Raw genomic sequence first — 72,089 nt, 5'->3', positions numbered from 1 at the left:
TCATGCGCAGAAATCCCAGCAGCACACATAAGTGCTTTTCCATATAGAAGCAAACCATATTTCTGCTCCTGTTCACTCAGGAGTGACACCATCTTGTGTGTCATCACATCACACAGTGACACCACACTCAATCTCACCCCAGTGCTGAGCTCAGTTACCAGCCATGCAAAAGGAAAACACAAGGGAAAGCGTACCCATTATGTGCTTAGCTCACCACCTTCACTTTTTCTTAGTGTAGGAGGCATTCTTGGGTGCCACTGTGGCCTTCTCAGGATCTGTTTGCAGGAACAGGAATCCCAGAACAGAGCTGAGCTTGTACTCTTCTCCAAACTTGTACATGCTACAGTGCCTTCAGCGAGGCCGTTCAATTCACGCTGAGGGCACAGCTTCTGAGTAATCCCCAGATTCTGGGCCTTCAAGGAGATACTGTTCATCAACTTGGACAGACAACTGCTGCCCTTCTCACTCCCCAGGGGACCAACGGGGTTGGCAGCCTCCCAGTTCCCTACCCAGAGCAGCTCCAGCCTCTCTCATGGCACAAACCAATGAGCAGCAGTACCATTTCATCAGTGTCCTAGATGGATTTTCTGGGAAGTGCAGGTGCTGAAGAGCTGAATGGTCAATTAGAAATGGGAACAATTAATAATGGTCCCAAGATAGAAAGTTCAGAAAAGGACTTTGCAAGGGCAATAGGAGGAGAATGAAAAAAAAAAAAAATTGAGACTATAGACTCTAAAAAAACACAGAGCTGTTGTTGGAAGACTAATATTTGATAGCAAGTAAAAAGCTGCCCAAGTCATGTGGCTCCTTTAACAGTGTAAGGAGCCTTCTCGGATTGTCATGTCAAATCAGTAACTTGCATTGGTGAATGCTTTTAGGATAAAATGCAGGGTTTCACTTATTTGGATCCCATGCTTTGATCTGGACCCCTGTATGCACAATCTGTGCAGACAGAAGAGATCTTCTGTTTTCCTTTCTCCTGTACAAAAAACAAAGACATAAAAAGATAGATACAGAAAATATATTTAGAAGAGATTTTTTTTTTTGCAACTATTACAGTTCTTTAAAATGTTTATTACAAGAGTAGCACAGATGACTAGGGGGTTGGTCTGCTCTATCTTCTCAGTAGATGAAGAACAATGAAGTATCTCCAGGATCCTTAACCCCTGCCAGAAAAGCACGGACCATTCTGTATGTTTGTTCATGCTTCAAGTGTCAGAGGGTTGAGAAAACTTGGTGATAAATTAGCATTTTCAACCTGCTGAACAGATCTCTCCTTTCCTCCAGTTACTCAAATTGATGGTAGCCCCCAAATAAGCCACAGATCAGAAAAACCTTAAGAAATTAGTGTGTTCATGCCACACTCAGTAATACATCCCCTTTGTTTGTCTCACTCATGAATTCTGAATCAAGATGTTCTACAGCAGGTGGAGATATCCACAAGACTTGGTCTGAAATAATAGTTATGTTTGAACACAAGCAAATCTCCATGGTGCTCATATCAGAATAGGGTTCCCCCTTCCAAACTTTTTTTGGCAATCACATATGATAAAAATTAGGGAAGCTTATGATCTGGAAAATTTCGCTAGAACTCAAGTTATTCTTAATGTATTTAGAAATATGAAATTCTAAAAAAAAATATGAAGAATGTTCTACTTTCTCACTTTAATACTATACTAGTTACAAGTTATGTTTGGAATGTTATCAAATTGTTCCTTAATAAATATAGAATTTAAAAAAAAACATATTTAAAAGGCTTATATATGTTCCATTTTATGTCTTTATATTCTTGTGTAGGTGACTAAATTGACCACATAACTAGTAATTTCCAAATCTTAACAAAAAACTTATTCTTAACTTAATTTTCTTTTCCAGAAAATGAAACCAAAATTCATCTATCATCCCCAAAGTTATTGCTGTTTTAATCTTCTAGGGAATCACAGTCTGCATAAAAATAGGTAACAGCTTTTCCAGACCAACTTGATCAATCTTGCCTAGATAATTTTTTATTTAATTACTTTCAGCTGTGTTTGGAATACAGCTTTCATTGCACCAAGAGGCTTTTTTTGTTCCTGTTTTGCACAATTTCTGCAGGGGAGTTTCCCAGCAATCATTTAATTCTCTCATCTATTATAAAAGTTTGTCATGAGATATCTTTCTTACCACTGAGTCAGATCTCTGCTGATTACTGCATTTTCAAACCAGGACATAACTCCTTATTCTCCAGATGTAAAACACCCTGCTTCTACACACAGGCAAGACCTATTAACACCTGTACAATAGATGGGAATGCTTTTTTCCAAGAATGCTATGGAATATTTACACCTTTGCATTATTAGCATACAGTATTAAGCTTTTCCAGGCTGTAAAGCTGAGAGACACCCTCCTCCTCTATAATCTTGTTAGTCTTCAGATTCCAAGCACAACTTTTAATTCATCCTTAGTAAGCGTAAAAAATGACAGCCAGAGCCACTCTGTCCTTTCCAGCAAATTTCAGGAAATTTTTGACAGAGTCTGATTTCCTAGCAAGAACTTTAAATCAGGCAAAACAAAATCATTGGCCATTGGGAGAAAGCCAGAAATGATTCTGCATATTCTGCAGATTAGAAAAGAGAGAAGGGTATGTGGTATCTGCTGGAGGGTACTCCCTGGAATCCTTTCTTATCTCAGTTGTTTAGTTTGTTTTCCCTCAGTGGATGATTAACTGATTCAGGGCCACAGTGAAAGAGGAGACAAGGAGAGAGCCAAAGGGCCTTCCTCCAAATAAAACACCTGACCTGACAGAGGTCCCAAAAATGGTGCCATCCAGGGAGCACCTTCTGGCCAGTCTTCACACAGATGTCACTGTGCAAGCCAAGCCTTGGTGGCATGTGTGGTGCATTTGATGGGTCACAGTGCCTGTCTAGCAAAGGAACTCCCTGCTGAACAGTTCAGCACATGGCCAGGGCTCCTACCTCGGCCTTGTCTGCCTTTCCTCTAGTGTTTCTACCAATGCTATATATTGGGACTCTACTTAAGAAACAAAACTGAAAGCTTTAGATGTTCTGCTTCCATGTTGGAAAGGATGATGAACTTGGGAATGGAATTAGAACTCTGAAAAGCACATTCATCAGAGGGGGAAACAATGAGATCTCATCATTGTTTACCAGTTGCTACACAATGAATTAGAAGGAATAATTTTTCAAAACTCTCTTTTTTCAAGAAAGGAACTTGTATCAATTCCCTATTCTACTACATCACTTCTGTACTATATCTCCCTTGTTACAAGAATTAAAGTGAGGAACAACAACCATGACTCATATCAGCCAAGTTCGGGGAGGGGGGGCAGGGGTTAAGACAGGAGGCATATCTCAGACATTTCCAACAGTAGAGGTATAAAGGTAGAGGGATCTGTTTCCATTTCATTTTCATTTTCATTTTTCTTATGTTTAAATCTGAAGCTTTGTGATATTAGGACCACAAAATCAAAACTGAAACACAACTATTAGAAGAACCCTTAAAGTAGTTCTGCTCTCAAGGAACTGATACAAGACGAACTGTTGCAACTAATTCATTACCAAAAAGGTAAAATTTTGATATACTGATCTGCAATCAGTGGAAGGTTTATAACAGCTCCTGGTGCACAAGGATAGCATCACAAAGGTGTTGAAGTCTGATGAAGAAGGTGGTGGACATTTTCAATTTTTTTCCTTTTAAAAAGTTCTCAGTGTGACCCAAATAATATGGAAGTACTACATGACTCAGACTGCTATGATAAGTAGGCTTGTTTTTAAACTGTCATGAGTTTATAACATAAGAATGTGTTTTTGTAAATGTTTTCAGTAGAAGAGGTGTAAAGCCAGGTTTGTTCCCATTCTAACCATACCCAGGGATTTAGATCATACACAACACAGAACTCAAACCCTGAAATTTATTCTTCTCCATCACTTCAAAATTTATTATTCTCCATCACTTCAAAATACAGTGATTTGTCAGACATTTCACAAAAGACTTCTTTCCATTTTTCTTCTAGCATGGTTATGGATGGCTTCAGGCATTAAAAGATTTCATGCTATTGAACATTAACTAAAGGAATTAACAACCTCATTCTAAGATGCTTATAAAACAAGTTTAAGGACCCTAAATATAAAGGCTCCTGATTTTCAAGTACCTTTACAAATCTTATCAAACCTTGGTTTAAATACACAGCAGTAAGTTAATTTTTTTTCTTTTTACATAAAAAGTACATCTAACATACATTTATGTATTTGTACAGCTTCCACTAAATTCAGTCTTAAACCTACTTGTAATGATGGTGTGTCTACACACTTCACATCCTCCTCTTTTTACTGTTAAGTGAAAGATGCAGATAACGTTGCAGGTCCCCCCCTAAGTGCCAGTGTTTGACCATTTGTGTACTTGGTTCACTCTCTAGGAAAAAAATCAGGTGTGGCAAATATGTCCTTATGAACACAAAGTCCTCAAGTAAATACAGGTTTTTCTCTTGCTTAGGTCTAAGGGGCATGCCCAATACAATCCAGGTGCTGTTCATATCAAAAACCAAATTAACGCCCACTTAACCATACAGATAACAGAAAACAAAATAATTCCATCTTGCATTTTAAGAGTGTTATTTTATAATTTCCCCAAAACTATTCTTCAGAACTTCTCAGAAAGATAAAACAAGCTGAGAAAGAAATGTCCATTCTAGTTCCATGTAAAGATCTAAAAAAATCATAGAATCATCATGGTTGGAAGAGACCTACATGACTATCCAGTCCTGCTGCCCACCTGTCAATACCACAGTAACCACTGAACCAAATCACCCAGATCCAGATGCCTCTTGAACACTCAAGGGGTGGTGACTCTACCACCTCCCTGGGCAACCTAATCCAATGCTTGACCACCCTAACAGTGAAATTTAATTTTTTTTAGATCTAATCTGAATCTTCCATCTCAGCTTAAGGCCATTTCCTTTTTTCCTCCCACTCCAGGCAAGGCTGAAGAGATGGGCCCTCTCCTCACTACAGCCTCCTTTCAGATAGGGAGATGAAGTCACCCTTGAACCTACTCTTCTGTAGATTAAACAAACCCAGATCCCTCAGCTGCTCCTCATAAGACATAAGAATATTCCTTGTATTCTCATTTGAACATTTCTTTCTACAGAATTAAAAACAGCTTATAATTGGAAAAGGAGGTGGGGGAAGCTATTGTATGAGCACTGGACACCTTCAGGTTTCCTGACTTGTCAGATTTGTAGTTTGTGCTACTTCCCAGTTGAAGCTGCTGAAGAATGCATCTAGGGTTTCTTTATCGCACCAAATTTTTGTCTCCTGGTAGCAGAACATTTCTTCAGTATTTCTCTCACCAACATTCTCTAAATATAGTACTGCTTTCAGCACCAAACATTTAGTTTCATTGAAAGTCTCCTCTTGTAGAATGAATTTTTGGTCAAGTCCTAATCTCAACACACACACTGGCAAAAAATGAGACTGAAAAGCACACTTGGATCTAAGTCATTAAAGAAATTTTAAGATGCTCATTGTGTGCCTTACAGTCTGAACTGGGTTTTGTTTTCAGCAGGTAGAGTAAATAATGGGACTTATTAATAAGGTTATATGAAACAAAAAAATGTATCCAACTAAATTCTAATTACTTCACCAGGAATAGCTGAATTTAAAGAGGTTGACGTGAAGTTAGTAAATTTACATTAATAAGAGATTGTTCTTCCCTTTATATTATATATTTAAATTTTAACTGATTTTAAAACTCAAAGCAGTTCCTGCAATCCCAGCATTGTTCACATAGACAAAACAGAAACCTCATAGCTACTTTGCATGCAAGTATGATCAAGCTCATGGAAAATATCTTTTTGAGTGAAAATAATGATTTCGAGCATGTCTCTGATCTTATTCCACATAGTTACATTAGTAGAAGCCCCATTAAATCCCACTCTAGATTACATGTGGCCTTGTGAGCAAGACCAGTAAAACTGCCAACTGCTGGTTTTCCTATTCACACTGCTTTCAATAGACACAGAATCTGTAAATATTTTTTGCAACCATGGTCTTACACTGAAAATACTGCAGCAAACATTTACCTTAATGGACCAAGTGAGTGCCAACAAGCAAACCTGCAGCAAATCTTGCACAACCCAAACTCAGTTTTCATCTGTAGACATAAATGAACATTATAATATCTGAGTGACTTGGAAGGTTCATTTTATCAACCTAATAATAAAATATCAAAATATTTTATCAATATTTATCAAATATCACAGTATTTGTTGCATCCTGATATAAGACCAGTCTAGACCCTGATATAGAATTAAAAACAAGTTAATTTCACACTGAAGTTAATAATTAGAGCAGCAGACATGCTGTAAAACATTTAAAAAGTAGAATTTATGCTGATTTACAGGTATGAACCTTGTATATGTGCCAGGACTTTAAAATACATTGGCTACATTCTGAAGATGTTTCATCATTATTGGTGTTTCAATTTTTAAGCTATTCACATGCTTTGCAGAAGCTGCTTCACAGCTCTTACCCTTCATTTGGTTCTACTAACCCTCTTCTTCCCCCTTCAATTGAATACACTGAAAATCCATGCATGTAAATTACTGAATTATATGTTAAAAATTATTACTACACATAGACTTAACTGCTCTATCCACCCTATTCACTAGCAGCCTCTTCCAAAATTTTGTGTCAAGCTTGGGCAATGTACCAAACGCTCTCCTTTTAATTATGCTTGCTCTTGCAAAGTTGATGGGCAGATTTTCCACATGCTATCTCTTACAGCCCTCAGGCACATGTTAGATTAGTCATTGACTACTGTCTCGCTGATCTTCTCTAGAATTCATGTCCTAATACTTGTCTTCAAGGGTTTCCATTAATGCAGCACAGGAAGGAGGTGCCTGGCTTTCACAAACAGAACAGAAAGTCTCTTTTCATAAGTACACATAGTTCTGGGGTTTTTATTCAGTGACAGCACTTGGTGAGTTCTTACAGACTTACCAGCACTGCTGGTCTGGACACAGAGCAAATTCACAGATGCTGCTCTTCCTGAGATATGGAGCAGCTGAAAGCAGGGCATTTACATTAGGCAATTGCCAAATTAGACTAAACATATGTTTTATCACAAGCCCAAATTTTCCCAAATGCAAGTGCCTCTGCATCTGGACTGTCATGTATCACTACCATATTTCAGTAGGCCAGGCAGACATTCACCATGTCTGCCTGGAACACCTCACTCACAAGGCACAGGAGCATTGTGCCATTCTACGAGCTGGTAGCCATTCCCAAGAGGCTCACTTCCCTGGCAGACCATAAGGCACATGTAGTTCTAGGAGGAAAAATCTCCCTGAGGTTGTCTGCCACATCCCTTCATGCCAGAACAGAGGCACAAATTCCAACTCTATGTGAAAGCTGTGGACAGGCACCCTGTGGGACTGCTGTGAGACTGTGGCTGTCTCCATGCTACCCCTTCTTCCTCTTTCATTTAGGTAAGAAGCAAATGATGCAGGAGACTGAGTGGAATGCTGACATTAGAATGAATTTTGCTTGGAAATCTGTTAACATTTCTGGAGCTTTGAACTTCAGGAAAATCACCTTCAAAGCTATTTTGGCTGAAAACCTGCAGCACTGGCACCAGCTGACAGTGCGCAGTGACTACTGCTCAACTCCAATAACCAAGTGAGGAAACTGAAGGGATCTATTCTTCCATAGCTGTGCCATGGAATTACTGGTCCCCACATGACATCTGCTAACATTAACAGAAATTTAATGAAAAAATTTCACATATGCCAATGAGGGAATACATCCCTAAATTTCTAACAAAGTAAGCTGGAGAGGAAACATCCATTATTACTTATACAAAAAGACAGTTGACTGAAAATTGGTATGATGATCATGGTACTCTGTGATTCCTCTGAGATAATTTATGGTTCTTGACTATTTTCTAGCTTCTTCATTAATTCATTTGTGAGTCTTCACTGAAGAATTGAAATTAAGAACACAAAAAATACCATTAGATTACATACCTCACAAGCAAAACCTTCCATTCATGCACTGTGAACACAGAAGATTTAGATGTGTAATCAACAAGGTATGACTTCTACACAAAGAATACCCAAAAGCTGCTGATTGTATCTTCAAAGAAATCAATGCCTAAAGGAGAGTAAGCTAAACACATGTACAGCCTAAACCAAATTTATTCTGGATGAAAAGATGAGAAAGCAGGAACAGTACTTGTGACACAAATCACCTTGCTTGTCTCTGCAGACTTGAACAAACTTCTAAATGTGTTTGCCCAGGCAGAATGAAAAAATGCTTTAGACCCTACCTTCATGCAATGTATATTTAAAGACTACCACAAAAAAAAAAAAAAAGGAAGGGGGAATTGAAGTCAGAGAATGGGAATGCAAATGTCTTGTTACTGCACATAATAGTAACATCCACAGAGGAATTTTGTGCCAAGCTCTCAATGTATGCAACATGGAGTTTTTTTCCTTATGCAGAACATTTAGGCTAACAGGAGATTTCACAGAAGTATAATCTTGATGTATTTCAGAAAACTGGGCTGCTCAAAGTCCATAAGTTCCTGTGCTTTTCCAAGGTGACTGGCCTGTTATTCCAGGGGATACACTCTCAATCCTTATGACAGACTAGTTTCTTGCTGCTACATGCTACTGGAGGGGTGGAGGGAGAAAAAAATATTTGTTCTGTTCTAGAGAAAAGTACAAATTCCTCAGAAAACCTTGCAACATCTACCACATCAGTGTTTGAAACACAAGAAAGGGTGATCTTCATAACTGAAGAAATCAGGAAGCATGAGTTATTAAGAAATTAACAGCATTCTATACATTTGCTCATGCACTGGTCTGTGTTCAGCTAATCTAAAAGACACATTAAAACATGACATATAATTTTAAATGAATGCATGTAAGTAGATGTTGGTACAAAGGAGTGAGACAGCAGCATTATTTCTCAGAGTGAACTATGATAACCAAGGGTTTACTAGTCAAACCATAAAGACTTTTTAGTTTAAAACACTAATTTGAGAGCCTTATTATAGTAAAAACAAAGAATTCTGGAGAAGATGAGCAATACATGGAGACAAATGCATGTTCACCACATATTAAAAATCATTGTTCAAGCCTACTGATCATCAGATTTGACTTTATGCCTATAAACAAGAAATAACTTTGGCTGAAGAAGTAGCTATGGGTGGTGTCCACCCTCATTCCCTAGCCTGAAAACTGAGGAATACATAAATTAACATGAAGCTTCCTTTCCCTGGAAGTTTTGTTTAGTTTTAGAAGTGTCAGGAAAATGTTAACATTACATTTTGTCGCATATTTTCCAGCAGCATGTGGCATATGCTGAGAAGGGAAATAACAGCGTTTGTCATTATAACTTCACAGCCAAGGAGGAAGAAAAAAAAAAAAAAGGAACCTAATGAAACCTGTAATTCGTAGATGTGCTAAATACTGTTCTCTGCCACCCAAATTAGATCTAATAGCTTAAGATGAATACAAGGGCCTTTCTCTGCTTCTCCAAACTGCTGATTTATTACAAACCAGGATAAAATAGTTTTCGTCCAGAGAGTTTGCATGTGAAAATTTTCACTTATCAAATTGGGAAAAAACTCCTGCAATTGATTTGTAATCTTCAAAAAAATCCTCATTTACACAACTTCTAAGTTTAAAAATCTAAGTGATAAAACCAGTAACTGAAACAGGACTTAGGAGTAAGAGAGGTAGACCAAAACATTTAAATGTTTACAGATTCAAAACTTCATGAAGTAGGAAAACTGTTTCCTATCCAGCTCAAGTGCCACTCATGACCCTCCTGCATAACAGAAATAAATTTAAGGAGACATTTGTATGTATATTGACTGTAAATGAAGAATCCAGTAATACTTTCTGGTTTTTCTCCCTTTGCCTAAGACATTAAGAAATACCCGTATTATTTAATTTCCCTTTGGTTTCATCAGAACAGACACTGGAGATAATCTGAGCATTCAGTTATGACAAGATGTTACTTTTTGCTTCTCCCCCCAGCTACCTTAAGCCAGTCTCCTCGTTGCAAAAATCCTATGTCTAAGTTGCTAAAATATTTGCTCCTTACTTTGCTTCCTCTTATGGTCTGCATCCATTACAGAGAAATATTACAGAAGAAACTAACATGGTGCTTGTAACATAAATTAATGCAAAGCTTTAGCTTCAACACTTTCTAGAGTACAACAAAGATAAAACAGTAAATTTGTCTCATAGTAAAGCTGGTCACTCCAATGAAGAGTTCTTTATGTTGAAATGGATAAAAAAAATAAGGCCAAAGAAAAAAAACAGGCCAAGAAAGGGCTTATTATCTGTCCTTCTGTTTTCCATCAAGATTAGTAGTAAGTCTGACTGAGTTAAAGAGTCTGCATTGTCCATAATTTCTCCTGGATAACTGCATTACAGTCATTGGGGTTTTGCCAAAGAAAGAACACCAGTTTTCCACAAATATGGATGTTTCCACAAAAGCATGATGCCCTGAAAGAAGATAAGCAAAATTCAAATGTAAACCAGCTTGTTCTGCTTTGGTTAAACCAAGTTGTCTGTAAAGAGCATCACTTCCATTCCTCCCCAGCTCGGGAAAGGTACAGCACAGCAGTATTGGAAACTGAATCCAATACATAGCTGGCGTGGCAAGAAACACTCCAAGTCGGAAAGATCTTTCCTGCCCATATCATTACATGTTTCATTTTTCTAAAAACACACTTTGGTATTCAGTAAATACAGAGGTGTTACTACCTTAGTGTATCAAAACACAGTATCAGACCGTCTCTCTGCACAATGGTCTCGCATTTTTTCTTCATTCTTGTTTCCTTTCTTAAGCCACCTGCCTATCCATATCCAGAACATTAGAACAGACAGGTATTGACAACTAGTACAGAAGTGCCAGAGACTCCAACTGGAACTAAAAATTTTCAGATGTAGATACTATTGACTGCTCAGAACACCCCCAACTTCTATAAATGTTGAGATTTCAGTGCTCTTGTATTTGAGAAGCACCTCCCCTTGCAAGAAGCTGCATGTGTGGATGTGACTTCACCAGGTGTCACTGCCCTTTGACTGGGGCACAGCCCCACACACCAAGGGGGAGCACAGCCCAAGGGAGCAGCACTTGCAGCCAGCTGGTGCTGAGAATGTCACCAGACACATTCAGCCCTGTTGCTGGGTCTCTCTAAAGGGGATCTGCCTGGAAGGTCTCTGACCCACCAGCACAGCATCAGTGTGTTAAACTTTGCTGTTGAAACAAGAAAATACAAGGAAAACAGATTTGTAGGAAGACTGGGGATTGAGGCACAAAGGCTCTATGTGGAAGTTCTTGCCAACCCTTAGGCCTTCAACACAGAACCATTAAATCGCAGCATTTATGAAGTCCAAATTAATAGCTATGGGAAATAAAGAAAACATTGTTATGAGCAAGGCCAACATCCTACTGCATTTATTTCTTCTCAGTTGCTTAGATGCTCTGCCGAGCTTTCCACAGAATACCTCCAATGGATGTAGAAACCAGAAACATGACCTTTCTCAGGTTTTCCAGCAGAATTTTCCATGAATTTGAGTTTAGACATCACTAGGCTCATTACTGAAAAGATACTAGCCAGAAAGACAGTACAGTATTGGTATTACCACGAAACACAAGTGCAAGAATAAGTTTTGCTTGGAGTCATATGAGGGAAGGGGAAGGAGGGGGGGGGAACCAAAAGACTGAAAACCAGGACATCCTGTAATTGTAACTGGAGGACTGGGGAAAGAAAACAATTCGGAAAATAAATTCTAATCCCATCATGATCACTCTCTCATAGAAGCCAGAGAAGTTGCTTTTTGTAAAAATAAACAGAAATAGACACTTGAGTATTTACCATAAATGCCAGCATATTGAAGGAACAACTTTAATTTTGTAAAGACTGAAAGGATAAGTAATAAGTTGGCAGAGTTGCTTCGGCATTTGTGAACTCTCATAAATATTACCTACCACAAGTCTAAATCACTGCCAGCTCTGGCTTATGTTAGCCTATTTTAATACCTTACAAACTCCTCTGCCAAGGGATAACTGACCTTTGAACAATTATATTCTAGTGTGTACAAGATAGTGTCAAATAAATGGTTATCAGTTCTCAGAGAATGTATCTTGTAATCTTTTTGATGGACCATTACCTCAAAAAAAATTTATTAGCTATTTAAGAGCTTTTTATGTTGATGAAATCACAACATAAAACTAAACATTGCAGAGCAGTAAGTCTTGCAATTAAAACCACTGCCCAAAGAATAGATGAGCAACTATTAGATTTACCAAAGTTTTATTATGGATTACTGAGAACAATTAACCCTTGTAATGGCAGGCTCCACTTTCCAGTTGGATTCTGCTATTTACTAAGATGACTCATGCACACTCAAAAAATCTATATGGATTTAAATATACATTGCACCCCCACTGATTTAGACTAGATTTAAATAGTATGATAGAATTTGAGAATCTTTCTGAGTTTTCAAACTATGTATCAGTATACCTGAAGTGGATGACAAAGAAAACAAAACCCAAAACCAAAGCAAGCACACAAAGTGGATGGCTTAAGACCAGCATGCACCAGGTAGCAGAGCACGTGGTTTAACACATCCAGTGGCTGTACTGACAGTATAGAAAGGGCTCGCTGCTGTTTTATTTTCTCAACTAGAGGAAGGGAAAAACACCAGCTGTAAACAAGAGAATGACTGAATCTTGGGACATTGCTTTAATTCTGTTGAGGGGAGAAAAGAATAACAATAATACCAGTCAAATATGAAGATCACATTTTCTTCCTGAAGCTATATGGTGAAGTAAAAATTTAGGCTAAGCACCATATATGTTCCCCCTATCTGCAGCAGAGGCCTGTGGCAAATGCAGGAATTACACAGCAATTGTTGTGTCCGCTTTGATATCTAACTGCAAGGAGAGGAGTGAAATACAGAACAGAACAAATTCACAGCTTCTGTGAAGGTCAGCTGAATCTGCCAAGTCTAATAAACAGAAGACAGTCTCTCCTCTTATTTTTGAGAAACCCTTGGCTTTGTAGATGCGTGCAGCCACAAAATGTGTTGGGTCTTTGGATCTGCATATCTTTCCACAGTAGCATTTCTCCTCAGTCCCTTTCTGAATTACGGAGTTAAACACCAAGACAGGCATGGGGGTAGCATAATGCTCTTCTGTTTGTCAGGGAAAATATTCCATCAGGTTTATGGAGGGGTTTTGTTGTTTCCAGTTGAAGGGAAGAGTAAAATTGGTCCCACTTCAGAATCAGATGGCCGTGGCTTAAAATTTCAATGCAAAAGGAATACTGGTTTGAATTGCAATGCATGAGGGTTGAAAGTAGTGCAGTAATAGAAAGGTTCTATATACTGTTATTTACTCTGATGCAACTCCAGAATGGAGGGAAAGAAGAAATAAAAAAAGAAAAATCAGCCACACAGTATGACCTAACATTACAAAATCACTATCCCAATTTACAATTTCACTGTTAAGACAAGTTTTTGATTTTCCATATCCTGCAAGGATAACAGTGTATAAGCATCGCCTCATATTTCCAGAGTCCTAATGAAATGAGTTTCAGATTGCCTGAATTTAGATATGAGACATGTAGCTTTATTAAGATTTTAAAACATATAGTCTAAAAACATCAGTATAGGCCTAAACAAATTCCAGAGCAATTCACTTTAAATACACACTTCCTGCTTTCAAACTATGCAACTGAGATAACAGAGGGCTCCATTTTCTCATTTAGAAGCTGAGTCTTTGCCATAAAGATGCTTTCCTGTTGGTAACCAGGATCTTCCAGAAGATGCAAGCAGTTGTCCAAGAACAACTTTAAAAGCTATGTTTCTAGAATAATAAGTATTACTTTTGTTATTCTTATTCCCACTGCAATATTTACATACAATTGCAGGCTCCAGCATAACAAAACTGAAGGCTTTTTGAACTGTAATAAGAAAAAAAAATCATTAAAGCAAATACTGTTTTAGTCTTGTTCTGTTCTTACCAAGAGGAGTTTAGTATGCTAAATACCAGACTCCAAAGAAACAAAGATGCCTTTGCTTTTTGTACCCTCCCTATGAGCAATAAAGGAATATTATGCCTTTATTTTGAAGGGATGCTATAAGCTAAATCTGTGAAATACTTGTGGGAGGTTACAGCAGAGAGCTAGAACAGCCAACAAATAGAAAATACCTGCAGATAAGAAGGACCACAGAAAAAAGCTTGACCCACAGCTTTAGCTGAAAGTTAACACTTGAAGGTTGATTCTCCCCATGTGGTTATCATTTGTCCTATTTGAAAAATGCAACACTCCTATACTTCATCTCTCATTGAGGGTGAAACAGAAATCATTCCTGTACATAGAGCCAGAGTCCCAACCAGACCCTTCCATCACTGATTATTACAGTTTTCTTGCTGCTGAGAAAACAGAATAAGTAATTTCTTTGATTCCATCAAACCTGAGTGGAATATAGATGTTTTTAAAAACCTTTAGATTTCTTCATTTTGTAGTATATAAATAACACTAATTCACATAATATATTACATCACAACTTCATGCTGTTCCACTAAGCAGTAATCCTGGAAAGTGAAAGTCTCAGCTGGACTGGATACTACACCAGCCACTTGAAAAAGGTGCAGCAGTGTCTCCCCAGTTTTCCAGCCTTTCCCTCCAGCCACAAACAGAAGCTGCACACCTTTCCATGTGTTGGAACACTTTCCCACAGCAGAAGAGCTCCCTCCTCAGCAGCACCTTTGTGTCTCAAGGGTCATTTCTGCTCCAGAGGCAGGAGAGAGCCCCCTTCAGAGAGATGACCTTCCCCTTTAGCTCAGCAGCCCAACACTTCCCGCACACATCCAGGCACTCAGCACTGTGCACCTCAAAGCCTGGCTGCTCTTACCAGCTCTACCAACCCAAGTAGTGATGCATAACCTCTGTCCACAAACCTTGTCTTTCCTCCTCACAGCACTAAATGTTTTTTGCAAAAAACTGTTTTGTTTTTCCAGAACTTTTTTTTTTTTTTAAATTAATTGAATTGGTATTTTTTTCCAAAACATGGCATAGCCCTATACTAGCCACTGTGGAGAAAATTAACTCTACTCCAGCCAAAACCAGCAACCAAATGCACAACAACAACCAAAAAAAAAAAAAAATCCCAGAATGCCAAAATTTACTTCTTCTGGAAAGATAACACATATGTAGAGTTTTGTGAAGCTATTTGTCCAATTTCAACATATTAATCATATTTACAGTTACCAGCCCAGTTCTCTGTTTTAGCAGATATAAAGCTCTCTCCTTTTTCCAAACACTGCAGAGAGTTTTCCTAGCAGGCTATTAAAAGTCTTATTTTGAAGAAATTTTGGCTGTACAGGTCAGGAAATAATTTCTTTAGGCAAGTTCCAAAGCACAGCAGAACTGAGATGCTTTGCAAGCCTGTCTGCCAGTCGACTTTGTCCCACTTTGAAAACAAAAGCAATTCTTTAGAAAGCACGTTCTTAAAGATGTTAATCCTTTAAAAAGAAACAATTCCTAAATTATCTGTACTATAAAAGCAAGCAGAGCCTAAAGGAGTCTTATCTGAATGGTTTACATAGCTATTTAATTGGTTGCTTCTAAAATGTACACAACATGCAAATAACTGTCACAGAGCTGTAACACATGAAAAAACATCTTTTATTCTGTTTTCTTGAACATGTAAGTGAGCAACACTTACTTGGTCTTCGGGAAACATAGACAAGAATGACATAATCAACTAAGAAATAAAGTATAGACAAGAATGACATAATCAACTAAGAAATAAAGTATTTGACAAACAAAGATCAGATTCTTTACCTAAAATACTGCAAGCTTATTTGCTATTAAAAGGCCCACCAAAACCACAAAGTAAGTCATTAGGAGTATTAAGGAAGGAATTGACGGCATCTCCTGACATGCTAACAGTATATAACCCCTGAATGCTGAGTGTTCCGCACAGAACTCAAGTTCCACATTCAGTTACACACCCAGAACTTTCACCATGGTATGATAAGTAAGCTCTAAATCACCTGGAGCAGTCCCTGATTACATCAGCCATGTTAACTTCAACATATCCACACATTCTATCCATTTACAAAGTGCTGCTCAGCATCTCAGTGATAAACAAGATAATTTAACCTGTTTATAATATACTCTGTAAGACCAGAGTCAGAAAACAGTATTCCCTTAAAATATGACAATATGATCATTCAGTGCTGAAAAAAACAGAGGTAAGAACATATTACAGATGAAGATGACTATTTTCATCTTTTAAGGGTTTATCTCAAATTCAGGCTATGCTCTATAGTGTTACTGAAGTGACACCAAAAATTGATGCACCATTAAAGCTACCCTTGTTGTGATGCAACTCTTCCTGATGTAAAAGGTATGAAAGACCAGAGCAGCACACAGTGAAAGATATTTTCACAGATAAAAGTGCAGGAGCAGAAGCCACCCAAAATAGCTGCCTTCCCCAGAATTGCTCAAAGGAAGACAGTATATGTAGCTGGAAGGACAAATCTGTCAAAGTGAGACCTCACTTCTGTAGCTAGATGGGTTTCCAATTTTGCTTGTTTTTTTTTTTTTTTTTGTTTGTTTTTTTTTTTTTGTTTGTTTTTTTTTTTTTTTTTGCCTTTTGGGTTTTTTAAGAAACCTTGTGGTTCATTAAAAAAAAAAAAATTATGCAACAATCTGAAGTGACCTGTGAAGGCTATCTTAGAAAGAGTGACTTATCTCACAAACTTAATTAATACCCAAAGAGACAAGGGAGATGGATGGTGTGATTTCCTTCCAAGACCAAAAAATCTCCTGACATTTATTTGGCTTAGACCTTTGGAAGGGCTGTGGAGAGCTTCTATTCCCTCCTTCTTCTGGGGGAGGGGGGTGTTACTACACCAGAGATACAATCCTGACTGCTTTTTATGAAGCACATATTGCTCCCTTGCATGGGAACATAACAAATCTACATCTTTAACTGTAGCGATCAGAAAGTAATACATGACTCAAAGTATCACAAATCTTCACACCACAGCTTTAAAATGTGATCAAGATCAAAGACACCCAGTGATATCCTTTCACAGCATATGCACAGATGGCAGTGAGTCCCAGTCCCTCAATGTGCCTTTAAGGATAAAATATTACATTTACTAATATTTTCAAAGGACTTTGTTCTGCAATATTAATCAACTTTTTTGTTTTGCTTTTTGTTTTAAACAGGTTTATGCAAAGTCTGTTTAACCAGTAATGAACACAGGAAGCTAGTTCCAAGTCTTACTACTCTGCTCAAGCTGCAATGGGAATCCAGCTAGATAAGAACTAGCTAGATGAGAAAGTTCACTGCCACATATTCCTACTGCACAACACACAAGCTGTGCTCACTAATGCCTCCATGTTGTTTGAGGGGAAAAGCAAGTGTGCATTAGACTGACTCTGACCACCAAATCATCTTCTGAGGATGTGACTGGAATGAGGACCCCTCTAACTCCAAAACACCACTTCCCATGATGCTGATGTTGCTGAAATTCTCCCATAAAAGTGAAATTTGCATATACTTAATTTCTTCCAGAATACTAAGCTAGTCACATCCAGACAGCATCTAAGCAGAGAAACCATTCATCTTGGCAAACTACTCTGGTACTTGCAGTATTTCTACTTTGACTAAAAAAACCCATAAGTGAAAATTCCCATTGTGGTTCACTCATATGACAAAAGGCAGAACAGTATTGACGTGTTACCCAAACGAATCAGTCTGAATTTTTGCTTACCTATAGTATTATTTTGTTCTACAGGGGAAAAAAGAAAGGAGAAAGTCTGAAGGTTCCTTCATTTACTCTGGAGCCAAACTCTGAAGTAGGTGCATAAAGCTTCCTAAAGAGATGCCTAACTTCATTCATATCAATATCCTTGTTTCCACTCAACAAACTGCAAGTTTGGATGGCAAGAGAAGAATTTTTTTTTTTTTATCACGTTCCGAAAGGCTGCAATGGCTGCCCTAGTTTCTATTTATTATAGCTTTGTGTTTGTGTGATGCTATTTACATCAGTATTAGCTGGTTGCAGTGCCAAACCTAAGAATAGCATTATATTCTCCCTAAGAGAATACACACACACACACACACACAAAATCTCTTACACATTTTAGGATTATGTATAGATTAGTACATCACAGAGAGGTAACTATCTGGAAGTAGAAGAGTGTTTTCTGAAGAGGCCTCTGTACACAGCCCTTTTTTTCACAGCAGGAACAATTTTCATTTCCTCCACAGTCTCCCTGGAACTCCAATGAATCAACAGTGAAGGTGGGAGAGGTGGGAAGAACCTCTCTAATCAACCAGACTGAATGTACAATCAAACATGCGCTTTGTCTAAAAAGCAATATTATTACCTGAGTAATTACAAACAGAAATTAACTATTGCACCTGAACCTTTGAACACAGAGTTGATAATTTCTAACGAGGGTATGTTCACTTGTATGTCCGCCTAGGTGTGGACTCTGGTATCAGTGGGAGCATGTTGTAGTTTTAAGGACTATATGCAGGAAGTCATTTACAAGCTCCCCACTTGTGGTTCCACTTTGAACTCTTAACATCTTTAAGGGATTTGCTAGTATTTTTAAAAAGAAGAACACTTTTATCAAACAGCCTTCCTCTGTCTCAAAGTAGTTATTTAGAGAGTTAACAGAAAAGATTTAGGTGTACTTGCACTTTTTTTTAGTACAGTTTCTTATGCAGCACAGAAGTATTTTCCACACGAAACTCACGAGTCTGAAACAATACCCAATTATCATAATCTACTAAGACCTGTATTTCAAAACATTTTAGAAGTGGGTTTGGATTGCTACTTAGCCAGCAGTTTCCAACCAGCCCAAGTAGTCAGAAGTTGCAAAGCCACAGACAAAAAAATTAAGTTACAGAGTGCAACGCTGCCATCTGCTGGAAGCTTCCTGTCTTAATGGTCTGTGTTGCAGGCTTTTGAGCACTCAGAGCAGTTACTCAGACATGTTTAATCTGAGAAATTAGAGGATGAGTAACAGATATTTTTGGATTTGTGCCTACAGATACAAGGTCAACTGTATTCAAGTACAGAATCTGTATTTCCCTCGAATGGGATGGCCACCCAACTCTTGGTAATACCACTGTTTCCATTTGTTGCCCGCAAAGCTGCACCACAGCCTTGCAGAAGGTTCTCCGTCAACAGCAGACCCCAAAAGTAATGTTTCATGTCTAGTGACAAATCTGGAACAGGACATCCAAGCTTGCAGCTTCCCTGGCTATGCACAAGGCAAAGTAGCACATCAGGCTGGACACCTTTCCTTCCAGCAAACTGGGTTAGTGATCCAGGACTGCACTCAGAGATGGCTGACTTTTTAGGAAACCCCAAGTCCATATGTTTTCCTTGTTTTTTTTATTTCTCCATATCTATTTATGGAATAAATATTTGTCCTCTCCAAGTGATGGATACGGCCTTGCTGAAACTGCACAAATTCATCTAATTTGCCAGGAGACAAGACTTTTCAGCTGTGGGCCACACCGAAGTTTTTCATATTGTAAAAGTCACTAAAGCAAAAAAAAAAAAAATGGTCAGAAGAATTGGTGTGAAAGTACCACAATGCCATTTTCACTGTGACCTATATTAACCATGGTAACTAAATTCAGGTAGGTGTACAGAGCTCTCCCATGACCCAGGCTGTCATGCACAACCACCACCCATGAAGCAGTCTGACATTCATGCCCTGAGCTCTGCTGTTTGATTAGCACTTCTCAGATAAATGAGACAAAGTGTTGCACCAGGATAAACCCTTTTAAGCGCATGCCAAGATATTTTTGTTTCCGTTTCACCAGTATAAATCTGAAATAACTCTGCTTAGCTGAGTGGACATGGACCTCAATTTCTCTCAGTGCAAACAAATCAAGTGTGTGAGCCACTGCACAGAGTTCAGTCACCCATGGCTTTACCAGATACAGATGCTTAACAGTACAAGACTGATTTGCCCATGCCTTGCACTGAAGCAAGAGCAGAATTATAACATATCACTACTCAATGACAATAGTAACTGATAATCACTTTGAAGAGATTGTAAGCAAGCTAATGGGGAACACTGTAGAGAAGAAACAGATCTCTTCTCTGTACAGGAGGACAACCAAATTCATCAAATGATGAACGCTATACAGCCTTCCTCTGTTACCATCTCTCATTTCTTCAAAACATCCACTGGAAAAATTCAAGCCTCAATCATACCATCTAATTTGGTGCAGCTCCACAGTAATTATAATGGATTCATACTGCATCACTTACATTGATAAAAGGAAATTACCAGGAGATTCCAGAAGCATCTTGCTGGACTTAATTCCAAGCATAAACTTCTAAGTGCTCCACTCATGTCTGTCAGCTTGATTATGGTACAAATTACACACTAAAGAATATTTTTAACCACATATTTCAAGATGGTTTTAGTTCTAGCAATAGCACTAAGAAGATGCAAAAAAGCCTTTGCTCAGAGATGTAAACATTCATCCTTAGCTTCATTTTCTTACAAGATGAAGAAAGTGAAATTTTAAGGGAAAAATGTCAGTCAAAAAAATGAGATATAGTAAGCTGGCATTTTACACTTTAGTTGATAACTTGTGAATGCTTACATTGTTTAACACAGACACAAGATGAGAAGAGCTTATCAGTAAAACAAGACACAAACAGCAAGCGTGGGAAACAGTCACAGGGACAGTGAGCTACAGCAAAGACTCATTTAATCAGAGTAGCTCACAAATACCCACTCAGTAAAGAATGAGCAAGAGGAATTTTTGCCACATGGATGCTCATGTTTACAATTCCAAACCAAGAAACAGCAAAGTCAGTAGATTTGATTGCGCAAGAGGCAGAAACAGTGTTCCTTTTTTTTGTGTACAGCAAAATGGGCAACATGAGCTCAAAGCTGCAGCTACCAGTATTCTGGCACAAAGGTTTGTAGGTCTGAAATCATCTCAAGGTTTCCTACAAACCACCAGCATAGTTAGACTGGTAACTTGAACTGACCAGCAGCTAGGACTTCAGAGACCATTGGTGTGATCCACGAACATCAAGAAAATATCTGCAGAATCAAATGATCACATGAGATCCAAGCACGGGATGAACAGCACACAATGAATGGGAACATGAAAAGTCAGGGCCAAGTTCTCCTATGATTTCAATGGATGCAGTTCCACTAATAGTGGTATTTTATTTTTTAAACCTCCCACAGAAGCCAAGCCAGATGGCCAACTGCTGCTACTACTAATGCTGCTAATATCCCTGCAGGATTATTTATTGAGTGAGACAGCTAAGACAGCATTTTCATCATTAGTAATCACTACCAGTTTTTTCCCCACTTTGTCTGTATCAGTTATAATTTTCTTTCAGGATATGACTTGTTAGTCTCCAATGCCTGTTGTTAACATCTTCTCTGAGATTATTACTTAGCCAATGCAAGTACAATTGAATTTAGCTGTGTTATTATTTCAACTGTATCCAAACCACAATTGTTATTGGAAACTTCTGGTCTAAGTTACTTTCTGAACTGACCCTTAAACCCCAATTTCTGATATTCTCCAGCAGTCATTTAATGGAGTAAGTTACAGGAATTTTCACCCCATTATCCCATGGATGAGCTTCCTGAGAGAACAAACAACTTAATTAGTAGAAATATTCCATATAAAAATTAGATACAATCCAACGAGTGTTTCAAACCAGCATTCACTGGAGATATCAAGGAACTGTAGTTTTCCAATTATAACACTACACAAGGGAGCAATCTTGAAGCAACAAAAGCTCACCATAGCTCACATCTCACAAGTGCTGCTGACTGTTTTCTTTAGCTTCTGGCTCTACAAGTCACACCAGTAATATGCCATCCCAGTTCTGAAAAGCCTGGTATACAACAAGCCAAGGCAATCTATGCTCTAAGAACAATTAAAAGATGTCCAAGCAAGGAATTTACTGTGCTAATGGTTCATTCTGCTATTTGCTTTCATTTTCATCTCACTTGTAACAGGGACCTGGTATTCCTCATTCCAAATGAAGCAAATGAAAGCCAAATCACTCTGCCACAGTGCCAGCCAAACACATCTGTTAAGACTACTTTGGCTACTCGTTTTGGTTTGGTTTTTTTTTTTTTTTTTCAGAAGGTAAAAATGTTATCAAATGGCACATAGGAATCTTGCTTGGGTGGCTCTCTATGTTTAGAGTAGGAACCAAGCACTGCTTTATATCAGCAGCCAAAGCTACTTAAATAATAACTGAAAAGCAAAGGGAAACCTGAGAAAAACAATTTAACACAAAGTTCTCTTCTTCCAGTGCACGATGCCTCTACCAATGACAAAGAAAGAATAAAAGAAAAAAAAGGCACGAAAAAAGATTTTAAAAGTCAAGTCACAGACATGTATTAGATGAAGGACCGAAGGAGCATTGTGCCCATTACATCCTCCCACCCAGCAGCCACGGAACAGAAAGTCCTCTCCAAAACGAGGACTGCCAAATGCAGCAGCCTCACACGATTTACTGGTCAGTGTACACAAGTACATACAAAGGGGATCATTATGCCCCCTCTCAATTCAGGTGCCATCCAGGAAGATAATTTCCACAGTTTCAACAGTGACCATTCCAAACTGCTGGTGTTCTTCCCAGCAATTGTATTTTGCGGTTGTATTTCCATTTCCTTTACCACGTATGCATAAGCAGGCCTCTTTTTTGGTCTGAATTATTTACCCTATAATTTGTGCTTCTGTTTTCAACTGGTATTTACTGCTGAATCATGCCAAAAATCACACATACTGAATACTGCAGTGGGTCACACTTTAAAGCCCCATAAATTTCCTGGTTTCCTTGCAGCCAGACATAAGCTTCCCATTACTTTGGGCCAAACTTTATCCTCTTATGGAACATGAAGCAAATTCACAGAACTCTGTGAAAATGCACCCACTCGTACTAAACATTAATAGTACATTTTAAAAACAGACACTTCAGTCTTGATTCATTGACAGGTTGGCTTCTACTTTTGGAAGTATTCACATGACAGAGGTTATTCCTGCAAGAACACTTCAAATACATTACATTTGCAATAAGAGGTCTGTTTGCTAGATATGCTTTACAACACCCAGATGCTTAGAATCGGGCAAACACCAACATCAGGCAGGTACCCCTAAACAGTTTAAAAATTTTCTCCAAGTGTTACAAGAATTCTGTCAAAGGGCTACAGTTATTAGGAACCTACACACAATTACCCTGTTTATCTATTAAAGATATTTGCCCTCAAACACAAAGATACACAATAGCACTCCTAGTACACACAATGAAGCAAAAGTCTCCAATTCTGAGGAAAAAAAAAAAAAGTATTTTCAAAGATACTATGTGTTAAGAAATTGAGAAATAGTAGCATAACCAAGCATTTCCTTTATCATAATAAAAAGCAGTATTTTTTGGGCTAGGTTACACTGAAAGTTCAGGACAGCTCAGTAAGAATGACAGACACAATCACATAAATCTATCTGTCACAGAAGTATTTGAAACGTATGGAGGCTACTTTAGGCCTTGCAAATAGTTCAATATTAGGAGTCAAACCTTTAAAGCTATTAGAGCATTAAATACACATGATACATATACAAGATCCTACAAATCTCAGCAGGTCTGAATGTAAGCATTTTTTACTGGCACTGATCTCAATAGGACACAGCCACCGAGCTCAACTGACTTTGCAAGTCTCAAGCAGGAACAAGCACTACTGAGGTGTCAGGGCAACAAAGGGCTTTGGCCACTGAGCCAGCCCAAACTGCAACCACCTACAGCCACCAGAGCTACCCCAGGAAGGGCAACAATTCCTGCTACTCACCAGGGATTTATAGGAGCACAGTCACAGCTGTACTGAGACAAAACAACAGGGCTGGACCTCCTGTTGCAGTGGAAACCCCTTAGAGCACTTGGCCAAAGTGGGAGATGAGTTAAACCACTTAGGAGGTAGTTGGGAGTATGGGGAATGTACGTGGGGAGGGAAACATCTGAAAGGGTGTTTCTCACCTTCCCTAAATCAGTGCCAGCTTCAAGGCAACCCTTTAGCTTTTGAGGTTGAATTCCTCCTGTGACAAGGAAGGTGGGGCAAAAGTAAGATGAGGAGAGAGAGAGGGGCAGAGTGTCCCAGAGCACGAAAGAGATTAACTTGCCAAACCTGGATCCAGGCACTTAATACAGACACCCTCAAAAGCATCCCCAAATCCAGCACTGACAAAGCTACATAAACTTGCACCATTAACAGTTTTTCAATATCAAATGGCTTTTAAGTGTGCTGGCAGAAGTGTGATGTGTCTTTCCTTAAAGACAGATGTATATCCTTTACACAGCATAAAATGCTGTGCCTAAAATTAAGATGTATAGTTAATCAATTCTCATCCCCATTTCAGTGGGTAGGATAAATGAAAAATAAATGCAAGCAGTGAAGTCAACTGACTCCGAGACCCCTTGGTTTTGAATGCTTGTGTTTATTGACTGTCAGCTTCTCTTCACAAAACTGGTAAACCATCTAAGTTATACCATGCAGCCCCATTACTTCCAGCACAATTGCCTCTTACGAATTTTCCACCATATTTTCAAAAGACATGTTTTTAAATTATTGCTTTATCTTCTTCCACAATCTTCCTACATATATTTTATTATATATATAGTTAAATTTATATATATATATATTATATATATAGTTAAATTTCCAGAAGTATTTCTTCACACTGCCATAAATCTGCTAACCCATGTATAAAGATCTCTGAACTAAAGCAGTCCATACACGCTCAAATGCCTACTTCAAGGGAGCATCCCTTCCCCAAAATTCTTAATTACAGACTCTCTGACTACCCCCTTCCATTTCAGCCACTTCCCCAGCTTGTTCTTCCTCTGGGTTTGGTTTAGTTTGTTTTGCTGTATTTTGAGACTTCTCCAAGGTTTCAAATATTTAGGCTGCACCAAAACTATTTGAAGAAACCAAGAGTCTTTTTCCACCTTAAAAGCAAACTCAGCACAACTAAGAAAATTAAATGGGCACCAAATCCAGCACTGACTGTCCATTTCCTTCCTTTTCCAAACCAGAAAGCTGAGCTCTCTAACCCACCCAACACCAGCTTCAAACCCTAGAGAGACCAAGGGGTCTCTTATATTGCCACACTAAAGTAACCACTCAAAACACACAGAGAAGAAAAACCTGCCTCTTGAGCTCTCTGTTTGCTCAAGCAAAATGGACAGGCCTATTTGTTTTCTACAGCAACTCCATCGTAGCTTGGTTTAACTAGCTAGCACAATTACTCATTTGTTTTTCACTGCCCTAGGCAGCACACTCATGTGGCTATAGCCAGACAGGAGGATTTTTTAAAAAATTCTTTTTAAGAACTTCCTTACCTATGTTCTTCTAGCTGACTCCCCCGTTTTCTCCTTCTTTGTGTCCCTAACCCTTTCTTGTTCCCTCCTTGTAGCATCCCCTTTTACCAGTTTCAGAGAGCAATGCATGAAGTCTTTCTCTTTGTGAGCTTGCTTTTCTACTCCTCTTACAAGTTCTTCTCACTTCTCCACCTTCTATCAGCCTGCTTCAGCCCCACTGTCCCCCTCATCTCTCAGCCCTTCCCTTCTCCAAGGAGGCTTCCACATGATTTTTTGTTTTCCTTTTCTCACCACCCTTACCCTATCTTTTCTCCACAAAGGCAGAGTATTTCTATTTGGTTTAAGAGTTCATTCACACAGTTTCCAAGCACCTACACTTCATTCCTGTCCTCCCACCTAGTGTTTCTAAGCCCAATACCTCCACAGTGGGAAGCAGCCACCTGGACTTCAGGCAGCTCTGCATTAAAACCTCTAACGCCAGCTATTCCACAAAAAAAAAATTGTTTAAGAGAATCTAAGTCAGGCCTGCTACACTGAAACTTTGACACAGGACTGAATTCATAGAGACTTTAAAAAAAACATGATACACCCCATTCACCTCTGTTACTCCAAACACAACAGATCAATAGACTTTAATTTCAGAAAGCTCCTGAAGATGTTACATACAAAGGACAAAGGTGATGGTGGAACCCAAAACAAAACCAAAATGCATCTATACCTCCAGAGGACTTTGTTTCCTAAGCAACCTTTGAAATTTTGGTCTATTGTTCTCTACAGTGCACAACAGAGCATTCAGCAAGTGGTTTCTATTTTTAGGACGTCTGGGAATGTTTTGCGTTCGCTCTTTTCGCTCTGTGGCACCACAGTGCCATCTATTGGGAAAAGCCATAAAGAGCAGACATTGGCTGGCTATTATTTTCAAAGACTCCAAATATTTATTACTTTGATTTCATAACAATTAGGTAGGCCAAGTCCTTACCATAGGCTTTTATAGGTGTTTGTTAGGATATGCAAACCTCATTATTATGGAAGATTCCAGACTTTTATATTTAAAGTAACTTAAGCAAACACTTCAGAACCTCACAATCACAACTGTGCTAACATGCCAGAGACAAGAGTTGCCACTCTTAGAAATAAACATCAGGAAGGTCTACCCTGTATAAGTCTTTCTTTCTTAATCCTACATCTGCCATTGCAGTGGGGCTTCCTGTTTGAGCAAGATCCTTCAGGGATAAACACAAACCCTGCTCCCTAACCTGATCATTATTAATCCTCCAAGATCAGGCAAAAGATAAATGTTTGAAAATTCTCCTTCCATCAATAAGCAGCACACATCAAGTTTTCCTACATCTATAAGCAGGCTCTTTTCTTCTACAGTCAGTGGGAACTCATCGAGTAGCCAGAATAAGCCTGTAGAACACTCACGGTCCAGACTCAACATTAATCAAAGAGCTAGACAAATTTTAAGAAGAATGACCTTTTTAAAAAGGATTCCAGAAGAATTCCAGAGGAGTTTGGGAGATCCACACCTGCAGGCATGCCATCCCCACCAGGCAATTAAACATAGAAACAGAGAGGCAGAGGCTAAAAATGGCAGGCCCCTAGATAAGCCAGGCAGCATGGAAGACTCACCATGGGGAAGTCTTTCTTCCTGAACGCACTTCCCACAGCATCCAGGGCCCATGACAGTCCCTTGCTAGGTGACAGCAAGCTGAGACCAGGACTCCCCTGGCTCAAGGGCACTGCCCTCAAGGGCAGTGATGAACACTGGGCCGTGGCTCAAGAAAGGAGCATAAGCTCTGGCACCTGGCTTTCAAAAGGAAACTGAGGCATAGGTGAACCACATTACTGTTTGGGGAAGAGGCGGGACTTCCTCTCCCTAGTGCAGCTGGCACTTTGTATCACTCACACACAGGTGTTTTCCAAATATATCACGTGGCTACACTGAAGATATAGAAAATACACTACTGCCAACACACAGGCTTTGGGAACTCTCCCATAATGGTGAGAAGGTGTCTTCATGCTTACAGGTACTGATATATGTGACTATATACACGTTTTTATACATAAGCTGCTGCCAAGTAGTGTTAGAGCATTACCCAACAAATCACGACCAAAATGCTTAATAAAAGAATAACTTAATGTAATAAAAAACTACCTTGTTCTCATAAGCTTGTAAGACACCTAATTTTGAGGAAAAATTTGCTAATGCAAGCACCAGGCCAAGGCACTCCTCATTTCACCTCACGGGAGCTGCTGCAGCCGTGCTGAAACCCAGCTCAGCATCACACAGCAAGAAGCTCCTCACACACCCTGGAGAAAACCTGCCCAGGTCCAACTCTCATCCCCTCCCAGGGGCACACAGCTCACTTTCTTCCATAGCAGCCCCTGGAGAAGGGACTGGGGTGGAATCACTGAGCTCACCCCAGCATGGCACCTTTCCTGGCTGGGCCAGCCCCACTACAGCACTGCCATAGGATGGGTGGGAAGAAACCCACCACAGCACCAGGGCTCACCACACCTCACAGCTCTGCCTCCATGGGAAGGCCTCGTGCTTTAGCAGCTGTTCACTTTATGTTGTAAACAGCCATCAGATAAACAACATTCTCATTTTCTCGGGATTTCCAGTCAATCCACATAAATTGCCCTGATCTAGCATGATTTTCAGTGTAAAATGCCCATCTTGGAACATGTTGCCCTTCAGGTGTCAGGCACAGGTGTCTACCTATCAGGAGGGGCAGCAAAGCAAGAGTCACCTCACAAAGCGATTGTTTCTTTCTATGTTTTTTCCAGAATCAAGACAAAAATCAGTAAAAGCCGAGGTAAAGACTATGGTGATGAAGGAGATGTTGTGGAGGTCACAGCACTTTATGGTCCCACTGCATGTCCTGGCTGCTCTCTGGCACCACCATGGAGGCACGTCGCAAAACAGCTCAGGCAGCGAATCTCATCTGCTTCACGCACCCTGAATGTGGCAAAAATTATATAATCACTTGCCCAGCAGGCCAGAGAAAGACCCCAAATGTCAAACTAGCAGTTCCTCCTTGGCAGGAGGGTGCAGGAGTGCTGCCTGTTCCTGGAGACCCACCATAGAAGAGGCAAAGGAAGGAGTGCTGCCCCACTCAGTTTCTTAAAAGGTCTCTGTCCAAGGAATGGAGTCCCTCTCCCTTTCTAATGATTTGTGGCTTGGGTTCTTTTTCCCCAGTTACACAAAAACAGCACTTTCATTTTTTAGTATTCCAAATACTTGTGCAAATACTCCTCTGTACAGTTCCCAGCACTAGGACATGGATATCCTGGCATGAAGAAGAAAACATGAAACTCACTGCAAGCAAAAGATGAATTTTATTAATCCTTTGATACATTACAGACATCTCTTGTCCACTTACATTTCCTTATACCACTATGGCACCTGCTTCAGGGATTATCACTCCATCATTGAAAGCTGTGAAGGTAGTGCAAAATTCAGAGGGGACAAACTGGTAACTAAAAGACAGAAAGGATAATTAAAGTAGCACTTTTAGAAGTTAATGCCTACAATACAGACAAAGGGCTGATATGGGCAATAGAGACATCTCTGGCTGCATGATCTCGAGGGCCTCTTTGAATTTTTTGGTATAAATTGCACTGTGAAAGCAGCAGACTAGATGTTAACGTAGAGGGGAGTTCACAAGATCTGGGCCTAAACACCCAGGAGGTGTCCTGCAACCTTCTCCATTACACAGCTGCCCTTTTCCCACGGCCCTGCTCCTTTCTTGAGTGGTGAAATCAGAAATTATTTGAAGTACTTTCCTTCCTACAGTGTGCATTTGTTAAGCATAACCAGCCAATGAGCGGTTACAAAGATTGTCACCACCAAAGGAGGCAAAACAGAGAGATGTCATCACCATTGAGTTGCAGCGACACCAGTCGAGCATTTACTTGCACTCCATATGAAACAACACGGTATAAAATAACCTTGATTTCCTACAATTTCTCACTCGCAAGCAGCTCTGAGGAGGAACACATTTGTTTCTGCGCAGGGACAGGGTGCCGTGAATCCTGTCCGGTAGGCGCACACACACACGCACACACACACACACGCACACACACACGCACACACCCGGTGCGCCCCGCAGAGCCACTTCCCCGGGCGCGGTGTGCCCCTCTCCAGCGGGCCCACGCTGCCGCCAAGGCTGCATAATTTTTCTCCGCACTTTTGTCCTTCTCCGTCCGGAGCGCCGCCGAGTCCCAAAAAAAGCCCGTTTTCTCTCCCAAAAAGCTGTGTGCTCCAGGTGAGGCTCGAACTCACAACCTCGGCATTGCTCGGCTTTGTACTGCTGTATAAGTACCGCGCGCTAACCGATTGCGCCACTGGAGCCCTGACACCAACTCGTCCCGAACGGTTTATCAAGGGCTCGCCCGGCCCCGGCGGGGGAAGGGCGGCAGACTCCTGGCTGCACCCCGCGCTGAGCAGCGGTCCGAGGCCGCCCCCGCTCCCTGCCCGGGCCGCGCCACCCCGTCAGCGGACCGGGGAAGGCATGACGGAGCTGATGGACGCCGCACTGCTCGGGGAAGGCGGCGCCCGCGAGCAAGGGAGAGAAGCGAGCGGCGGCGGGGCCCGGACAAAGCCCTACCGCCCAGCCTCCCCGCTGGGTGGGCGGGCAGGAGGCCGTGGGGGTGCCGGGAGAGCCCGGCCCCCTCCGCCGCCGGGCGGGAGGGGCTGCGGGCAGGGCGGGGCGGCCGTGGCAGGTGACGGGCGGCAGCGGCGCGGCCTGAGCGTTCTCCGGCAGCCGCGGGCTGGAGCAGTCCCCGCGGTTCCGTTCGCCAGAGACAAGACAGACGGAGCCCGGCCGCGGCACCGAGCCTCCTGACGGCCTTCAGTAAATGCTTGGGCCGCAGGGTCAGCGAAGTTCAGCCTCACGCTCACGGGCAGCCGTGGGGTGATGATGCTTCCTCGGTCATGCTCAGGACCAAGAGGCAAGGACAAGTGAGCAGTTCCTGACAGGGAACTAAATGTTGGTATCTCTAGCATCGCCGCTGTGTGCTACACGAGGGTGCCTGGCACTCTCAAAACAAGTGTTTGTTCAACACTGCGTGGCATTGTTAAAGTATACCCCCAGCATGGATTTATTCTTTAGTCAGATCTGTCCTACCTTATGTGGTAAAAAGATGGTAAACATAATTATCATCAGCAGATATTTAAACCCGAGTGTGACTCCACTCCCTCACTTCCCCCACAATCCCCATGGTAAATGAGCTGACACTGAATGGAGAGGAGGTGCTTCTCACTTGCCAAGGAAGTTTTTCTCCTGTTTATATTTTTACTGTGGGCATTACCTAAAATATATTTCCATGATATACACCATTGACGGGTGAAGCAGCATGCAAATGCTGTATGTGATCCTTGATGAAGGTGTCTGGCTTGGAGAACTGGCAGCTCATTTCTTGAGAGAAATTTTCCATCATACAGGTATACCTATGGCATACCAGAAAACAGCAGCAGCCTTCATTACCCTTAGCATCATTATGGTAACAAAATAGTCTATACCACACAAAGACAGCTGTGGGGGGGAAAAAGGGTAGTATGGAGAATGTAGTTTAGAAAGTATATAGCCCAGAGTCAATATTTAACTTGTATTTTTTTGTTAACATATTTTTCTTGCTGGACACAAGCTTGTAAACTTAAGTCTCTAATAGGTTTGGTGATTGAGGAAGGTAGAAAAAGAGTAAATGTTGTCCAAAATGCAGCTTTGTCCAGTAGCTCTTTTTTCCTGTACCCTCAATGCAATAAATGAATTATTTCAAGTAGCAGTTCTGTGCTTCAGTAGTCTTGCACTTCTCTGGCAGCAAAAGGCCCTTACCTTTGCATAAAAGGAAGGATCAGGGCCAGAAGAGAGAACACTGCGGGTTGCCCCAGACTGTGTCCCACAGGGTGACCCACTGCTGGCCAGTTGACGGTACCCAGATAGCGTAATAAAACTCCACCAGGGACGAGAGGACTCTGAGGCTCGGTGAATCCACCAAGGTTTATTGCAGGGAAGTCTGAGGGTCGAAGGAAGCAGGACACGAACGGGAGCACAACCACAGCTGAAGGGTAGGGCACTGAAAGCAACTGTCGAGGGAGGGACCAGGGTATATAACTGGGGGTTGGTAGGAGGGTTTGCGGTACAAACAGTCCAGTGAGGGAAGGGTTCAGGGGAGGAGTTGGGATGGGGTGACATAAACAGGACCAATGAGGAAGAAGGGAGGGAGTGGTTTTCCAAGGGAACCAATGGGGGAACCGGGAACAGAGAACTTTCCAGAAGTGGGAGCCAGTACAACAAATGACAGACATGCACTTATTTGCATGGGGGTGCAGGGAGCTCTAGGAAATTGCTTCGCTTTCTTGCTCTATCTGTAACAAAGGTGTTCTCCCAAGGCATCCCAGAGCTGCTCTCTCCATGGGCCTCTCCCACAGAACAGAAACCCCAGGTGCTGGAACGTGCTTTGATGGATGTGAAGAGTCATCGTGAAGCAGACTAGCAAGAAAAATCCAGGCCCCAGTCAGTTCTGGAGGTGTATGAGATGGACTTACTCGGGTGTCACAGTGACTGCAACACTAGCTCTTTTCTTTGCCTGTCCACTACCCTTAACAGAAATAGAGTTTCACAGCCTTTCACACCATGCGGTCATCTACATTTCTTAGGCTCACTATTATATGCATGAAGTGGCAATTAACTTCATTTTTCAAAACCTACTGATTTTCAGAAGGTTGCAGAAAATGCTACCCTGTGTTAGCCTCAGCCTTATATTAATGGTGAATTTTGTAAGTGAACTTTGTTTCCTCCCTGAGTAGGTTTAACTGTCAGGTTTTCATACCTCATACCAGCCACAAAATGGATTTATGAACCTGCAACTGAGAAAGTTTCTCTGCGGATAATAGTACCTTGTATTCTGCCTGGTGGGAAAAGTGGAGACTAGGGATTAGAGCAGTGGTTGTGGACAAGAGCCCTGTAGTTACAACTGGTACTTTAACACCGTGATGAACAAAGATTGGCTCAATCAGTTCCAGGATCTGTGTTTTTTCCTACTGTGACTCTAGAGATTCTCTTGGCTTTCCTGCCCAACAAATGGAGTTCTGCTCTGCAATACAAGTTACTAATGATGAGGCAGAGCTTTACAAAACCACGATCATTAACTAGTGTCTGCACTTCTCCAGTCCTATCAATCTGGGTTATAATCCCCTAAGTGAAAGTGCATTTCAAATAGAAGCTCTCTTTCCTTCACAGCTAAGAACAGAACTGCCAGCAGCCTACAGAACAAAAAGTACCAAAATGTACCTGTCTGTAAATTCAAAACCAAGCCCTATGTGTTTGCTGTGTGGTGGTGTCTCACCACAGACATTCTGTTGGTAGAAATTTCATGTGCTAAGTAAGGGATGTGGTGGTGGTGTTTTGCAGTTGAATGAAACAATAACTACTTTGGGCTTATTTCAGAGAAAATTACAGCTAGTCCCATTGTGATTGTATTAATACAGTGGAACTGTAATCCACATGTAGATGTTTTTGTCCTAAAATGAATGGATTTTTTTCCTGTTTTATAAATCACATAGTGAGTTTTAACTAAACTGCAAAGAAGTGATAGAGACAAAGGTAAAACAGAGTCACTCTTACAAATAATTGATAAAAGCACAGTATTAGTTCAAAGTCACACTCTGTTGCTTTCTTCTGGTGGAAAATTATAACAGTACGAGTTAAAGAACTCCCAGTTTTGTACTGCTCATCATGCTGAATTTTCAGACCTGTAGCTGTACTGCTTATATGTGCAAGCCATGGAGAATGTACTGCTCGCTTTTAACCAGATCATTTTATCACCTTATACACATTCACCCACTAAGCACAGTGTAGATAAAAGTAGAAGACTGTGATATGTTAAGAGCAAAGTGCTAAGATATGTCTTGGGATTTTTTTGTTTACCCACTCATCTCATGTGTTTGGAGTCTGTTTATAGATTTATTTATTTTAAAAAATTGGGGGTGGCAGGGAACAGAATGAGCAGTCCTATAGCAACTGTGTAGATCTTGAACAGCAACTTGTGAGGGAATAAAGACTAATAAAGATCTGGAAAGTCTGGTTCTTCTCAGTTTCTTATTTGCCTTACAATTTGATGGCAGTATGCTGCACTTTCCCAAAGGGCATCACAGAATCAGGGTCAGCTCTCCACAAGCCCTGCTATAGCATTGGCAGAGCAGATCAAATTAAGATGAGCATTTATGGACAGCTACTCTTGGTCTTACAAATGCAGGAGACATCTGTATTTTGGCTACTTGGCAAAAGAAGATTCCAGTATTTTCACACAAATACATATACCACAAACATTCAGCCTTAGAATTTTGAAAGGAGGTTTCTATATTGGACTTGAAATGAGTGAATGCCCAAGCCTCATTCATTTTTTCTGACTGGCCATTTTTGTAGAGGTAACATTCACACTCCAGTAGATGCAGTAAAGAGAGTTAAGAAACCCCCTGTGGGCAAAACCCAGTCTCCAATAAAAATTGATATTTTTAAAACACTAGTCAATTATTAGCCAAGCTGCTGGAGCATTAGTGCTCCCTATGAAGTAACCTTTGGCTGATGAACCTGTCCCTTTTGACACTGAAGCCTGAAGACACCTCTCCTACCAGCCAATCCTCTGAGCACTGGGGTTAGAATCACGGGCAGTCTCCTCACAGAAAAAAGCACTCTGCAAATTCTGATATCTCTGGCAAAAGTTTCATAGGTGGTGGACCATGGAGCTTCTTGTGAATGTAAGAAAATGGATAGAAGAAAACAAAACTGCTTTTTTGCCACCTGTTTGCAATAAGCTTATGTAAGTAAATGAAGATTTTTTTTTTATCAAGTTATTATATATACAAACATTCCTAGCTATAAGAGGAAGCTGCAACAATGCATACATAGTAAAGATTAATAAAGAATCATAGTTCCTCTCAGGCTGCAGCCAGAGTGCTGTTCCAAAAACAGAAAGCGAGTGAAATCTGATTTGCAAAAACTCAGCAGAATCTACAAAGATCAACTTGAATACAAGATACTTATCTCAACTCAAAGTCACTTGTAGGCAGGGAGACTGAGTTAAGAGAATTTGTGCCAGGCTCTGTGACAACAAACTCCTAGAAATTGGAGGAGATGGCATCACATCCAAAACCAAATTACAACCTGAAGTAGCTAAAGCTGCTGATAATCATTCCAACATCACAGAGGAGCCAAAGCTGCGGGAGCAATCAAAATCAGAAGGATATATCGCTGAAAAACAAGGAAAAAGGAAGGGTAGCAGTACCAGAGGATCAGATTTCCAGAACATTTCCAGATCTGTCAAGGGAGGAGAGTTGGGAGCCTGAAGGCTCCATGTACAGTATTCTGAATGAGACAGCCAGTATAGGGAAAAAAGTGTGGGCATTATGCAGCTGTATGTACACCATGCATATGCTCTGTGTCAAAGCTTGTGAACAAATTCCAATGTGTCTCAAAACATTAGCTAGGATTTCTTTGTCAGTGAAGCTGAGGAGAAAATATTTTGTCTAAAACTCTGTATGTAGAAAGCTTTCATTAGAAAGTATTCTAAGGAGTGACATAGACCCAGGTTTTATATAGAAATGAAAAAAAACATTTTCTTGATTTTAATTTTAAAAAAATTATCTTTACAATTTTAATCATTAAAAAAATCAAAAAATATGCCTCTTGCTCTTCCTTTAAGTGCTATCCCTAATGAAAAGCTGAATGGGCAGTAATGTATCAGTGATATTAATTTCCATTCACAGGGGCAAGGGTTACTTTTCAAAGCAATGGTTACAAGACAAAGAAAAGGCAAAGAGTGCATCCTTACTGCCATGTCTGTGTTGAAACTACAGCTGTGTGTAGAACTGAAAAATTCTGAAACTTGAATCACTACAAGTGTTCCCATTGCTTTCATTTTCAGAATGGATTTAGGAAGCATTTTATGAAACATATTCATTTATGAAGCTTACCAGTGATAATGGGAAAATTTTAGTATTTTATATATATGGAATATTCATGTGTTTCTTTCCCTATCAATATGATGAACCTTCTTTGTGTTTACTGCACTGTTCTGTACTGCTTACTAGTAGTTCTGTGTAAACCTTGAGTAAATCTGGAATGTGGCATCTATCACAGACCTTTGCCCATAAGCATTTTAAGAAGTGACAGTGAAACGAGAAACATTTTTTGTGATAAAAGTTGCATAGTTTAAAAAAAAAAATCTATTTTTACAACATGGCTTTAGCCTATGTAGGAGAGTAAAACCATCTACTGCACCTGGTGCTACCTAAATACTTTCAGGATTTTCCAAAAGGTTTTAGGTGATTTTTCAAGAAGCAACTAATAGATTTTCAACATTTTTTCAAAGGCTTGATCCTTTATGTGCTGAGTAGAGATGTATAATGCAACCTTCTTACTGTGTCCTACGGCCTCATTGGAAGGCAACCACCTCAAAATTTAAGTAACTTACTTTGGTTCAAGGGAGACTTAACAGTTAAAACTAGGTCTCACAGCGAATCAGTAGGGCTTTTGGTATCTAAAATTATTACAGCTTTCAGGCTTTTATGACGTTGTGTTGCATATATTTGAGAGGATCACAATTTCTAAATACCTATTTGGGATTGCAACACAAAACCTCAATTCCTGAATTACTGCCTATTCAGAGTTTTACCAAAGTTAAGAAAACTATACTTCTAATTAAATTGCAGCTCTGACATTGTATTTTAATGACACTATCTTGTAAGTTTAAATGCTTTTTAACCTCAACAATGAGCAATTAGTGCAAAATCAAACTCCTTGACACAGCTGATTTTTACAGGTACTTCTAAAGCTCTTCTTCTGAGTTCAAAATATATACCAAAAGGACTACTAAGTGTGGTCACGGACCCACTGATTCTTTGTAGTTTTATAATGTTTTTAAAGGGTTACCTGCTGGTACCATTTTCTTTATGAGGATGAGATGAGAAGTGTAAGATTATGGAAAACTTAATAGTCCATTAATTAGGTCCTCATTCTAAAAATAGTACAGTCAAGAAATTTTCTCATCCCTGAAACCTTTGCAGTACTCTTAACTGCATTTGGGCAGTCTTAACTGAAACTTTTCTTTGTTATGATATTTCATAAGAATAAATAACTGTTAAATATAACAATATTTAAAGCAAATATATTAACCAGATAACTTTATTTAGCAAGGTAGACAAACTTATCTATTGGAGATCCTGCTCATATTTCATAGCTGGAATCTTTTGACGGTGTCAGTATACATATTTGTATATATATTTGTAAGGGTAGAGAATTGAATGATTAACCCATAGCCTGTTTATTATATAAAGCCCAGGTAAATATATGGGGTAAATAAATGTCGATTTGCCAAATTAAGAAGTCAAATAGTAATTGTTTTATAGCAATATTTTCACTTACGTAGAATGTCTATTAAAAAAAAAAAAACTAACCCATCTTAACAGTTGACTACAAGACAGATTGCCTTTCTCTTAAATTATTCTTCAGTGTTGATTTTCATTTATTTCATTAATTATTATCTGTGTTGCTGCTGATTGGGTCATCCTGCCCTTCTTTAGTAGAAGTGTTCGTTAATGCAGAAGCATTACAGCATGCTGCTGAAAATGAATATTAAATCGGCGTGGTACAAACAATTTGGATTTCAGTTCCTTATTTTATGATACAGATATGAAGCCCAGTGCTATAAAACATACAGCTTCCTATGCAGAGAACAGTCAATTCTAATTCTTTGGTTTTATTTGACCAACTAATTTGTCACTGTTACTTGTTATGTCTGCATTACTAGTCCCCACCGTGTTGGTCATTATCATTTTAATACTCTGCACAGAAAAAGCAGTAAGAGTAGCAGATTGAATCTGTATGTGCCACCACTCAGACCAGCCTCTCTCAATTAAGGCTTACAAGGTGCTGACACAGGGACACGTTATTGTTGTTCCCTTTGTTTCAGGGGCTCATGACCCTGCTGGTTCCATGTTACTGCCCAGAACCTCCTCATTGCAAAGCAGAGGTTAATATACCTCAGTTCACTTGTCAAACAGCAGGCAAACAAATTTTGGTTCACAGCTATCAGGCCTGATTTTGAGGGGTTTGTTTAGCAAAGGAAAAACTACTACCTTCCCTTTTTATTAGTGTGAATGGACTGATAGGTACTTGGGGTGATAGCCACTCCTTGTGATAGCTGAGAGGAGTGCTCATTGGGGCTCTTAAGAGGGGCAGTTAAGAAATGGCCTGGAATCTCCCTTTCTGAAATAGCCACAACCACAGTGAAACTATTGTAATGGTATTCCAGCTTAGCAAAACCAGTATAAGCAGAACAGAAATTAGCTGGCAATTCTTACCATCAGTATCGCTGGTAATTCCACCAATGTGGGAGGGAAAAAAATGTTTTTACCTTTATTAACTTTATTAACTTTTAAGAGTTTTACCTTTACATAATCAGCTCAGGTTGAAAAGCCGCTTTTCTAGTTCCTGTCTCTTAGGTAACATTTTTATCTTTTCAGTTCAAAGCTCTTTTCACAGCTGGCAGCTACTGTTGTCCTCTTTTCATATTTGGAGGCATTGAAACACCAGGAGGGAGGTAGTTGGCCTCAGGTCGCCCAACAGGACAGTGCCAGAGCAGAGAAATGCATCCAAGATCTATGAGTTCTTGTACTGGCTGTTGCTTTCCACTCAACATTGTTGCAATGACTCACTGTCCTAAAAGAATTTTTAAAAATAAATGAAATAAAGAACATCATGAACAGAAGTAGCTTCAAAATGTCACTTTCTCTTCTAGGCATCGCTATCAATTAAATGTGATGTTTGTTGGAGGGCCAAATGAAAGGAAGGATTATCATATTGAAGAAGGAGAAGAGGTAACCTACACGTTGTTTACATTACTCTGATTTATCTATAATGATTAAATGTAGCTACTTTTGAAGCTACAGATTAGCAATGCCAGGCTCAGTGCTGTTGTATTTATTGAATATATTCATAGGCTTAAACAGAATCATTTACCAGAACCATACATCATCTGCACATTTTGTTTGAAACAAGCACGTGAGATCAGATCTGTTTTGCTGCAATTAATTTCCAATAGGAAACTAGAGAAAGTGTTCTGACACATCCAAGTGTCTCATTTCAACATTTTGGAACAGAACTTTAATGATATTTGATAAGGATATTTTATATCCTGATATTTTTATTTAGGATATTTTATATCCTGATATATTTTATTATCTGATATTTTATATAAGGTAATTATATTTTTAAAGCAATATTTTATTGCAGAAGATTGGTCTGTATTTCAAAAGTAACTTTGGCATTCAAAAATCAAAAATACTTTAATTCACTAGAAATTACATTTTTTGTGGTCTTTGTGAGAATCATCAGCTTTTCAGCTTTCATTTGAGTTTGGAAAGAATAGAGTCTTTAAATATTTTTCACATCATTCCCCTGTGCTCAAAGCCATACCACTGGTGGCTCAAAGTCATTCCAACTTTGAGTTGTGAGTAGCCATTGCACCAAATGCAGCATGGAGGAAGAAAGAGTAGAAACCTAAAAAAATTGTAATAATTTACAACTTCTTTGTTTACTGCCTTTTTCTTGGAATTGCTTGCTCGGCCAGGGACTTCTCCACCACTAGCTCTGAAAAAATCCTAAGGGAAAGTGATTACTAGAGGCCTGGAACTAAGGGTATCAGGATGGAGACAATTTGCCTTGCTTCCCAGCAGAATAATTTAACTTCGTGCCATTCCAATGACATTTGACAACCTAATTTTAAGTATCTTTGGAAACTCGAGCCTAAGCATCTACATAGTTTAAGGCAGAAATGGGTCAATTTTCTATAAATCCTTTTGAAGAGAAAGAAAAATTCATTTACTTATCATAGAATCATTTCTTCCCAAACCCACTCCAGCATTTCACAAGAGCCTTCATTGATTTCATGTTCTGACTGTGCTGTGCAGGTGTGTGTAGTCCTTACAGACGCACAGCTCTGGAAGAGCAGATGCTGAGTTATCCCTGGGTGACTCCCACCTGTGTTGGATTGTCACTACCATCTCCCAGCCACAGGCACATCCATCACATGGCAGGTTACCAACACAGTCCACTGTGTCCTTTCTCATGGGCTGTGCAGGGAGAGCTCTGGCAGCACCTGGGACCAGGCCATCACACTGCTTGGGATTCCTTAAAGTGAAAGTTAGGCTGATTTAATTTAATGTTTTGTTTTTTTTTTCATGTTACAAGATGTTCCTGTATTTATAAATAACTTGGCCTACCCTTTTATAAACTCTTTATATGACTTCTCAACAATATAAAAAGTTAGCCATATCTATAAAGGCATAGTTTTTAATTTACTGTTGCATACTGATGTTATTGCTAACTGAAGCGGAAACAAGGCTTTTTGGGTATCAGTACATGCTCATTTACATAGTAAGCTTCCCACAATTACTCAGAAACCAAAAATGGAAACATAACAACCCTATCACATCAGAAAATTGGCAATACACACATCAGAAGCGTTATCAGTTATGTACCAGTTTAACATATGGGCTAATTTTGTTCAGTTTTATAAAAGTTATTAATTGCATTATAGTTATTCATTGCATTTTACTATAGCTTTTTATCAGACACATTTACATCTTCCTGTGATCTAACTCTTAACCATATTTTTTTCATTAGAGAAGAATTGTGAGGTAGAGAGTATCCTGGCAAAAGGGCATATTTCTAAATTAGACTTAGGATTAAAAAAAAAGACCTTCAAAGCCATGTTCAGGTCATTATTTTGTCAGGAAAAGGGCAATTTATAGTTCTGGGTGATAATTTGAAGGCAGACTATATAGACATACTGTCAGCAGGCCAAATCACGAATGCAAAAACCCACAAATCCTTCAGGCAAATTTAGCTGATGCTGTTCTACTGTTGGTATTCCCATAGCAAAGAGAAAGTTAAATTTAGGATTGTTTATATCTGTCCACTCACTATCTTGTGCCTGTTATCACACCGTTTATGGAGTGTCCTGTGGCAGAACTTGCGCTTGAAAGCCTGCGGTTCACAGCAGCAAAGGGTTGGTGCGCAGAGATAAGGGCTGAGGGCTGAGGAGCATCCTCCTGCTCCCAAACTGCTCTCTGCTGGTGCCATTAACGTGCAGGTGTATCAGGAAGATTAGGTCTGACTGCCTAATTAGGAGGGGAAAAAAAAAAGAGAGGCTTGATTTGAAGTCTCTTCAAAGCCTTTTAGAATTGTCTCCTGAACAGCCATTTAGGCTAAAATGACAGCTAGTCTAGCACAATTTTTTTCCTCCTCAACAAGGAGGCATTTCCTAAATAACACTTATTTTCTTAGTTTTCTCTGTAGCTCTTCACCGCCTTCTTAAACTTCTGTGCACTACTTCTTGGCCACCATTCTGCACAAAGAGTCTCATATCTGAGACTCTGTACACTGGGGAGGTTTTTTAAAGAGAAATATGAAGCTGGACCTTACAGGAGTTAAACCATTCACAGTCTTTGTCTGGAATTTACCAGGAAGTCCTATTCATTCTTATTTGCAAAGTTCCCTTTTGCTCCCTTCTTCATCAGAATAGAGGTGGTCAGCAAACATCTGCTCAGACATTCTCTGCCTCTAAATCAGACTCATTCAAAATTAAATGCTTTGGGAAATGAATCTTCTGATGGAACATGGCAAAAAAGTCCTGTGAGGATGGACCTATACATCTAATACTGACAGAACTTTCTAGGAAGTGTTTGTGCTACATAATGAGTTCTGAGGGTTTCAAATGAATCATTATTTTTATGTGCCTCATTTGTTAAGAGAGTTTTGGGTTCCATGGACTAGTGACTACAATTCTTGTGTAGTCAACTTGATGAGGCCACTGAAAGTTTCTGTGGCAGGCCTGACGTGATCACAGAGTCACAGAATCACTAAGGTTGGAAAACACTGCCAAGACCATTGAGTCCAACCTTTGACTGAAACCACCTTGTCATCTAGACCATGGCATTGAGTGTCATGTCCAGTTGTTTCTGAACACCTCCAAGAATGATGATTCCACCACCTCCCTGGGCAGCCATTTCAATGCCTGACAACCCTTTCCATGAAGAAATTCTTTCTGCTGTCCACCCCAAGCCTCCCCAGGCACAGCTTGAAGCTATGTCCTCTTGTGCTCAACCCCTCACAGCTATGGGGTAGCAGGTACCAGGGAACAGTCCTCAACATATCTTTTTCTTGGATTTTTCATCATACCATAGCATTTGTGACAAGAAGAATTTCAGGGGTAACATAGCCTAAAGGCTTCATGGTGTATTTATTGCATTTTTACTTGTAAAGCCTGAGGGTAGAAAAAAACAACCTTCTTCCAAAGAAATAAGTGAAAACTCAAGGGGACCATATATTTTGGAGAAAGTTAATGACAGAGAAACCCCACAATCATAACAAAGCCTAGCTCTAGTACAAAAATTTCAGAATTTATTTACTGCATTGTGTGGGCTGCTTTGGAGAAAAGTGAGATATGCTAACAGCTAAATCTGTTAGCAGATTTAACTCACAAAAGTAGTTAGGCTGCTATCTCTTTACCCATGCCAGTCCACCACTTACACACAATGAATCTCAGCTGACTTTGATTTTTTAACAATTTATATTCTGATGTTGAGTCTATGCAAAACAGCACAGTTCCATGCAGAGAAATTCAAATCAGCCGTATATCCACCACCAGCAACACATTTGCATTGGCACAAACCCCACTTGGATTTAGAAGTCCCACTTCTCACTGTGCTGTATTTTACCCTAAATTTTTGCTGCTCAGCATCTAGGTTGTTTTCTATGGATAGAGCCACCTAATTATTGTCACAGCCCCACAGACCAAAGCCCTCATACTGCAGTCCTAAAGAGAACTCTCAGAGAAGGAGTCCCTCCCTCCTTTGATCACCTTGGTTAATCTCTTCAGCTTCTTCTAGCACATTCACATGGTCGGAGTGAGATACAACTTCATGCTTTGAAACATGATACAGGTTTGAGGTCACATGTGCCACAACTCATCTGAGTTTTCTTGACCTGAGTTTTGATTTGTCTTTTTCTCCCACAGACACCATAAGTATGACTTGGCTCCAGTTTCTGACAGATTATCTGCCTAAATGCAGCCTGACCCCTTCTAATGTATGCTTCTCTCTCCAGTCAGCATGCTTTTGAGAAACTCTCTCCTATCAGATAAATTTGCCCTTTGCATTTTATAAGGAGAGTGGATGTCTGAAAACAAGGGGAAAGTGGGACTAGGTGAGCATTCCCATAGGTTGTTTTGTGGTGCTTATATCCCAAATAAATCTGAGAACCTGAATCACAACAAAGCAAAATAAATATTTTTGCTTCTTTACATTTAAAAAACCCCACATTTATCTGGTAAACACTCTTGGAATATTTTAATAAGAAACAAAGCTCTTATTAAAATGTAATAAGAATGATGGTTCTTTTGCATCAGAAGGAGATTATGTCTTCAGAAATAGTCTTGCTGCGTAAGATTGTTGGTATAAGTTTTGGCTATTATTCAGGTCTCACAGATGATATGTAAATAAACAGAGGAAAATAAAAAAACAAACCACACAAAAAGCCCTCCACATACTTTTCTCTACCTTCCTCACCTATTTGTCTTGTAGACTTCTGATGGCTGAAAAACCCTTGTGATGAGAAAGGGAGAAAATTGTTTTTCTCTACTCAAATAGATCAGTCACCACTGAAGTCTGGAGAACACCCAGGCTCTACTCCCACATCAGAATTTGATTTGCTCTGCAAAATAATTTAATGCTTAGCCATATGACAAGCATTACAAGCCAGGACAGACCAAGCCAGAGCCTAATCCCAGAAGTGGTTGAGCAATCCCAAATTCCATTTTTAGATGCAGTCAGAACTCAAAGTATCCTGCTAACTGCAGGTCTCTTTAGAGGTCTATAAGTAAGCTGTCAGCTATCAAAGCCCTCATGGAGCTCTGGGGTCCTATGTCTAGGCAGAGTTTGATATCAAAGGTGGATTCAAATTAAATTACATACACTGGTGTACATGAAAGAAAATAGACTTGTGGGTTTTTTTAGTTAGTCAATACAGACCAATTACAAATCCTGTATTCTTCCACTACTGGATGCTTCTTGAAGGGGTAATTCTCACCACACTAATATAGTGAAGATGTTAGTGCTTATTTTAAGGTAGTATCCACTTGTTTTACTACCCTGTTGAAATTTCTGTCAAGACAAGCAGCTTCAGCAATGCTTCCACTGATGCCAACAATGAATTGCTACCTCTGTGCACTTCCTCTTATTGCCTCCAGAAATGCCAGCATAATTTATTCTATGAGTATTCATAATTGAATGGAATATCCCTGTACAGACTTGAGAGCGATTCAGTACCTGCCATGCCACCTTCCCCTGCAGGCATAACAGTTTGAACCATGATCAAAAAGGGTGAAGCAGACTAAGGACTACTAAGCAGACTCTTTTCTCCTACAGCAAAGAAAATTTAAGGAAAATTAAATTAATTTTATAAAACCCTCTCAGTCTTAAGGTGGTTTCATTTGAGTTTCATAGGTATAGCTTCAGTTTTTAATGATCATATTGAGCAATGTTATGAAATAATGTTATGCTTTGGGCAAAGAAGCATTCCTAGGTGCTTGATAACTTCTAGAGGTAAGGTGAGCATTAATAAAGGAGGTGCTTTTAGTATAATCATATTGAGACAATACTACATAGTAAGCAGAAAACTAAATGTTGAAGTCTGGAAAGGAAGAAGAAAAGAAAAAGATACAGTAATAAATAAATAAACACATTTAATAACAAAGGATAAAAAGAATGATGAACAACCTTTTTTTCTTCTTTGAGATGTGTTCTTCACCCAGAAAGACAAAATTCATGCCCAAATGTGAGCTATTGTGCAGTAGCAATATACAAATAGAGGCTTTTCTACAAGAAGAGATATATACATTTCACATAATAAGAGGCCTTGTCATTAATAAGATGTTAATAGAGCAGAAATATTGCATATTTCCTCAGTTCTTAGTACTGCTGGGGAGAATGGGTACTAGATTATTCCAGTAAGAACAGTACAGCTGGGAAAGCTTATATTTTCAAGTGGTATGAACTCTGTTGGCTTACTATCCTATAGAAGGATAGGCATGTATATTTGTGTATATGCATACATATACACCTAAATATTCTAACTTTTTGATTTTTTTTTTCCAAGAGAGACTTAGGAAAACTTTAGATTTGCCCAAAAGGCTAAAAAGTCAGTCAGTATTTAGAAAAAAGAAGTTTCCAACAAAAAGACAGTACTGCATTGCAATCTGGCCTCTGAAATGGGCATGGACTGTAACTCACTGAGATATTAAATAGCTGACAGTTTCCTTGATAAAAAGTTCAGGTTATATTATAAGCAAAGCAGTAGATTCACTAATTGCTGCCACTTGTATTAATCACAGTTACATCAGATGATTTATGGATGACTGAAGCACTCCGGCAATTTACAAGAAAAAAAGGTTTGAACAATAATTTACAGTGAAAGGTACTATTTAAACTCAGTCAGAAAAACACTTTCATTGACAATGTGTAGCCCATGTCATTCTTCCTCTCCCACTGCGAAACAGTTCTTTTAATTCATAACTTACTGTTTATAATCCTTCCTTATGACTGTGATGCTTTGCCTCTGAACTGGAGAGCTGACATCCACTCTCAAGTTTTTAATTTCCAATAAGGTTTCTCAGCTACATGATTCATGTCAGAAACAGGATAAACTCTACCTCTGTTGTCCTTTCCCTCATCTACGTGCCCTGTGCATGTGTTCAGTAATAGATGCCCCAGTAGCTGCAGGGGAAATAACACTCCAAAGCTCAAGACTTCCAAAATGATACTTTAAGTTTCAGCATTATCAGTGCCATATGATCCACAGCTGGTGTGACAATCCATCTGGACCATACAGTCTTAGATGAGTCTTCTATGAACTGAAGGAGAGGTCATTTCTCCACTCAGATCACCCTCTGTCATGCAGGGAACAGCTGGCCCTGCCCAGTGGAAGGAGGGCTGCTGTAGCTTTGGGTTCTGCCCTCCAGCAATGCCAAAGAAAGCCAGAGCAAAAGAACACAGGGAAATGGATTGCAGTGAGGATCAGTAGCGTGGCCCTGTGGCCTTCTAGACAAGAGTTAGAATTGGTCTGTAGTGATGTCCCTGGCACAAGGTAAACTTTTCACTCATGTAAAAGCTCTCAGCATGAGCTTTTTTCCAGTGTATCTTCAGTTCTCCCTATTGTTTTGTTCCCTTGGCAGCATATTTATTTTTCTCATGTTCACAGAGAGTGTATCTTCAATTCCAGGGACATGTATTAATATTTCAAAACTCTTTCAGAAATAATATTGATTAAAAAATTGATTAAGCTTTTCTAATGTTGGAAAGAGCTCAGTTCAAGGGGTTTTCATGCTTCAGTGGTTTCTTCTTTCCCCTATTTTTTTTCATTTTGATGAAATTGTAGGGACTTGCTATAAATAAGGGATTTTTTCAATTATAGTTCTAATTTTGAATCATGTTTCAGACTACTTCAGCTGCACTAGCACTCTGGTTTCTAGATGTGGTAAAGAGAACATGGAAAGCATGGCAGAAGTGACTTCTGGAAATATTATTGTTCTGCACTCTACAAAAATGAGGGAGAATGTGCCCATTATTTCAGGTCAAAGATACAGATTCACTTACAAATCGTAACCCAGTTCTGTCAGGACCTGAACACCTCAGAGGCCCCACAAACAGCAGAACTGGTTTTGGTTTGAAAACAGCCATGGAGAGGTCACCAAAGACAGAATTTTGAGTTCAGTGGTTCTGTCCTTATACACACTTTGAATGTAACCCTTTTACATATACACAGTGGGAAGAACAGCAGCTATTGCTGGATTTGAGGTATCCACAAAAGTAAAGCAGAACAGCTTCCAAATGGGCAATTCTTCCCAAATGAGAAAGCACCATTAAAAAAATTGAAGAAGTAAACCAAAAAACCTGTATGTGCATATTTGGAGCTTATTTGGAGAATTTACATATAATTTGATTGATTAAAGGCCCTGCTATATCTAAAATTAAGCTTTCTATATTGTGTAATTAATGGATGCTTGAACTGTAATGTTGAGCCCTCCAAAAAGTAATTCCAAGGGTAAAACCAGGACAGTGGAATTCCACCAGGTCCAGAGGATAGCTCTATATGCACTTACAGACTTCTTGGATAGATTGTTAATTCTTAGTAAGATAATAGAAATAATACATATTCTGTAACTTTTTTAAAATCAACAGATTTTAGAAGCCAGTTTTTGTTAGAAAAAAATCTGCAAATACTTGCAACTGCAAATTGAATGTATTTATACATGTTTTCTTTGTATAGAGACTATAAAGTACAGAATGTTTTGGAGTAGCTGCCATAATGCTGTATTCTTATTTCTTCAGCTTTTTTACCAAGTTAAAGGAGATATGTGTTTGAAGATAATTGAAAACGGGAAACACAAAGACGTTGTCATCCGAGAAGGGGAGGTAAAACAGGATTGGTTTTCTGTTATAGTTGCACATAAGTATGTCACATGAATGTTTAGTGTGTTATTTAGAAACAAATTTATCCCTGCTGTGCAAGAGATGGCATCAGGATTTATTAAAAAAAATCAAAAGCTTGAATAGATATAGAAAATTTTAAGTAAATAATAGGAAACTACAATAAACTGTGTTCAACATTTGACTGTTCAACAGATAAAAATCCCTCTGAACATCTGGAGTATCTATTCAGATAGTCATGAACATACTGAGAGAAGTTCTTATTCCCCTGCATTGTATGGGATCTGCCATGTGAATTCAGTTGGATCAGTCTTTTATTTACACCTTGCCAGGTACACATTGCTCACCCACCCGCACACACCATTAAACAAACTGCCTAAACTGAGGAATTTAAGTGATTCATACATTTTGAGCCTTCTTTAGTCCTCACAGCTCGCCTTTCCAGCCATCACAGTAGGACAGCTTTGAAAGAGCCGTTTACAAATAAAATGTATCCAATTTTTCCTTATAGTAGTACACCTGCTAAAGCACAGATTGCAGTGCTTTTACTGAGAGCATGAATAGACACTGGCTGTTACTACAAGTTAGATGTACTACAACTGCCACTCATGGTTATTGACACAAGCTTGGACTGCACTCAGGTCTTTGAAAGGATTATTAGGTCTAGTGGATTCAGCCTTTGAAATGGAAGGCATGTTAAACCCAATAGCTTAATGCCATTAAAAGCATTACAACTTTTTCAGTGACGAGACAGAGCCATGTTTTCCAACTATGAGATTCTGGTATTACACCCAGCTGAGATCTCAGCATGTAAGAGAATCACTAATGAAAAGAAGCACACCATACTTGGTGGAAAGACTGACATTAGTACTGCTGAGGCGCCGTCATTAGCTCTGTTTTGTAGACAGAGAAACTCTAATGACTGCCCAGCCTTAGCAAAAACATCTGTGCTGGTGAAGAATACAGGCTTACCAGCTAGCTGCTAGGAAAGGGTTTATTCTCAAGCTTCAAAAACAGACTTCTCTTAACCACATGTTGCCTATTCATTTTGTTACTTGCATGAGTAAATAGCCCCTCATATTTGTTATTTATTTCCAGAGAGAGTAGCACTCCTCATCATGCAATCAAAGGTGCTCACTGTGTTGGGAGGATACATGTGGCTGATTAGTTTAGATGTTTTATTGAGCAGATAAAAAAATCTGCTTTTTTATTTCCATTTCAATTACTCAGAAATTGCAGTAAGTTTAAAAATTTCAGATGAGTAATTGATTGGATTTTGATTTCAATTGTGTCTAGAAATGGTGATCAAACCAGGAGGAGAGAACTTGCCTGCCATCAAGGCAGTGCTGATTGCAGTCACTGTGTCATCATTCACAGAGAAAGCAAGAAACAGTGTTTGCAGGGCTGTGGGTACCACAGTGGGTACAGCTGCAAAGGAGCAACACGGATCAACAAAAAGTAGGGGAGAAGTGGGGAAAGGAGCAGAAGACTTTGCAGGTTGAGGGGCAAGAAAAGGACAATGCAAAAAACAAAGACTTCCTGACACTGAGACCTTCTGATTTCATTTAACAGATGTTCCTTCTACCTGCCAGGATACCTCATTCTCCTCAGAGATACGAAAACACTGTGGGGCTTGTGATTGAGAGGGAAAGGTTAAAAACAGAAATGGATGGGCTAAGGTGAAGTATAAACTATTGACTTATCTGTTAGAATTCATAATATAAACTAATTTCTCATATCAATACAATGCTGTGTTTTAATTTCCTGATATTTATCAGATTCATCCTGGCAATTTTGTACTAATTCTATCCACACATCTATTTATCTATACACACATAAACAGAGATCTCATTTAGCATTTGCTTTAGTTAAACAAGAACCATATTGAAATTTCTGAAATACGTGTTGTGATTATAGCAGTCTACTTATGTACTATGTACTGCTATTGCCTTAGGTTTTAAAAAAGATCTCAGAGCTCTCTAACAACCCAAATAAAAAAGATTTTTTTATCAGTTCTGGCAAGCAGAATATTTATTCCTTTGTAAGCACCGAAAGCAAAAAGGTGAAGAACAACATTCTTGTCAAGTGTGTGGGAAGCTAGAAACAAAAGTCATTTTTCTCACCGCTAGTCCCTCTACACACCTCTGCCTAGGTTTTATCTTCATGTAAGTGAGTGGTTTGCTTTGTATTCTAGAGGGAGCAGGACTAAGCTTTGTCTTGCATCCATACAGAATTCACAAGTCTAAGAGAGAAAGTCACAACAGCATAACATTAACCAATCCAGAAAACTGTCTTGGTATTAACCAAAGATGTCAGACCAAGCAGAATTTATAGCTGTCCATATAATCCATACAGATTTAAAACTTCAGTGATATCAGTAAAGTGCTGTTTCTATCCTTTCACCTACAATTTTGATTGTTGCATGGGTAGTGTCACACCAGGAAGATTGCAAGCATGCAGAGCTAGAAAGATACTTTTTCACTCAAAAAAAAACAAGGCTACAGAAAGACACTAAGAAAGGGACCATTCATATGATTAAATTCCAAGCTAAAAACAAGTCCAGTTCATTTAAAGTATTGTTTACCTATGCATGTGTCTCTTTTTTCCTTTCATTGCAGATCTGTAGATTGTGTAGACCTACGTTATTTAAAGGATACATTCAGCTAGAAAAAAAAAATGGCCCATTACTTAGATAAAAAAGTTTATTATTAAGATAAAAAGAACTAAATAGCAAAAAAACCACAACTTAAATAGTAAAGTAAAGTAAACTTTACTTAAAGTAAAACAACCTACCATGTGAAGTCTGCGAATGGTATGAGAGAGAGAAATGCTGAATGACTTTTTAGGGATCCAGGCTGATCCAGAGATTTGCACTCCAATGTAGGCATGCTTATGTGGAGAAGCTAAACTAAAAGCTACCTTATGGTTCCTACCTTGGAGGTGGAAATTAACACATCCTCAATTCAAAATATCTAATCAGATGCCTGAAAATAAATCAGGGGTTTTTAGTGCCCTTGTTTTCACACTGATGTGGTGAATGAAGACACTTGATGTTTTGGAAGTGAACAATCTTGTCATGCTTTTGAACCTATATTCCCTCTGTGTGCTCCTGGGAGAGAGGGGAATTTACAACCAGAACCCCTAATGTTCTCATACTTTTTTCAATACCAGCCACCTGCAGCAAAGACTGCAGAAGAGGAAATCATAATGCACTTTGAAGTATGCTGACTCAAAGTCTAATACTGTGTTACTGTTCCATTATTTATCATGTCTACAAACCATAGTCATAAATCAGAGTCCCCAGCATGCTGATTACTGCACAAGTGAAGAATAAGTAGCCTGCCCCAGTGTTCCAGCCTAAGTAATGATTACCTGTCTTGTGCTATGAGAAAAATGATCTAGCTTAATTCTATGGCAAATAAGCACAAAACCAAATAAGTTTGATGTTAGTCATACTGTTGGATACTTTATTTGTACCAAATAAGACATATTTAGCATCTCCCTTCTCTGTAGATTGTCTGTGTTCAGAATTTGTGCTGCCAGAACAGCTTTTTCTAAATTGGAGGTGTAGATACTGTTATTCTCTTCAGTGTATGCTCTTTTTGCAAAACTTGAGGAGCCAGGAAGCTCTTAGAAAATTTCTGGACAATATGTGTCCAATAGATACATAAGACAGACATGCACAGGATAATTACATAAGTTTTGTTTTCTATTCAGACACACATTCCAGTAACTTTAACCTAAAAGACACATGGGACCTTTTTAAAAACATTGACAATATGAGTGACAGGACTGGAGCACCATTCCTTGCAGTCTTTTAAAAATCTGAGTGTAAATTCTGTATTTGCCATTCCATAGATTGATTCCATACAGCAACCTTGACTTGTTGACCTCACCAAAATTTATTTGTTTGTTAAGACAAGAAATTAAGGCAGGTGAAGCACTAAATTCCTCTTCAGAAGGGTGATTTGAACACATCCCAAATCTGTGTAGCTGAAAACCATCTATTTTTCACTAACCATAAGCCACCTTGTTTTCTTATCAGCCCATGCATGGGCATTAAGCAAGCTGACTTTATCAAATTTATGTCATAGCTGCATGGAAGCAATTGCTGGAAGGGGTATTTGGGTCCAGGGGTTTTTTTGCAGTAACTACATCCAAGGTGAAAGTTATCGGTCCCAAGAGATTATGGCAGCAATCATTTCCAGGATGAAATCGGGAAAGGTTGCTGAAGGAATTTGGTGACTTATGATTGATCAACAGAACTACAAGGCACTGCTCAGAAGTTTGAGCATCCCACCAAGTCACCTAACCAACGAAACAAACTTTCCTAAATAACCATTCCTCAGAATGAAGTACACCAATCTTGACAATAAGTTGCTGTTACGCAACACAGGGTAGCTATTTTCTTCAAAAGACTGAAACTGCCCGATCAATTTGTTAATAAAAAGATTGACTAATGTGTTTACTTTATCAGATACTATGTTGGAGAGTCAACTAATGTCCTCTTTGAAAAATGGTTTCACTGTGAAGATCTCGGCACTCAACTTACACCAATAATTCAAGAGTAAGCTTCTTCCTTTATAATTTTTTTAAAAAATTAAATTATATTGTAGATTTTTGTCAGTCTGTGGCTTATGTCATTAATTTGCTATTTATGCTGCATTTTACATAGACTTGTTAAAAGTTAATTGCTGTTCTATACATTTTTAATCATGTCTTGTATGCCCCAAATTCATCAAATCAGATTTTTCTTAAAAAAGAGAAATCAAGTATTTCACACATCCTACTGGAACACACTTTGTTGAACCAGTAAACTTCATAGCACACTGCTTCTAAGTGCAAAAAGAATTGAGTGAAAAATTAACACTGATTAATGCTAGGTTATTGAGGTAAATCACTGAACTGCTTTAAGGCTTCTTTCACTCTTGCTTTAATCTAAATACTTTTAATTTATATTATTTATGCATGATCGGGACTGTGGCAAATTTGGTAGAGAGCTATTTTCTAGGAAACATGTGAATGTCATTAACTAATCAGTTTGTTAAATGGTTATTAAAGGTGAACAAAGGAAATGTTTAGTGACATTAATCTTGTAGGACTTTCAGACAAATCCGCTGTCAGTAAAATAGATATAATCTTGCATACATGTGATAGTAGCTGAGGATTTGGCATTTCCATTATCAGCACAAAACTTACTGGCCAGTATTACTGCCTAGTCTTTGTTAACCTACAGAACAACTTTTTTACTTCTGTTTAAATGTTCATTATTCCAGGTTTTTCAATTCAAGGCAATATAAAACTGGAAAACCAAACCCAGGTAATACAAATTAATTTCAGAATTAGAACAATTGCTGATAGAAGAGCAATGATTCTCAGCACATAAAATAAGTATCTGTTTTTCTTTCTGGTTGTGTAAATTAAAGTTACTTTGGAAAGTAATTCCTTTCATTACCCCAACCACAAGGAAATTCCATATAAATGATTACCAACAGCATCTTGCTTGGTCATGTGATGCCATCATAACCACCTATCAGGTAACTATACTAATGTGAAATGCTACTATCTCTATCATTCCATGCCTGCCAAGTCTTATACTAACAAAATTTCACTTCTGACAGCCCATAAAGAGATTTTTACAAGTAGAATTAATACACTTTATACCTACTTGTACTCCTTTACCTATAACTGTGATCTACTCTTGGGAAACCTAGAGAAAACCATATTATTTTAATTCCCATAGGGTCTGATCTGTTTAGCATTTTATTTCCATGCTGTCTTGCCACATTTTTTATTTTGTCTCTGTTGTGGATAGTGATCGCAAATTCCACACTGGAACAAATACTCCAGTTGTAACTCCATTTAAATCTGTTGGAAAGAGACATAGAACAGAGAAAGTGACTTCTAGAAAGCAAAGTTATTAGTTTTGGCTTTAGGAGTCAGATCTCTCAAACATGATGGTGCTTTGCTGCATGGCAACAAAAGCCTCAAATGTAAGGATAGTGCAACAGCGCCTTCAGTGAGAAATTTGCTTTGCTGAAATCTTACAATCCTGCTGGCCCACAACTTTAAATGAGCACCCAGCATGTGCATGATCCATTGCTATTGATTAACATAAACTATGCCCAAAATACCACCCTTACGTCTTAATTATGTACAAAAGACCATACTATACAATCATCTCTGTACCTGCAGAAACAGGCTTTATAGATTATTTAGAAGTGCTTTAGCCTGGTGCAGCCTGGTCAGTTCTGCTGCAAGAGCTGCCTGGAAAGTCTCTGTGACATTACCAAGTTCTTAATTGACACATGGAAAATCATCATAAGAACAGCAGAAGTTGCCAGTGTAATCTCCAGGAGAGCCTGACATTCCTTCCTGCACGGTTCCTACACCAGTTAGCCAAATGCTAACCAGCTCAGTCAATCCCACTGCTCAGCTAGGTTTGTTCTTTCAAATCTCTCTGCTGTCTCATCTATGCTGGCAACTGAGGGACATCCTACACCAACCAAGAAATGTATGTATGGCTCAGGTGCACTGCACCCAGCTATGCTACTCTTGACCTCATGACCAACTTGAATGTTATCTTCCAGTCACACTCAAAACTTGAATTCCATAGCTCTTGCAACAAGAGAAATTTTAGTTTCCCCTCTCTAAAAGGTTTTTGGATCAGATGTCCTTAATCTCCACATCAATTCCTAAATATCTTAAGATGATTGTTATGAATTACTCTAAGAGAGACAAAAGCTTCAGTGAAACGTTATTTCTACATCTATCCTGTTTCTCAGATTGATAGTCAGTATAAAAAAAGTCACTGTCTGCCATCTCAATCAATAACAGAACAAAGCTCTTACTGAAATTCTAAAATTTGGTTTAGCTGTTTTTTGCCTGAATATCAAAGTTCTTAAAAATAGCTTACTAAAACATTGTCGCCAACATGAAGTTAAGAGAAGAGTCTTCTGTATGGGATAGCAGCCTTAAAGCCCTTGCAGTCAGAAAATGGTAAAGCAGTCAGAAACCCTGCCTGAAAACTTTGCTGAACCAGCTTTAGGCATTGGTTCTTTGACTGGGAAATGTGATTCTCAGGGAAAGGCTCCATGATTCTTCTAAATAAAATGGGGTTGTCTCCAAGATCTTACTTTTATTTCTATGCACTGTCAAAATCTGTTTTAGTCTGAGAATGTCACCAACATTTAAGTGTTGGGGTTTGGCTTGTTTGGGGTTTTCTTTGCACGGAATGTGTGAGGGCTAGGTTGTACAGATACTGCCACAGTGTGTTCATTGTTCATACAGTGTTTAGTAGAGGAAATATAATTTCAGATGAAGCCTCTAGATGCTGCTCTAATAAAAAAAATACCATATCATGCAAAGTATCCTTGTTCAATACAGTGATTTGCAATAAGCATCCCTCACCAGGCTGAGTTTAAATATCAGTAACAAATTAATAATATCAGGGCAGAAAAAAAATAACATTAAAAATTTATATTGTTAATCTTTTTTTTTGCAGAAAATTAGGGCTAAAGAACAAACCTGACAATCATTCAGAAGCTACAATATATCCTGAGACCATTTTTTTAAACAAGTCATTCTGAGAAACCGTTATTGATAAATTTAGTACAGAAGTTCTTTCCTTGTAATTTACCTGGCAGGTTTTCAGCCTGGGGAACAGCTTTCTTTTTCCATTTTTCAGGTTTTGTGGACAAGAAGTAACCCAGCATCTCAGTGATATCTTATGCATGAGGAAAATACCCCACATTTTTAGTTACAAAAGTTTTAGCTTATAGCTCCTGTAAGTTCAGTGAGACTGACGATGTTTAAAAAAAAAAAGAAAATGGCTTGACTGAGAAGTAAGCTGGTAATATGTTCACTCTGAAGGCATACCCAGCTGATATAAAAATAATCCTTTGGATTTATTTCCTCAGCAGCTCTCTTTTCTTTTTTTTTTTTCTTTTAAGAAGTAGAGTTCAGCAACCAGCATGACATTTGTAACATATAACAAGCTACCAGTTGCCTGATGTTTCACTCAATACATATGTCAACATCCTTTGAGCTGGCTCATGCAGAGGATGGCGTTTCAGCCTTTTTTTTCAGTTCTGAAAATCCAGAATTACTTCAATTTAAAAGTGCCAGCTGAAGCACTCTTAGGTTCCTCTCCACATAAGTCTGAACTAGTGCCTCACCTTTTTAGAGAGAAATGGAATAAAATTGAGGAAAAACATCTTCAAAGAAATCCTAGATTGCATCTCACTCATAGAGGAAAGCTGTAAATGGAATCAGTCAAGCTCCAATGGCTTTTGAAAAAACAAAGAAAAAAAAAAAAAAAAAACAACAAAACAAAAAAAAACTAAGTCCAGACCTTTTCTTGATTTATTTATGGTTTCTGGCTTAGCCACTAGCAGGGAAAGTCCCTCTGAAAGCAGGGCAATCAAAATATATAAAGACAGAGAAGAAGAGGAACTCAAATGCCATTAGGAAAAATATAATCAGAAATATATATTGCATGCAGTCCTTACTTGAGGCATCCTCCCTGAAACTGTTTTGTATTTTATCGCTACACTCTTTTGTTTCCTTGTGCAGAAATAAAGCCTGACAATACTCTCTCCTTTTTTTATCAAAAAGGGTGAATATTTTTAGGATATAGGCTATACAGGGAACTCTCAAGATAGGCTGGTTTGGGTTACTTTTCATATTTTTTGACATGAGGAATTATAGTTATCAAAACAAGTCTCGCTACTTTCAGTTGAATCAGCCTGAGAGCAAGATTATCCCAATGTAACTATTTCATCCCACTTTTCTAGTCAAGAGGACAAAAGATGGTTCAGACAGAGAAACCTTGGTTCTAATAAAGAGTGATGGCTAAATATTCTTTGCAGAAGTATCCAGAAGCTCAAAAGCTTTACCTGCCATGCCTGAAATAATCCAGACTTCTTTTAGGAGTAATTTGATGGGGGAAAAAAACTGCAATAATTTTTTTTTTCTACAGTTAGTTGTGTTTGAAAATGAACCTCATGAATATTAATGGTATAGGTAGAATATAAGGAATTTGTTTATCCAGACTAATCTACTTCTAATTATCAATGAAATTTTATTTCCCAAACAAGCTTCATTGTGAGTGAACATACAGATATATAATAGAAAAACCAGTCCCGTGGTGACTTCCCTAGGACAATGGTCATTGATTTTTGGTGTATCTAGGGTGATTTTCAGTCTAGACTAAGAATCTAGTTAGTACAGTTAGAACACAGGGCAGTTTTATGTTTGTGATTCAGAGTAAACAAAACCTAAGGCATTGAATTAACATGAAAAATTAGGTATTTTCTTCAGTCAGTGGAGCAGGGATTACCATAGAGCCTAGGGCATGCTCTGTAAATGTTTTGTGGTCTCAGCAGTGCTATTAAAGAAGTTATAAGGGTAAGCTCAGCACTATAAAAATTGTCTTCTGTATGGTCATCCTCTGTAGCTAATCCAGTGAACCTCCACAGACAGTATTTGCTGCTCAGTCTTGTTTCATTGATACATAAAAACAAACAGATCTTTACTTTTCTATTTTTTTTCTTGTTTTCAGTTAACTGGTTAGTGGGCAATGTTAATTTGATTAAAACTACTTCAGAAAGCTAAAAACATGCAGGAAGAAATTCTATGTGCATTTGCAGTAAGGCAAATACAGGGCCATGCTTCTGAATTTCAAATAACTGTATAAATATTTGTGCCTTTCTGTTTTAAGTACATTGAAATAATTCTAAAGATGCGGTCTCTGTGGGTTTTTTTTTTTTTCAAATAAGAACACTAATTTTGAACATAAATATTATTTGCTATGTATCTGTTTAGAAAATTGACTATTTGATTATCTTTACTCTCATCTTAAAGGACTTCCAACACACCTAAATGGATCACTCCTTCTCTTCTAATGGTACTTCTCTCTGCTCTGAGTACTTGTATTTAAAAAAAAAAACAGTATATGAGCATTTAGATATTAAGGACTATCCTATTAAGGACTAACCAATACAGAGACTTAATCATTTTAAACTGTCTAGACTCATCAAAATTGTACAGTTCCCCACAACACCATCTCTGTAACTTTTATCAACAATGTGAATCTTCCCCTTTTCTGTATCATCCCCATTGCTCTCTTCTGGCAAAGGTGACCATATAAACACACTATTCCTCTTTAGCCTGTCATATATAGATCCGTTAAGTAACTTCCAAGTCATGTTTATATCTCTCCTGAAGCTGCACCTAAACTGCAAAGGATATGTTGGTGGAAGAAGGGGATAGAGCCATATAATAAAATCCTTCAATTCTTATAAGCATGTTACGTCTCACTGGTTTCATCTATTTCCTCTCCTCTCATATTTGTATGAGGACACCAGTCCCTAATGAGCACAGAGCTCATAATGAAAATGAGTTACTCAGACACACCAACCTAAGTCAGCACTATTTAATGCAGAAATAAAGTATGATTACCACATCTGGAGCAGGACTGCTATAATTTTCCATATGAAAACTTCTACTGAGGTTTTTTTTAGTTCCAAACTACAGTGTGTCATTCAAGACCCAGGACTGCAGGCTGCACATTCTCTGGAGCCAAAAGGTTCATTATGCTCACAGAGCCCAGAGTGGCTAAAGACAACACCAAAAAAAAAAAACCCAAGAAATCTTCAGGAAGAAATCTGCTTCTCCCACAATATTCTCAAGTGAGCCTCCTCACAGAGGGGCAGAACATGAACTGTAGGCTCTGGGAGCTCTCCTAATGCTTCACCATGTGAACCAAGACACTATTGACTCATATATACCTATAATGCATAATGTAGATAATAAACCTATCAGGGCAATAGGAAGAAATGCCCTATATAGTTGTATTCCTTTCTGTTCAGACTTTTGTGAAACAAATAAGAAATATTTAAAAGCTATAAAGCTCAGCAGTTTCGCAGCAGGTATGTCCTCTCTAATAAAGTAGCTTCTTTCTTCCTTATGTTCTTAAATGCTCCCCAGACAGCAACATCTGAAACAGAGAACTCACTAATGGACTTCGTCTGGCATTTTCACTAGTGTTTCTAAGGCCATTTAGTGGTAATGGCTCACACATGCTGTAAAATTCCTTGTCTCACCAAGAGAGTGAGCTCTCAACTCTTGCTATAATGAAGTATCCTATTCCTATTCTATGCAAACTGAAGTTACATACAAAGAGGATTAATGAAATGCCCAGATTTATAAAATGCAGATTCAGAAAGAGAATTAAGATTCTTTATGTTAGGATTGGATAAGTGGACAGCATTTCTTAATATAATTTGTCATTCTTAATTACAATAACTAGCTAGATAATGAAAAACCTTTAAAAATAATTATGGCCTAAAGATTGACCTTTTTTTTGTTTAATTTATTCCTTTCCTTCTGGCCAATGATATCTCCTTTTGAAAAAGCTATATTTCTTTTTTACAGAAGTATTTTTCAAAGCTTTCCTCAAACTTGTTAGTTTCAATTAGGGAAAAAAAAAAAAAAAAAAAAAAAAAAAAAAAAAAAGAAGAAAGGAAAAGAAAAGGTTGTTCAGTTTCCAGCATAGATTTAATGACACAAAGAAAAATCTTTCTAGACATAATTACATGGACAAGTCATAAATTAGCAGTCATGACAATTCTCAGGGCAAGCTACAAAAAAATATACAGTTACACAGGGAAATGTATGGTTGCACCAACTGAGTGCTCTATTTTCAACTAAATGCTTCTACATCTATATTATACAACAGGGAAATGAACCAACAACCCTCAAAGTAATCAGTCACTCAGAGTGCTTTCACTCTGGATTTTTATATGGACTGGGCTAAAACCCAGATGTCTGAAATTATGTCCCTCATTTCACTGGTTTTATTTGAAGAGGTATTAGAGTCCTATTAGTCTCATTGACATTTCTGTTAACTTGGAGAACAAAACAGTCTTTTTAATAGAAATTAGGTAGACACATATGGGAACTACATCCTAGGGAATGTATTATTACTGGCATTGGCAATTAAATGTGAAACTCGGCAAAATTCTATTATTGGAATTATTCATTATGATATAATATTGAAGACATGGAAATTATGATTAGAAAGTGTACAAAAATAAATAAGTACATAATTTTAAAATAATTCTTTAGCTCTTTATCTGTAGTCTGGCCCATTTTACACTCAGTTAAAGGCTGAAAAAAGAGAGGATTCAATCACTCCACTTTGAATGTCTTCTGCTGCTATAGAAGGAGACACCATTTGTAATGGACTGTGTCACATCCTTGCATGGAGATGGGGCACAGCATGTAGGGACAGACTGAGGCAGCACAGCGCCTCAGGATGGTGGGATAATTAGTAAGAATATATGGGATTTAAAGATTTGAACCTTGTTCCATCTAGAACGCTCTGTCTACAAGTGAAGGGTGACACATCACTGAAAGATACAGTTTTTCATAAAGCCAACATGCAATCAATTGACCTTATTTTGATATATTTCAAGTGCTCTTTTCCTTTGAACAAATCTTGAAGAAACAAGAGCTATGGGAAGAGCTTGGGGATAGTAGGGCTCAAGAGAATGAGACAGTTTTGATTTCTTGACAAGAAAGCTTAGGGGCATCACCAGGGAAGGGAAGGGGAGCCTTCCATGTTACATGTGGGTTAAGCAAATCGGCCACATACACCTGGTAGGTCAGTGTCAATTTTCTTTACCTGTTCTCTTTATTGCATCAGAAACACAGTAGTCCCAGCAAGCTCAAACTCTTCTTTAGAGAGTCTCTGCTGAGGCTGAGATACTTGTACATTCAACTTGCTCTTTTCTTGCAAGCTGTTCTCTCCTTCTTTGCCCAATTTAATAGTCTCAGTACAGTTCAGTATTGTTTAACTGAAGTCAAGTTCCTCTAAAACCTGTAATTTCCTTTTTTAAATATTTACAAACTCATTCAGTAAATGCAACATTTTTCAGCTAAACATGATATCATCACATTGTAATTAAACCTGAAAAAGCTATATAATATAATCCCATAAAGAACACATTGCTGTGATATAAATTTTTAATAGTAATGATCTGCTGAAATGGACTTTAGTATTGAACCTTTAAATGAATGTCTGAAAATGTAAGAAAATATTAGATTTGATGTTTCACGTAGTGTTATATTACTTGGAAAAACCTACACAAGACTATTAGCTGTCTAGCTTAGAGGTGCCATTTTCTTGCATTTTACTGGCATATTTTTACCTTTAGCATCATTAAACATGTTGTCTCCTTGTCTCACAGTATTGCTAGAGCAGAACTTCAGAAACACAGGCTTGCACTTCCTCAGATACTGTTGAAAGCAAACATACAGGCTAAACAGAAATATATGCAACAATATCTAAATATAAGCCATTAGCCTGATTAAAAATACTCAGTCCCTTTAGAAGCACCAGGCTTCAACTCCAATATGTGTGGAACTGCAAGAGATTGGATCCTCTTCATTGTAGCTTGTTAGCTCAAGTTCACAAACATCAGGACACCTACAGCTTTTGGCATCATGCAAGGGATCAGCATCAGGGTTAAATAAGGACTCAGTCAAGTAGTCTATTGATAATGTCACACATCTGTCACATACCTCATCACCACAGCACTCTCTCATTTGTTCTACAGTAACAGATAATCAAATCATCGTACCAGGTCACACTAAAAGGTTAATTCTGTGCAAGCACAGTTTTCAAAGGCCATTATGTTGTCACTGAGCAAGTGCCATTAACATCACAGGTAGTATTAAGCCAAAATCCCATCACAGGCTAGGGCCTGCTGATAAGACAAGTGTCAAAAAAAAAAACTCTTAAACTGAGGAACTTGAAATATAAATAAAGAAAAGTCCACCTTTACTTGAAACTAAATTAAACTGCTAGATGGTGGCTGTTTATCACAAACAAGAAAGGACAGTGCTCCATAGCAAGTGCGGGATGTATTCCACTTTCCATTGGCCCTGAGTAGGCACAGGCCACTCTGTGCTGTTGTCCCCTGTGTGTTGTCCCAGCTGATCAGGGCAACTGGAGTCAGAGACCAGCAGAAAGAGAAAATTGCAAAATTATGTTTATGGAGAATATCAGACAGAACTTAGACTACAAACTTAGACTTCTTGTTGTTGGATTTGTGTTGCTTCTTGGTCAAAATGTAAACAAGTACTTTGGCTTTCTTTTTTACCCCAAGTTCCTTGCAACTCATGGGGAACATTCACAGTTCTCCTTGCATAAAAAGCACCACAATGCCCCTCCATGAGACCTTCAGCTTTTTTTTATTCATTCTCCAGCATATAAAATCTGAACTTGTCAGCTTGATGCTGGAATTGTTAAACTGTGGAGAAGAAATATTCCCCAAGTTGAGCAGGATACTCACAGCATCTCAGTATTTTTTGGTATCTCAGTATTTGTCTCTTATCCTACCAACTTCCATATATTTTTTAAAGCAAACAACCCACCACCAAAAATCCTTATACCTCTCTCAACTAGGACATGCATTTTATTTGGAAGTTCTACCAATGGGTAACTTTCTTGTATTCCTAAACTACAAGAAACATTTCTGAATTTAACTGGTGAGTTTTAATCTGAAAACAAAATAAAACAAAAACAGCTGGTAAAGATTTCAGCTATTAATAGAACAAAATATTTTAATGTCTTTTGGAACACCAGTTGCACTGAGTACCTTCTCATAAAATTTCTGATGAATTTTCTTTTTCTCCTCTGTTGTGTGTGAACACATATCATAATATTTTAGACCTTTGTTTTATATCAGTCCCTAGTCAAAAAAAGCAATTTTCCGCTGCAGCCTCATTTGCTCATATCTATAATTTAAGGACAAAGTGTGTATGTGTTCCTAATTACCTCCAAAGGATGTTTGATGAACCTATGAAAATTAAGGGAAAAAACCCCAAGCAGCCATATTGCAGTGAGAAAAATGCAGCACCAAAACTAAATCACCAAATACCTTAATGTTGCATTTAAATGTTGTCAGACAACAAAATATAGAATGTTCAAGACTAGATCTTGCTAATGCTTATGAGTTCAGAAAAAAATACATATAATGTAAATACTTTGTTTTTTCCTTTGGTGCTGCTTAGTTTCTCTGCATGAGTTTGCTTTTCAGCAAAACTTGTTTTAAATATTTGAGTTAAATAATTTAAAAGTAGGAAGAAGAAAGATTTCAAACAAAAATGTTTTCTTTTGCTACAGATCTCTTCAGATTGCTTTCAGAATTTCCTGAAAGTGGCATTGTCAAGAGAAATTCTTTTTAAAAATATAATTATTTTAATATCACAAAAGCACAGCATGGGTGAGGTAAGGGACCACAGTGGGTTAAGCAAGTTGAACCTCCCAAAATAATGGAGAAGAAATTTGAAGAGCAAAATTTTGTTTCTACAACAGAAGGAGTAGGACCCCACCTTGATTATCTGGACATGGATGTACTCTGTGCTTACTGGGATCTCATGAACAGCAACAGCATCTTCAGTACACTGCTATCCCCTGCATGCACTGACCCTCTCACATATTGTTCAAAGACTGTGTACAAATAGTCTTTACTGAAAAACTGGAATGATGCATTCAAAACACTGGAGAGCAGTCAAATTCAACATTAGAACAGAACCAAAAGAATATTGCATAATGAATACACTAACACTTAAAAAAGAGCTGTTCTATTACTAGCACCAAGACTAGGATTTGGCTGCAGGTTTATTACCACAATACATTTGGGAGCAAACTGTCCAGGGAGTTTTTCCAGCATCTGGTTGGCATTACTGCTTGAAATTACCCAATGGGTGTTCCCCCATGGCATCTCAGAACAAACTACATAGAATCACCAAGGTAATTGCTCTGTCTCTGCACTTCACTGTGAGCTGGTAAATACCTACAGCTCATTTCCCATACCAGCAACATGCAGCATGAATTTTGCCAGCTATACTGCAATTAGTCCTCCAGCTATTTTAAATCAAATTATTTAGGAAGGAGAATTACTGGAAATTAAATCCAGCTACCAAAACAAAAAACCACTACGTGCTCTAAGAACACCACCAAAAAATACATTGTATTAAATTTTAGGTTGTGCTAATCCATTTGATTCACTGTGGCCAATGTATTTAAAAACAGGGGACACATGGGGGAGGAGAAACATAGAAGAGAAGAAACATAAAAGCCAGTACCAACTATGTGAGAGATGTAGAGTAAGCTTATTATAGGCCCAAATTCTCTTTTAGAGGCATATGATATGAGCAAAGGCTCAGAGATGATACATCATATTTTACCAGAGCAAAAGATGGTCTGAAAGAGAATGAGGACTGTGCCAGGAAGAACTAGGTAGTGTATTGCATAGTTTGAATGCACAGTTCTGACAACATCTTTGAAATCACTCCATAAAGACACACAAATAACATTTGCATCTTGCAATCTCAAAAAGTCCTGATAATGACCATAGTACGGCTTACTGTTACAACTGACTTTTGACTAGATAGTGTCTGTAAATTGATCCCTCAATTAAAATGTTTGCAAAGACCAAGGGAAGCAAGTATAGCCCTCTGCCCACTGATAGCCCTCTGCCTTGCTTACAGATGAAGTCCTGAAAGAAGCACCTTTCCCACTGAATTCCACTTCTGTTGTGGAGCCATTTTCTTTCTCAAGCTGGTTAAATGATCATCGTGGTGAAATAAAACAGAAAAAATCCTTGAGTATGTTTGGAGATAACTTTGAAACAGAGGTAAGGGGGTATAATCTCTCTAAAAACAAGGAGATATTTTTAAAGGTGTGGATAATTGGTGCCTACTGTTCAGAATGAGTGAATCCAGGCCTGGGATCAATACATTGTCAGCAAAGTTATGCACCCCGACAGAAGCACCTGTCTTTGGTCCATTGATTTAACTAGCTTAGGGCAGGGGCTTTCTAGCTCATTACTTCCATGTCCAGAATCAACCTGAACTTTATTTCTGTTCATTTCCTTTGGGATTAAAATAGCTTATTCATTCCCCTGTCCCTCTCCCCATATTTCCCAAATCAGAAGCACTGGTGTGATGCAAATACTACTCAAGCTTCTTTATGTGTTTGAGCAGCATTTGTGGTCCAAGTCTAATCTGGGTGTGTAAACACAATTTTTTTCCTCTCCCTCCATCTACATAAAGTGGAAATAAGGAAGACTGGGCAGCAACCAGAAAGTCTGGGGTGCCCTAAAACATTCCACTTCACAGTTTAGTCAAACACAGTCTAGTTTGGGTGTAAACGAAGCTGTCAACATTTGATATCTGTGTTGTATGCGTGATGTTTACAAAACATATTCTTCCCCAGAATTACTTGGAGTCACACTCCAAAGAATCCAATACAGTTGACAGCAAAGTGACAGAGTGTGGGAATATCAGGAAGAACACAGAGGGGGCAGAAAATGAGAAAGATGAAGCCCTGTCTGCAGCACTTTTAATGTTAATGGAAGAAACTTTTCTACTTCAACAGGCTCTTGACAGAGCCCAGAGTTCATGAGGAGGAAGTGCCTGTTCCAGGAACAGAAGCAGGAAGCATATAGATGGAAAACTGAGAGTGGGAGGAGGCAGAAGGACTAGATAAGCAAGGATGCAGAGGAGCATAAGGAGTGGCAGGTGTGACCAGTTCCCTTTTTATCAGTAGGAATCAATATGAGAAAACCAAACATAGTGTGAATTTTAATGTCTGTAAAAATAATGTCACCTTCGATGAATATTCTCCTGTAAAAATGGAATGTTTTAAATGTTGTTGGGAGATTAATATGGACACTGGTCACTTGGATGAAACCATTACTTTTTTTTTTTTAGGCTATAGCTTATGGACCAGGAACAACTGAGAAAAGTAAAAAGAATTCAGATATCTGGATATGGCAGCTGGTATGTGGCAATTCACACTTGGTAACTGATGAGTTCATGTTTAAGTTCAGTCTGAACAGTAGTAAAGCCTTCTAACAACAGAAACTGGAATGATTCCCTTCCTTTTCACAGAAAAGATCACCAATAGGCATCACCTTTCAGCTTTAAACTGTAATGAAAAATAACTGTAAAGTGCTGCCACAATAAAAATAGCCTCTTTTTCCTCATCATGTATGATGATGATAGAGATACTGGCATCCATCCTTGTTGGGAATATTAATGCACCCTACCTAGGCTATATCCTGTAAATATATCAGATCAAGCAATAAAGAAACATCACCTCTTAGTTCTTCCTTGAAACATTTGCCCTCATCCTGAAGGCAAACTGGAATCAAGTAGAATAAGCTAATAAAAAAGCCTGAAAACTTGTTTATATTATCTCTGAATTGCAGGTGATCCAGATGTCCTTCATTCCTTCAGCTTACTTCTAGAATACATTTGCAACCAAAAGAAAAAGAAAAGCTAATTTTTGCTTACAAAAGTCAGCCTAGCTTGGGAGGCAGATATTTCTATTAGTTCCTCTTCTTTTGAAATTCACAGGCTCTATCAAATACTAATTAAAGAAATCATAATCTTGAAAGACATTTGTTTACACTGCAGCTTACATCAGCCTGTGGAATCAAGACTTTGTGGCTGGCAAGAACCTGGCTCCCCTGCTTGACAAGATAATAACTAGTGCATTCCAATATGGAAGTATTCAGCAATTTCAGTTAGCCCCCTGCTGACTTGTGAACTGCTCTTCAAGACTTAAAGAGCTAGGAGTAATCAGAAAAGTAGAAGAGGATCTTAAATTACTCCAGAAGATTCTCTCTGTAATTTCTGGAGCTGTACCAACTTGTAGGCTGCTAGGTTAGATTAGTGGCAGTGTACCCCAAGAATCAGGCAATGGGTTGCTGCTTTATGATAGGAAACAATGAAGCATATTTTTATTGATGCTAATAGTGTTAAATAGACAAGATCAACGGAATATTTAGCTAGACCTCATGAAACAGAACAGGTTTGAGGTGTTATTTCAATAGGAATGATTCCTGTACATGCAGCATTTTCTTTTTGCTAGGACATAGAAAATTAAACAAACTTCTTTCCTTTCAGGAGGGCACATCGACTGTCATCATGGATGGCAAAAGCCTGACTCTCTCTGCTGGTGACAGCCTGCTTGTCCGTGCCCAGTCTGTGTGAGTAGAGATGAACAAGGGTTCAGTGCGTGATTCCCCAGCTTCCAGCAACATAAATTCTGTGTATTCAATGCACACCATTTTGGGCATCACTGGTGCAGAAACACAGCATCTGTGAATGCAGGATTTGCAATAGCCTCTGTTATTTGTTGGGGCAAAAGTGTTTTCAGGAGGAAAAGCCAGACATTCATTTTAGTTCACATCTTATGATAAAGGCTGGAGAAAATAAAAATAATTAAGAATAAATAAATAAATGAGAAAGGAACGAAGGGAAAGAGAAAGGAAAAAATAAAAAAAAAGAAAAACACCACCAGGAAAATACAGCATACAAAAGACCATATGTAAAGATATATGGCCTGAAACTATGCACTGGCACTCACAGCAGATGCTCGAAGCATCAGACCAGGCTTAATCAACATCAGTGCAGGAAGATTTGGGGTTCAGGCTAAGAACACAGCTCTCTTCCTGGAGTAGGATGCATACAGCTCTTTCATAACCTCGACACATGTGATACTCATAAAGGAAAACAGCTTCCAGAGAGAATGGAAAGGAGGAGATAGAGCTTGGCTAAAGCTGATAAAGTGCCCACTCCCCCTTTTTAATAACATCCATGTTTCATTTGTTGGTTTGAGTGTGTGATTTCCCTTTATGCACATTGCATCATCTCTCTTTCAATTCTTCCAGGTACTGCTGGAAAAGAGCAGAAGAATGTGTTGCTCTCTACATCGCTCAGGATCCAAAACGCAAGCAGCCTTATAAATAACTCCTCTGTCAGTTGGCTTTGAGGATAACCAAGTTTTAACCTACCTATCTTAATTATCTTTTACTCAGAATGCCTGGAAATTTGAATACTCGAACACAATGATTAAGTGGAGTCAAGTGCTGTGCCCAATTAAAACTTTTTCCCCAAGTGGTTAAAGTTTTAGCAAAATTTATAATCAGCATTTTTAAGATCTAGTGTTTTGTTTGATTTTATCTGAAAGGAAACAACAACATATCCAAGTGGCAGGATTACTTACCTAATAATACATGATACTATCTAGATTAAACTAGAGTCTTTTGAAATGCAAGTCTCTGCCACAAGATGTAAAAAAGGAGATGGGACAGATTATGTTACACTACTAAGGTAGCAGGCTGGACATTGCATGCATGCTACACTGAACACAATACACAATGGGACTAAACAGGATCACCTGGGTCATGGGTGTGCTCCTGTGCAGAATTCTCAAGTCAAATTCGCCTTTAGAGATAAGTTAGGGGATAAGAGAGCAGAAAAATTATTAAAATCAGTTTCTGTTAACTAACTGCTGCTTCTTTTTGAACAATGAAGTTTCTTGTAGAAATTATAAATGCCAAATTATATTTTGCTGCTTTGATTCCAAGAACTCTGCAGAAGAGTTTTTGTTTGGGTTTTGGTTTTATTTAATTGTTCTTCACATTGTCATCAGAAAACAGGTTGCTTAGATACCTGCAGGTATTATCAATTCAATATTTGAGAAAGCAAAAGTTAGTGATTCCTGATTTTTTTTTTAATTCTAATTAAGTTCAGAAAAATATTTGTTTCATCTATCACCTACAAAGCTCATTAAACTGAGATGTCATGTGTTTCACTGAAGTGTTCATTCTTCTCATGAGATAGACACAGATGCCTTGGCTTTAATCTGTAACTTATATTTAACATCAGCAGCTTCTCTAGCAAAGCATACAGCAAAACTCGGCTACATCCTCCTAATAACAAGGGGCCTAATTTGCAAAACTGAACCCAGTCCTTAAGGGTGTTATAAGTGTGAGCTGCCATACACAAAAAGGGAATAAGTAATTTTTTTTCTGATTTCCATTGGTACTGGTGTGTTTATGTGTCTGCAGAATTGACTACTTGAGTGAACATCTATGATTGAGGGATCTAGGGTACCAAAGTGTTATATTTTTAGTCCAGCAGTTACAGGGTAATCACAGAAATATTTCCATATTTCACACTGAATGATAAGTGAGTAAAACACGGCAACATGTAGAACAGCATCCAGAATAACCAGCAGCTCTTCATCCACCCAGAGACACTGGAAACCATAGAACTTTCAGAATAAAAATTAAGGCATCTCCACATTAGATAACCATGATACCCACTCAAATTATACTTGTGATGCCTTTTGCAACAACCTGTGCTTGAACACCTAAGTTCTATCCAAGTCACATACTAGGTGCCAGACCAGGAGCGCTAAACCAGAGTTCCATCATCCTCAGTTTTTCCACAGCCCACAGTCAGAAACCAGAATTTAGTAGGTCATCAACTAATTTGTATGGAGGGGCTTCTGTCTTCTAAGAACTAGGTAAGAGGTGTTAAGACCCATACGTATGGAAAAGAATCAGGATCAAAACAGCAGGAGAGGATTTATGAAAACAGTGAAATACCAAGTACCAAAAGAATTTTGTTTTTTAGATATATTATCTTTTGAGGATTATTTCTGTTGTTTTGGTGTTCAATTTCCTTCCCCTACCACTCCCTCTCATTCAATTCAATAGTTATTTATGACCAGAGCACAAATGAGAGCCTTCCAAGGTGCTTAACCACTGTGATTCAGAAGCCTGCAACTTCCCTTTTCCCAGGTTTTCAAATAGTTCCAGAGGGCTTCTGGGCAGGCAGTGAATCTTTTTCAAGTGCTTTACTCTTCCTCCATATTATATCTATTCTAAACTGCCCCAACAATGGTACATTTATAATTAGATGCACCCATGCTACTCTGCTTACAAGGAAGTTGGCCACATGCAAATCTGGTGCCTGGAGAGCCCTCTTAGCTGTTCTTTCTGTGTATGTGCAGTCAGCTCAGCAGATACTCCAGCACCAAAGATGTTGGGATCATGGTTTGGAGACTTCAGTGCTAGTCTTGCCTCAAAGAAGGATTTCAGGCTAAGGTCAGTGGCAAAGGCTTAGTTAGGCATGCTGTTTGCAGAGTACCCTAATGCACCGCTCTTGACATTGTGCTCATTCATGCGTGTCTGTGAAACACACCTGGCAAAAACCATGTCCTACAGAATCACTGAGGTTCAAGAAGGCCTCCAAGGTCATCAGAGCCAACATTTGATGGAACACCATCTTGTCAACTGGCACTAAGTGCCACATCCAGTCATTTCTTGAACACCCCTAGGGATGGTGACTCCACCACCTCACTTCACAGTCCATTCCAATGCTTAACAAGGCTTTCTGTGAAGAAATTCTTCCTTATGTCCAACCTGATTCTCCCCTAGAACACCTCGAGGCCATTTCCTCTCATACTGATTGCCTGGGAGAAGAGGCCAACCCCCACCTCACTAGACCCTCCTTTCAGGCAATGGTAGACCACAATAAGGTCTCCCTGAGACCTTCTTTTCTCCAGGCTAAACACCCCCATAAACTCCTCATGTGCCTTAGACACAACACACTTCATATGATTGACATACACATGACTGCCTTTCTTTACAGCTCTTTTTATACCTGGTACACCTGCACCCTGATTTGGATGCTCATTTTCTATCTGAATCAGACAGATATTGGGACACCTGATACTTAGCAACCTTGGTACATTTTGACAGGATTGTGCTAACCTTATTAACACAGTATTGCACACACAGACCATCTGCTGTTTGATGCTTCTGCAAGACTCAAAAGTAAAACCTTTATACAAATAAATATTCTAAGCAGTATTACAATAAAACCTACACAGATACAAAGCTATACCTGCACCATTCTTGGTAAATTATTACTTTTAAACACACTCAGCATTGTCCAGAATCACAAGCTTGAGCTGATTTGAAAGCTTAGAAATACACACAAAGAAGTTTGAGTCCACCTACAAGCATCCAAGTTATTCCAAGGAAGAATCTCACCCATCCTAGAGCAGGAGTTTTCCCTTTCACTTCTTATGGGAAAAGGTGATGCAGCCTAATCCTGCCAGATGTTGATTAAAGCAGCAAGGCTTTCCCTTGGCTTTTTCAGTGCCTTTAGAATGTTTAATCCCAATGAGATCACGGGTAAGCTTTGTAAAGAGAAAGCTAAACCACTTGTTTTTAGCTATAGATGTATTTTGATTTCTATTTATAGCATTTAAATCATATAAAGAGTGATATAAACATTATTATATAGTACTTCATATTGAGCAAAGAACTTACAGTCAGTCTTCCATGTAAATTAGCAATATAGATCAAAATATTTGAAGTAATTAATGTTTCCTATTACTCCTAGGCTAGGCAGGCTTGACCACATGGGGTACTTACATTCTTATTTTGAGCTATGCTAACTTGTATGAATGATGGAAATAAATTGGTATGTCTCATTGCATTCCTCCTAACTATGAGCTCATATTCCAACACTTAAAAATAGTTGATTAGCAAGGTTACATGATCGATGATACACAATTACCATCATTACCCATTCAAAATAAATAGTATTGCTTGAAATAACTTAAAAATTAAAAAATCCTGGTACAGCAAATAAATCTTCAGCCTTCACCAGCCCTTTCTATAATCTTGAAAACCTACAAAAAGCAAGTTCATAAAAAACATGTATGGTTATGAGAGAACTACAAGAGAAAAAAGTGACCTACACAAATCATGTAGTAAACATCTGCGAGATCAACAGAAGAGCACAAGATTGTCCAATGAAAAAAAACACAAATCCAAAAAAACCCCACAGAAGAGTTAAGATAATGCTAGCTACGTTTAAGCTTGCAATAGATGAACATCTTATAAAAGTCAATACAGGAATCCTTCTTCCTCTGCTTGCTCTACTTTTAGATCTTGCTTGTTTATTTGAAGCAGCAAACACTATCAGAGGCATAAAACTGACTAGGTGGATCAGGAAAATCAGGAGTTTGTAGTAAAGTTTTTACTCACACTCACACAGTATTTACTTACACCTGTAAATCAATCTTATCTTACTACATGAAGATTAGAAATGCTTTCATTCTGTTGGTAAAAACATTAGTTGTACTGATTTCAGCTCTCCAGTCACATCTAATAGAACAGATGTAGAGAAAGCAACACTCCCACCATCATTGCATATAAGTAAAGGAAAAAAATTACTTAAGCTATTTAACAAATTCCTACATAACCAGCTTGTGTTCATATTGGAGACATTTCAAGGCTTTGGAGTGGTTTTATTTAGTTAATTTTCAGTTAATAACCCAGATGCACCTGAATGAACACTTCAGACTCATAAAGGTCATCACCTCCTGGTGTGTTTCTTTTTCAATACACAAGTATTATAGAGCTACTCTTCAGTGTCAAAGGATGCAGAATAACACCTGATAGGACCCAAAGTAAAACTGTTGATTTTTAAAGTAATAATGAAGAAGAAAAATTTAATATCCACCCCTCAGCTCAAAGTAATTACCTGATCTACAGGTCTTAGTACTGTCCAGTGCAGAAAGATCTTATGCTGGATCCAGTCAATATTTTCAGTCATTGTCCAAAAATTGTGGAAGTGAATAAAAACTCTTCCTTTCAATGTCACTGGAATTTTGATGGAAGCTTGACATCTAGGGTGATATTTGCACACACAGAGTCAGACAGTTTGTATTCCAAAAATAAGCCCTTAAATTGTGATAGCATTATAGAAATCATCTCCTCTTTAAATGATAAAACAATTCTTTCTAAATTGTTGTTGCTCTAGCTTAAATATATCTCCAAGATCGTTGGCCTGGTAATTCAGTAGGAATTGCATGAGAACCACATACTGAAAGATTTGAACACTGCTTTGAATTTTTAGGGTTGCTAAATAGGCATATATACATGGCCATTACAGTGCTGAATAAAAAATTCTGTCCATGGTTTTGGAGATAAATTACACTGAAACTGAAGCAAAACTATTTGGGTTCTAAAAACACTTCATTATGCAATCTCATAAGCCCCAGAAAAAGATGTCATGACTGTGACAAAGTAAACTAAACATAAGCACATTTGAAGATTCAGTGAGGAAATTTGGATACATCTTTAGTACATCAGAGAAAAATAGGACTTCTGAAGTGCTGCACAACAAAAATATCATTTTAA

The 72,089-nt window shown here is 38.6% G+C and overlaps 1 protein-coding gene and 1 non-coding gene across 2 annotated transcripts; one reads left to right on the top strand and one right to left on the bottom strand.

Annotated features, from left to right (window-relative positions):
• Nucleotides 1–29,705: 29,705 nt before the first annotated feature.
• On the bottom strand, nt 29,706–29,799 carry TRNAI-UAU (transfer RNA isoleucine (anticodon UAU)). Its single transcript has 2 exons — nt 29,762–29,799; nt 29,706–29,741 (listed from the first exon to the last, which is right to left on the bottom strand). It is a non-coding gene; the product is annotated as a tRNA-Ile (tRNA).
• A 4,262-nt stretch (nt 29,800–34,061) lies between these two features.
• HAAO (3-hydroxyanthranilate 3,4-dioxygenase) lies at nt 34,062–67,675 on the top strand. The gene is made up of 10 exons (XM_053938309.1): nt 34,062–34,268; nt 38,247–38,325; nt 46,897–46,980; nt 48,568–48,674; nt 51,473–51,562; nt 52,272–52,315; nt 63,559–63,704; nt 64,783–64,851; nt 65,983–66,065; nt 66,750–67,675. Exons 1-10 carry the CDS (start codon nt 34,189–34,191, stop codon nt 66,826–66,828), a joined length of 861 nt encoding a protein of 286 aa, XP_053794284.1. The 5' UTR covers nt 34,062–34,188; the 3' UTR covers nt 66,829–67,675.
• Nucleotides 67,676–72,089: the final 4,414 nt, after the last annotated feature.

The sequence above is a fragment of the Vidua chalybeata genome, chromosome 3 (assembly GCF_026979565.1).
Source record: "Vidua chalybeata isolate OUT-0048 chromosome 3, bVidCha1 merged haplotype, whole genome shotgun sequence".
NCBI lineage: Eukaryota > Metazoa > Chordata > Aves > Passeriformes > Viduidae > Vidua > Vidua chalybeata.
The sequence above is the reverse complement of the archived record's forward strand: the minus strand, read 5'-3'. Positions and strand labels throughout refer to the sequence as shown.

Excerpts from the sequence above, each read along its gene's own strand:
- HAAO (XM_053938309.1), top strand. The coding sequence starts at position 34,189 with ATGGAGCTTCTTGTGAATGTAAGAAAATGGATAGAAGAAAACAAAACT. Across the intron at positions 51,563-52,271 it reads CTTACACCAATAATTCAAGA|GTTTTTCAATTCAAGGCAAT; the intron begins GTAAGCTTCTTC and ends TCATTATTCCAG. Across the intron at positions 66,066-66,749 it reads CTTGTCCGTGCCCAGTCTGT|GTACTGCTGGAAAAGAGCAG; the intron begins GTGAGTAGAGAT and ends CAATTCTTCCAG.